The sequence below is a fragment of the Scyliorhinus canicula genome, chromosome 16 (genome assembly GCF_902713615.1).
Source record: "Scyliorhinus canicula chromosome 16, sScyCan1.1, whole genome shotgun sequence".
Lineage (NCBI taxonomy): Eukaryota > Metazoa > Chordata > Chondrichthyes > Carcharhiniformes > Scyliorhinidae > Scyliorhinus > Scyliorhinus canicula.
Window position 1 is genome coordinate 110,922,247 of NC_052161.1, and position 72,089 is coordinate 110,994,335.

The 72,089-nt window shown below is 46.7% G+C and overlaps 1 protein-coding gene and 1 long non-coding RNA gene across 4 annotated transcripts; one reads left to right on the top strand and one right to left on the bottom strand.

Moving 5' to 3' along the window:
* Positions 1 to 2,492: 2,492 nt before the first annotated feature.
* On the bottom strand, positions 2,493 to 50,474 carry rcc2 (regulator of chromosome condensation 2). Of its 2 annotated transcripts, XM_038773538.1 has the most exons (13): positions 50,302 to 50,474; positions 49,562 to 49,836; positions 42,007 to 42,100; positions 35,260 to 35,403; positions 33,545 to 33,676; positions 30,153 to 30,241; positions 28,841 to 28,955; positions 17,817 to 17,983; positions 16,304 to 16,484; positions 15,298 to 15,403; positions 6,631 to 6,703; positions 4,516 to 4,593; positions 2,493 to 3,361 (listed from the first exon to the last, which is right to left on the bottom strand). In XM_038773538.1, exons 2-13 carry the CDS (start codon positions 49,721 to 49,723, stop codon positions 3,257 to 3,259), a joined length of 1,446 nt encoding a protein of 481 aa, XP_038629466.1. In that variant the 5' UTR covers positions 49,724 to 49,836; positions 50,302 to 50,474; the 3' UTR covers positions 2,493 to 3,256. The 2 variants fall into 2 exon arrangements, with proteins under 2 accessions (XP_038629466.1, XP_038629467.1); XM_038773539.1 differs by lacking the exon at positions 50,302 to 50,474 and having other exon boundaries at positions 49,562 to 50,096.
* LOC119950775 lies at positions 48,215 to 59,052 on the top strand. 2 transcript variants are annotated; one of them, XR_005457410.1, is made up of 3 exons: positions 48,215 to 48,415; positions 57,687 to 57,784; positions 58,625 to 59,052. It is a non-coding gene; the product is annotated as an uncharacterized LOC119950775 (long non-coding RNA). The 2 variants fall into 2 exon arrangements; XR_005457411.1 differs by lacking the exon at positions 57,687 to 57,784 and having other exon boundaries at positions 48,221 to 48,415.
* The last annotated feature ends 13,037 nt before the right edge of the window (positions 59,053 to 72,089 follow it).

Sequence of the window (72,089 nt, forward strand, 5' to 3'; positions counted from 1 at the left end):
AACTTTTCCATATTTGCCACCTTTGACACATGAGCATTGGTTGCTGCAGGAAGACACCAACATAGTAGTGCCATACAGGGACTTGTCCCAGATTAAAAACGGACCGGTAAAGAAAATTCACACACTTCAGTACACTAATGAAGTTTTCAGGATAGTAGCTCACCGACCAGGGGCTCAAAAACCCAAGATCAGGAAGGTTCAAGTAAATCTGGTCAACGTAACCATGAATGACAACAGAACATTGCCAGAAAGCAGGTAGGTTGGATGGCAAATTAAAGTGGGGAGAAAGAAAAACATTAAAGAGCAAAATCAAAAAAAGGGCGGGGGGGGGGGGGGGGGGGGGGGGGGGGGGAAGCTAATTAAGCATTTTATACAAAATAGAATTTTGTCCTAAACTTCCGTATGGACTGAAATCAGGAAACTTCAGGGTTATAAAACAGATGATATCAGAGTGACAAGTACATTGGTGCAAATTTAACGGCAACACAAAATCCAGTTTGAATTGAAGCCAGCCAATCCGCTCTTGCTTCTTTTTAAAAGAATGTGCAGTTTGTCACACAAATGCTAAAAAGGCAATCCAAGTAATTTCCCCGAAATTAACATCTTTAAGCACCAAGATGCCAATACCACCTTTCAATTGTTGAACAATGCACTGCGGGAAGAGGATGCACCACTGGGTCGTCACAGAGATACCCTAAGGCACCATCAGCTTATTCCACAAGTTCCCCTCCCCACAAAAACCCGTTAACAAGCATCTGAAAACAGTGACTAGATTGTAGATCTGTTGAATTAAAATTGTTAAAATTTATTGGCGTACTCATGACACAATCCTTCACTTCACCAGTTGCTCTGCTTAGAACGATTATAGTAACCAAATCACCAGGGTCCTCCCAGCACATTCATCTCGGGCATTTGAACAGTTCAAATTCAGTTCAGTTAAAAATTTATTTTGACAGACATAATGAATTTAAAGATTGCTAGATGAAAAATAGGGCAACACAACACCAGCAATTTTGATTCAGCAAGGAGGCGGAACAAAATGCTAGAAATATCATGCGGTATCCCCTATTTTTCCAGCTCCTCCCATCTCTGTTTTTGAGGGGCTTTTGATCCTGTTCATCAAAGGCTGAAAGAACTAGATTTATAATCACAGGGTAACAACTTTGCATCTGCGGAGTCAGGCACAGACTTTCTGAATGGCAGGAGCCATACCACAGGAGGGCTGCAGATGACAGAGCAGTACCATAACTTGCATCAGCACCACTTAGTACTGTCCATACTGCCCACATTATGGCCCGTTAGGTCTCAAAGCAATGGATCAGCTGTTTGGGGGGGGGGGGGGGGGGGGGGGGGGGGGGGGGGGGGGGGGGGGGGGAAATGCCAGCTCTGGTAATCAATAGCCAGGAAATGAGAGTAGCGTGTCTCTAATTCAGTTTTGAATTCAGAAATAGCAGGTTTTCCACTACTTCATTTACGTACTGCAAAATAACAGGGCAGAATCCAACAAACCATCCAAGGACATCAGAAACTGGAACAATGTAATGAGGGTTCAGTGTTCAAATGTTAATATGTAAAGCATCTGATATGATCTGCTCACTAATGCTTTGGAAGAAGCAAACATGCATACAATAGCCAATTTGGACTGCACAGAATACAAATAAATTTACCAAAAAGAAAAACCCTTTTGGTCTGGTAAGACTGTCCTGCATCTAACCCTGTGTGCCTTATGCTTCTAATAAAAACCCCCAAATTAAAACCTAGCCTGATCTTTAGACGAGAAAAGAGATTAGACGAATAATGACTAGTCAATAAGCCACTGGTATTCAAAATAACTGGGCCCCAGCTCCCCTCTGCTGTAGCAGATTTCTTGCTCAGAGTTCCTTTGGACCTCAATTCTCTCAGGATAGTAGTGCCAATTTCATTCTTCCCTCGATAGGGAAAGGCGGCAAAGGAATGTTATAATCCTTACATTTATAAACTACCATGTCACATTGAAAAGTCTAAAAAAAACACATAACTAACAGCGTTAGGCAAAAGAAATATCCCAAACGGTTCGGATTTGGGCTGATAAAGTTAGTGCACAACCTCATTGCCTGAGTACTCTCAAAATCGAAAAAAAAGAGGGGGAAGAGCAAGAGGAAAAAAAAATAGTTCCATTAGCTTATCAGAAGTCTAGAATTGTAACCAAAATTTCTTAACTTAATGTAGACCAGGAATGGGAAGTGAAAATGTGACTCTTTTTAGGGTTGTGCAGAGGAAATCATTGAAATCAATGCAATAATTATTGGCAATGAATTGGCCAGAGTGGGACATCATAAGGCACTTCACACTGATGGTGCGCCACTGACAGCAAAGTGTGCTTCACTCCTGCTGTCAACAGCAAACTAACATGGCCCTCGGCCTCAAATGGCGCAGGGACCTCAAGAACAGAGGTCAGAAGCTACGGAATGCAAGCATCCTTCGACAGACCCTTCAAAGTAAAGCTGGAGTTATGCAATTGCAGTAAAAAAAAAAGGGAGCCTGTGGTTTTCGAAGAGACACGAATCTCTGATGGAACGCTGCTCCCCTGCAAGACCACAGACAATATTGCAGTCCAACCACTCAGGTCCTGCTGTGCCCTACAAGAGCAGCTATTGCAAAACTAGAGTCATATTTTTGACTTGGTGGTTAGCAGAACTGGATGGAAAATCCCTGCACCCTTCCGAAATAATCAAAGGGAGGACATTAATTTTGCAATTCACAAGTACACCATTGGCCATGCCATCTGACTAGATCAGAACTAAAATTTGAAATAATTGTACCAGTGTGATGGTTTAAACGTAGCCATTTGAAGATCATGATTCCCAGCATTCCTGCTCGTTTGCACCATTCTTGCTGACCAATTAAAATAGCCAAAATCTAGGCTTTCAAAAAAAATACAAAGAGTCCAACACATCAGTAGGAAATGGCCATTACTGAACTGATGGTAACACAATGACCATAGAACACAAGTAAAATTAACTATTGCCGTGCATTGTTAAATCAGTTGCTCTGGAAATACTACCACTAGCTGCATATGTAATCGCGATCAGCAAGTACCACTAACATTTTTTTTTAAATGATGAATTGGAAAAGTTCTTTATAGGATGTTGTCCATTGCCTGGTTCCCTGTTCAGTGTGGATTATTTTAAAAACCTTGTTGACCCAGTGCACTGTAAACTTCAGCTGCCTTTGTTCAAGTGAAGCTTTCATGTGTGGTTCCACAGGCTACACAGCATCAGATAATCCGTGGGTTATATTCGGGCAACTTCTTAATCCTTTCTTTCTCTGCATCACTTTCATCTCTTGCTATCATCAGCGAATGAGCATGACCCATAGCAACCTGCAGGAAAAAAAACATCAAATTCTTTCCCTACAAAGCATCACTGGGCAAAAGGTGTTGACTGTCAAAGATCTCTAGAAAGAAAGACTTGCATATATATGGTGTAAGGATTCCCCGAAAGTACTTTACAGCCAATTAAGTACATCAAAGTGTAGGAAATAAGCCAGCTAACTTGCTGACAGCATGGTCCCAGAAACAGCAATGTGATAAAGGCTAGATAATGTTTCTTTAAGTGAAGGTTGAGGAATAAATATTCATCAGGAAGTAGAGAGAGAAAACTCTGCTGCAAAATAATGGCGCAGAATATTTTACATTTATCAGCGGCATGGTAGCACAGTGGTTAGCACTGTTGCGTTACAACTACAGGGTCCCAGGTTAGATTCCTGGCTTGGGTCACTGTCTGTGCGGAGTCTGAATGCTCTCCTAGTGTGGGTTTCCGCTGGGTGCTGTGGTTTCCTCCCACAGTCCAAAGATGCGCAGGTTAGGTGGATTGGCCATTCTAAATTGCCCTTAAGCGTCCAAAAAGGTTCGGTGGGGTTACTGGGGTAGGGTGGAGGTGTGGAATTGGCTAGGGTGCTCTTTCCAAGGGCTGGTGCAGATGCTATGGGCCGAATTGTCTCCTTCTGCACTGTAAATTCTATGATTCTACGATACCTAAGAGGGTGGAGGGAGCCACAGATTAGTGACTTGTCTCAATGACAGTGCAGCATTCCATCAGTACTGCACTGTCAGCCTTGATATTGCTTTTTTAAAATTGCTGGAGTGTGATTTGAACCTAAAATCGTGGGGGCGAAGCTAAAGTCCTCACTAGCCAGTGAGGCAAGGCTGGCACTGGACTACCAGTCAAACAATTTTGTTACAGCCTTGATCCCCTTCCAATGGGCACAGACCCTTTTCAGGATATCAACGATCTAGAATAAAGTTAGATTTCCAGAAGCCCATTCCACAGCCACTAATCTACAGGGTGGGGGGGGGGGGGGGAAGAGATATTTTAATTTCACAGGAGAGCGGTGTGCAGTTCTGCACTGGAACTTCTGCAAAATCTCCAAAGAGCATTTTGGAACAATGCAGATAGCGATGCTGAAGAAATAGGTTTTTGTACGCTTCTTGAAGTTTAAGAAGGAAAAAAGGGAAGGAGAAAAGCTCACTCTCACCTGCTCGATATAAACTCCATCCAAAGTTTTTATCTCCTGTGCAGTGGTGGAGGATTTGGGTTTATTGTCTCCATAGCCCTGCAACATCAGTTATAGTTTAAAATTATACCATCGGAGTTATCAGACCATCATACGCAGGCCCATGTGACAGAACCTGTTATCAACACATTTCTGTTTGTAAACAAGGTGCCAGCATTTGGTACTGCAAAACAAAAATCCACTGCATTTATGTGGGGCACAACACGATATTTTAAAGCACAATGAAGAATCCGGTCAGCCCCAGGCATTGGCAAAATCCATTTTAAATGGGTTAACGTTTGGTTACAGTGCCTGCAGGTGGCGATGTACATGGCAGTTTCCAACTATAAAATCGATGACATTATCTTGAAAAGCAGCACTTTGAATTAAATTAATTGCCCTGCGCCTTCAGTTGCTGACAGACATCATAAGAAAAACCAGCAACATTCTCCGTTCTGAAGTGAATACACTTAGCTGAACATTCCAGCTTGTTCCTTCACCATTTGCTGGCGACATCGCAAATCTTATGCCGGTTTCCAAAACCCCTCCCATCAAAATCTCCCTTCGAAGTCAGTCATTTATAGTTTCTGTTGCAACTCCATTGAACGCAGTAACATTGAGAGATCTATTATTTTATTTCTATAAATAGAGCGCACTTGGAGATGCTCGAGTCACCATGTAGGTCACTGTTTAAAAATGAAGGGTTGCTCGCTTAAGATGGAGGAGGAGGAGAATAATTTCACTCAGAGGGTTGAGGTTCTCTGGAACTCTGCTTCCACTGCCCTTTGAGGAAAAAAAATATAGTCTTCGAATATTTTTAAGTCAGATATAAAAAGAGATTCTTCCCACTGGCCTTTGAGGAAAAAAAAATATTCTTTGAATATTTTTAAGGCAGATGTAGAGAGATTCTTGATTAACAAGGGGGTGAAAGGTGGTATGGTGGGGTTCAGGTTACAATAAGATCAGCCATGATTTATTGAATGACATGGACCATGTTCAGGGGCCAAGTGGCCTACTGCCGTTTCTAAATCTGGTGTTTTAATGTTCATATTCATCTTGGATTGGTACACAAGATTCCTCCCTCCTCCTCCTCTCCCCCCACCACGCAAAACCTACAAAAAGGTGCATACCTCATGCTTTCTTCCTCTCCCCGTAGTGACCAGCAAATACCACCAACTAATCAGCACCACCAGTAGCCCTTTTCACTTACCCCCCGCCTTCCCCCCCCCCCCCCCCCCCCTCAAACAAATATGCTCTCCTCCCACCACCAAGTCCCAAGACAAATGAGCCCCTTACCATCCAACGCTGCTTAATCTACATTTGGTCTGGATACTCATAATAAGCCAATTAAGGCTTCCTCTGAACCTTCACAAGATTGTGCCAGCACCACAAAAAACTAACTTTGAGTGAACCAGGAACGAGAGACTACCCAAAAGAAAAAACTTGAGGTTTTATATATTAGCATCAGATACTGCCATTGGAGAAGAAGGGTTTTACAAGACGACTTAAGGTCCCCTGCAGATCTCACATCGTTGCCACAATTTAAACATTTGTAGCAGCAAGTGTTGCATTTATACCAAACACTGCAACATGGGTGCAAAGCTTTGCATACTGACATTAGTCAGATAAATGCATCTCATATCCAGAGTCAGGGTCAAAATGGGTATCAGAAGTTCAGTCAAACTCACTGGAAGAGGGAGTCTCATTATGCATCATTCTCTAATTAGATTAGATCTTAAATCCAATGTGGCAACTCAGAACCACTTTGAACCAATGCTGATGGAAAGTAAATGCATCCAGCATTAAGAATGCTTAACTGCAGAAGCTTCTTGGTTCAATCCTTTCTCCACCACAAACTTCTACAAATAGAGACTACAAAACTATTATACACATCAGAACATCAGCCTTATTTCATTTTTTTTTAAAAAGAAGTGAACATTTCTCCATTCTGGTGTCATTGAAATCCACAAGCAGCCTTGCCTCTAACATTAGGTGATTGTTGAAAACAGAGGGCGATGCGCATCTACTTCTGTGCATGTAGATATTCATGTGCTGAAGCTCAGCCTGCAATTACCTTCCTCCCAGCGCGGCTCTTACCAATTCTCCAAAGGTAGGTGATGGCCCCCAACTGATTGTGCTCTCATCGGCTGCCACAATGATGCTGCTTTTCCTAAATATGAAAGAAAAAAAAGAGACTCTTATTCAAACCCATCCCTTTTCCAGTCTGAGACTTTTCCCAGATTTTAAGAACAAGCTCAAGTCCCAGTGAAGAATCCACATCCAGAAATACCATCAAGAGGTCCTTTCAACTGGCCGGCACTGCTGTCTCACAGCACCGAGGACCCGGGTTCGATCCCGGCCCACTGTCCCGTGTGGAGTTTGCACATTCTCCCCGTGTCTGCGTGGGTCTCACCCAAAGGTGACTTGGCCACGCTAAATTGCCCCTTAATTGGAAAAAAAGAAATGGGTACTCTAAAAGGTCCTTTTCAACTGGTTATAACTGTACCAACATTTTCGGAGTTCTTCAAATTTCCACTCATTTTTCCCTTTAGATGTGGTTTGCAACAGCATGCAATTCTCTACTTTTAAACTATGCAACAAAACCTGCGCAGCTACAGGGACAGCAAGATACTTATGCCCGAGTGCATTATTTCAATTACTTACCTTCTGGACTCCTGTGGCCTCGAGTACTAAGCCCAAAGTGAAGCAAACTCAACACACCCGATAGTGGGCACAGACACTTACTGCACAATCAACAACATTTCTGGGCATTTCCAAAAACTTGATGGGCATCAAATTAAAATATATATGTGGGGCAGCACGGTAGCACAGTTGCTTCACTGCTCCCGGGTCCCAGGTTTGATTCCCGGCTTGTCTGTGCGGAGTCTGCACGTTCTCCCTGTCTGCATAGGTTTCCTCCAGGTTCTCCGGTTTCCTCCCAGTCCAAAGATGTGCAGGTTAGGTGGATTGGCCAGGCTAAATTGCCCTTAGTGTCTAAAAAAGGTTGGGTGGGGTTACGGGGATAGGGTGGAGGTATGGACTTAGATAGGATGCTCTTTCCACCGGCCGATGCAAACTCGATGGGCCGAGTGGCCTCCTACTGCACTGTAAATTCTATGATTCTATGTGGGTACGGTTGCGTAGAATACCAGAGCCAATTTATAATCAATTTTTCTGCTTTTAAGACCATCCAATGTGATCCTATGGACGTACACAGAAATGGTTATACCATTAAAAGGATGCATTATGGTGACAGTAGAAGTAAATGGACAAACAGCAGCCTCTTCACATTGTCCGTGACAATTTCCCTGCTTTATATGATAGAACATGGCTGGCATGGTTTAAATGCAACTGGAGAGCAGTAAATCAACTAGCGGAGCCAAAGAGCAACCTACAACAACTTCTGAAGTAGTACGAGATGGTGTTTGAAGATTCACTAGGCTCAATGACCAGAGTTCAAATGCAACTAGAAGATCAGGCCTGATAGGCCAGGAGTTCCCAGATATAACAATCAGAAAATGCTGGAAAAACTCCAAAATATCTGGCAGCACCTGTGGAGACAGAAGCAGAGTTAACATTTCAGGCCAATAACCTTCCAACAGAATGAGCAATGAATATTCCGATGAAAGATCATTGACCCGAAACATTAACTCTGATTTCTCTCCCTTATAGATACTGCCAGACTTGCGGGAAACTCTCAGCATTTTCCGTTTTCATTTCAGATTTCCAGAATCCAGTTTTTCTGCTTTTGCAGATGATCCCAGGTTAATCATCTCACGCCGCCGGTCTCGTCCAGGATAGAAATATGAACATGACAAAAGGCCTCAGCCGTTATCAGGGCATGGGAAGTTTAACAAAAATGTCACTCAATTGAAGCAAATGGTAATTGGGGTGGCGGGAGCAGCCAGAGTCAGCAGGAGACAGCTGACTTACGAAAGTACAATGACCGGAGTTACGCAGCTAGGGGGGCCCTAGCTTGGGGGAGGGGGGATACCGGGTTGCTGCTGGAATGACCAAGGAGCTGGAGCGTGCAGAGGGGATCAGGATGGGGGTCTGTCACTGTGGGGAACAGGCTGAGCGGGGGGTGCGGGCACTTTGCGGACTACGGAAGGGTGATGGCTAGTCGACAGGGGGGGGGGGGGGGGGGGGGGGGGGGCCTCCGATCCGGCTTATCACCTGGAATGTGAGGGGACTGAATGGGCCGGTCAAACGGTCCCGTGTGTTCGCGCACCTGAGGGGGCTGAAGGCGGACGTGGCTATGCTTCAGGAGACGCACCTGAAGGTGGCGGATCAGGTCAGGTTGAGGAAGGGATGGGTGGGCCAAGCGTTTCATTCGGGGCTGGATGCAAAAAACCGGGGGGGGGGGGGGGGGGGGGGGGGGGGGGGGGGTAGCGATCCTGGTGGGAAAGAGGGCGTCGTTTGAGACGTCGAGTGTGGTGGCAGACAGCGGCGGGTGGTACGTGATGGTGAGCGGCAAGCTGCAAGGGGAGCGGGTGGTGCTGGTCAATGTATATGCCCCGAATTGGGATGATGCGGGTTTCATGCGGCGCATGTTGGGCCGGATTCCAGATTTGGAGGTGGGGGGGCCTGGTAATTGGGGGGGGGGGAGAGGATTGCAACACGGTCCTGGATCCGCCACTGGATCGATCCAGTTCCAGGACGGGTAGGAGGCCTGCGGCGGCTAAGGTGCTGAGGGGGTTTATGGACCAGATGGGAGGGGTGGATCCTTGGAGGTTCGCGAGGCCGAGGGCCAGGGAATTTTCATACTTCTCCCATGTGCATAAGGCCTACTCCCGGATCGACTTCTTTGTTTTAAGTAGGGCGCTGATTGTGGGGGTAGTAGATGCTGAATACTCGGCGATAGCCATTTCTGACCATGCCCCGCATTGGGTGGACCTCGAGCTGGGGGAGGAGAGGGACCAGCGCCCGTTGTGGCGCTTGGAGGTGGGGCTGCTGGCGGACGAGGATGTGAGGGGCGGGTTCGAGGATGCAGCGAGAGGTACCTGGAGGCCAACGATAATGGGGAGGTCCGAGTGGGGACGGTCTGGGAGGCGCTGAAGGTGGTGGTTCGGGGGGAGTTGATCTCCAATCGGGCCCACAGGGAGAGAGGGGAGCAGAGAGAAAGGGAGAGATTGGTGGGGGAGATGGTGAGGGTGGACAGGAGGTACGCGGAGGAGGGATTGCTGAGGGAGCGACGCAGCCTTCGTGCTAAGTTCGACTTGTTGACCACCAGAAAGGCGGCGGCTCAATGGAGAAAGGCTCAGGGTGCGGTGTACGAGTATGGGGAGAAGGCGAATAGGATGCTGGCACACCAGCTCCGTAAGTGGGATGCGGCTAGGGAGATTGGTGGAGTTAAGGACAGGGGAGGAAATGTGGTGCGGAGGGGGGTAGACATTAATGGGGTCTTCAGGGACTTTTATGGAGAGACTATATCGGTCCGAACCTCCGGCGGAGAAGGGGGGGATGGAGCGCTTTTTGGACCGGCTGAGATTCGCGAGGGTGGAGGAGGGACGGGTGGAGGGTCTGGGGGCGCCAGTTGAGCTTCAGGAGCTGGTTAAAGGGATAGGTAACATGCAGTCGGAGAAGGCGCCAGGGCCGGATGGGTTCCCGGTTGAATTTTACAAGGCATATGCAGACCTGCTGGGCCCCCTTTCGGTTAGGACCTTCAACGAGGCGAGGTTTTGCCCCTGACGATGTCTCGGGCACTGATCTCCTTGATCCTTAAGCGAGACAAGGATCCCCTGCAGTGTGGGTCATCCAGGCCGATCTCACTCCTGAACGTGGACGCCAAGTTGTTGGCAAAGATCTTAGCCACGAGGATAGAAGATTGTGTGCAGCAGGTTATCCACGAGGATCAAACGGGGTTAGCGAAGGGGAGGCAACTGAACACTAATATACGGAGGCTCTTGAACGTTATTATGATGCCGGCGGTGGAAGGGAAGGCGGAGATAGTGGTGGCGCTAGATGCGGAGAAGGCCTTTGATAGGGTCGAGTGGGGATACTTGTGGGAGGTGCTGGAAAGGTTCGGGTTTGGGGAGGGGTTTGTCAGTTGGGTGAGGCTGTTGTATGAGGCCCCGATGGCGAGTGTGGCCACGAATAAGAGGAGGTCGGAGTATTTTCAACTATACCGAGGGGCGAGGCAGGGGTTTCCCCTCTCCCCCCTACTTTTTGCTCTGGGGAGGCAACTGAACACTAATATACGGAGGCTCTTGAACGTTATTATGATGCCGGCGGTGGAAGGGAAGGCGGAGATAGTGGTGGCGCTAGATGCGGAGAAGGCCTTTGATAGGGTCGAGTGGGGATACTTGTGGGAGGTGCTGGAAAGGTTCGGGTTTGGAGAGGGGTTTGTCAGTTGGGGGAGGTTGTTGTATGAGGCCCCGATGGCGAGTGTGGCCACGAATAAGAGGAGGTCGGAGTATTTTCAACTATACCGAGGGACGAGGCAGGGGTGTCCCCTCTCCCCCCTACTTTTTGCTCTGGCAATTGAACCCCTGGCTATGGCGCTGAGGGAGTCGGGGGATTGGAGGGAGCTGGTCTGGGGTGGGGAGGACCACCGAGTGTCGCTCTATGTGGTTGACCTATTGTTGTATGCGGCGGACCCGGTGGGGGGGAATGCCGGTGGTGATGGGGATTCTCCGGGAATTTCTCAGGGTATAAGCTTAACTTTGGGAAAAGCAAGCTGTCTGTGGTACACCCGAGGAACCAGGAGGGGGGATTGGGAGGCTCCCACTGAAAAGGGCGGAGAGGAGCTTCAGGTACTTGGGGGGTTCAGGTGGCCAGGAGCTGGGGGGCCTTGCATAAGCTAAACCTCAAGGCTGGTGGAGCAAATGGAGGAGGAGTTTAAGAGGTGGGACATGCTGCCGCTGTCTTTGTCAGGTAGGGTGCAGTCAGTCAAGATGACGGTGCTCCCGAGGTTTCTGTTCCAGTGCCTCCCCATCCTTATCCCGTAGGCCTTTTTCAGACGGGTTAACAGGAGCATTACGGGGTTTGTGTGGGCACACGGGACTCCAAGGGTGAGACGGGTGTTCTTGGAGCTGGGCATGGGGGGGGGGGGGGGGGGGGGGGGGGCTGGCGTTGCCCAACCTCTGTGGGTATTATTGGGCTGCCAACACAGCGATGGCGCATAAGTGGATAATGGACGGGGAGGGGGCGGCATGGAAGAGGCTGAAGATGCATCCTGTGTGGGTACGAGCCTGGAAGCGCTTGCAACGGCGCCACTGCCGCTCCCTCCGATGGAGGTATACCACGAGCCCGGTGGTGGCAGCTACGTGGGGGAAATGGAGGCAGCACAGAGGGGAGGTGGGGGCCTCGATGGGGTCCCCGATACGGGGGAACCACCGGTTTGTTCCAGGGAGAATTGATGGCGGGTTCCTGAGTTGGCACAGGGCAGGTGTCAGGAGGCTGGAGGACCTGTTCATAGACGGGAAATTTGCGAGCCTGGGTGAGCTGGAATGGAGGTTCAGGCTCCCGCCCGGGGAACACCTTTAGGTACATGCAAGTAAGCAAGTACATGCAGGGGCTGGTTTAGCACACTGGGCTAAATCGCTGGCTTTGAAAGCAGACCAAGCAGGCCAGCAGCACGGTTCGATTCCCGTAACAGCCTCCCCGAACAGGCGCCGGAATGTGGCGACTAGGGGCTTTTCACAGTAACTTCATTGAAGTCTACTCGTGACAATAAGCGATTTTCATTTCATTTTTGTAAGGGCTTTGTCAGGCGGCAGGTGGCGGGGTTCCCCCTGCTGCCGCCGCGTGGGGTCCAGGACAGGGTGCTCTCGTGGGTATGGGTTGGAGAGAGGAGGATTTCGGAAGTGTACCAGGTGATGCAGAAGGTAGACGAGGCCTCGGTGGAGGAGCTGAAAGATAAATGGGAGGAGGAGCTGGGGGAGGAGATTGAGGAGGGGACGTGGGCGGATGCCCTAGAAAAGGGTGAACTCCTCCTCTTCGTGTGCGAGGCTTAGCCTCATACAGTTTAAGGTACTGCATCGGGCTCATATGACCGGGACAAGGATGAGCTGGTTTTTTGGGACCGAGGACAGGTGTATTAGGTGCTCAGGGAGCCCAGCAAACCATGTCCACATGTCCGGGGCATGCCCAGCGCTGGGGGAATTTTGGATGGGTGTAGCAAGGACGGTATCGAGGGTGCTAGGATCCAGGGTCAATCCAGGCTGGGGACTCGCAATATTTGGGGTTGCAGTGGAGCCGTGAGTGCAGGAGGCGAAAGAGGCCGGTGTTCTGGCCTTTGCGTCCCTAGTAGCCCGGCGGAGGATTCTTCTTCAGTGGAAGGATGCGAGGCCCCCAAGCGCGGAGGCCTGGATCAACGATATGGCGGGGTTTATTAAATTGGAGGGTGAAATTTGCCCTAAGGGGGTCAGTGCAGGGGTTTTTCAGGAGATGACAACCATTCCTAGATCTCCTGGCAGAACGGTTAAAAACAAAAGGTCAGCAGCAGCAGCAACCCGGGGGGGGGGGGGGGGTTGTCTCTTTGTTTTTGTATGGGTTGAATATCTGTTTTTTGCCAATGATGGGCGTTAATTTATTGTTTCTTTGTTTTTTTTGTTCTTAGAATTTTCTGTTATTGTCTTCTTTTTTGTGAAAATTTGAATAAAAATTAAAAATTATTTAAAAAAAAAATGGAAGCAAATGCTGTTGATTGCATCAGCCGGACGCAAAACTGCACATGTTCACTGTCTCAGGTCGCAACCCATGGGAGAGGAGGGTGGGAAATAGGCACAGCTTGCACGAGCATAACAAGAGTGCACAGGTGATGCAGATGGGGATGCCAAACAAACTGAAATTTAACTAGACTAATCAAGTAAATACTGTGGCTACAAGAACAAGTCAGAGGCTAGATATTCTGCAGTGAGTGACTCAACTGCTGATTCCCCAAAACAAGGCACAAGTCAGGATTGTGTTGGAATATTTTCTCCTTGCCTGGATGAGTGAAGCTCCACCAACACTCACCACCAAGGACAGAGCAAACTGCTTGATCGGTACCCCATCATCTTAAACAGTCACTCCATCTGCCTTCAGTGCACAGTGGCTGTAGTTAGTGCCATGCACAAGATACACCACAACATCACCCAAGACTGCAACCTTGACCACCCAGGGCAGCAAGGGCATGGGGATACCAACACATTCAAGTTCACACACCACTCCAGCTTGTCAATATAATGGTTCTGCCAAAATCCTGGAACGTCCCACCAGACATTACTATAGTGTAAAGGCCCTTTCCTGTTGATCTTTAATGGAGACAAACTTTTATGTTGTGCAGGGTAAGTGAGGAACTCATTTGGGGTATACCATTTGTTTCAAATGGTTGGCTGTTGGCCATGGAATGGCCTGGAACCATATTCTGCCCAGCAATAGCCTGCAATTGGGTCCTGCCAAGTGGGTTTGTTCAGAGAACCCAGGAGAAAACTCCTGGAAGCTGAGAGGAGAGGTTGTTCACTCTCGTAAATGTTTTAGGTCTTCTGTTTAATAATTATTATTATTATTGCCACAAGTAGGTTTACATTAACACTGCAAATGCAAAAATGTTACTGTGAAAAGCCCCTAGTCGCCATATTTTGGCGCCTGTTCGGGTATACTGAGGGAGGAGAATTCAGAATGTCCAAATTACCTAACAGCATGTCTTTCAGGACTTGTGGGAGGAACCGGGGCACTGGAGGAAACCCACGCAGACACGGGGAGAACGTGCAGACTCCACACAGACAGTGACCCAAACCAGGAATCGAGCCTGGGTCCCTGGTGCTGTGAAGCAACAATGCTAGCTACCATGCTACCCAAGTCTGCATAGAAGAAGTTGTGAAACCTTGATCAGTCTACAGTGAAAACCATTAGACTAAAAGCAAAGACCACATTTAACTGATGACCTAGACTGATGTAAAATGTAACTGGAAGACATTCATCTAAAACAGAGACTTTTAAAGTATTATTTTTACTTGTCTCTTACACCTGTGTTTGTCTTTGTGTTTCTGCATAGAAGGTGGGGCAAGTTAAAGAGGAGACAATTAGAAATTAGATTGTAGTTAATTCGTTGCCTACTTAATTATAGTTATTAATGAAAGTTAATGGGGTTTAAATATACAAACCTGGTGACTGTAATTATTGGGTAGCCAAAAACTTCGGGTATAATTTAAAATTAGGAGTTATTTTAACTGTGTTCCTACTCCGAGTCAGGTTTGGTTTTAAATGACTGTGCACTAGCCCAGGGTGCCATAACAATAGGAATACTTTCATTACACAGACTGAAGCGGTTCACCACCATATTCAAGGGCAATTAACATAAGCCTTCATCAATGATGTAAAGATCCTGACAATCAATACATTAAAAAAAATTTTTAGAATACCCGATTATTTATTCCAATCAAGGAGCAATTTAGCATGGCCCATCCACCTAACCTGCACATCTTTGGGTTGTGGAGGTGAGACCCATGCAGACACGGGGGAAATGTGCAAACTCCACAGACTGTGACCTGGGGCTGGGATTGAACTCGGGTCCTCTGTGGCGTCGACAGCAGTGCTAACCACTATCTCCCCCCCAGTATTAATACATTTTAAAAATCTTCCCAGCATGGTACAGGAAATTATTAGATTTGGCCCCGTCGCCTCCTCTTTTCTTATATTTAATAGAAAACTGCAGGGCAGACAATGGTTCTAGGCTGCTGGTGCATGAGCAAATTCAGCCGCAGCATCTAAATCAAAGATAAGAAGTTGTGACCAGAGTTCTACATTTCACTCAGCAATCTTCGGCCATTTACTCACCCACTAGACAGGCTTCGAACCTTCCACCCACACAAGTCCTGCACCACTTTGGGATACATCGTAGAGTCACGGGATGTGTTTGTTGCACCCCAGAAAAACAAGCCACCTATGGAGGCAAAAGTAGAGGGGAAGGAGACCTGTATTACTGACCAATCAAATGTAAACAAAACCCTCCAATCTATTCCAAGCTTGTTAAACAGTCCTCCCAACTTTTACAAGTTACCATTGGGAAGATACTATTAAGACGACCTTGTCCAAGTGCCTGAGCCCCAGTCAGCAGATGCTCAAAGTGTATCATAAACAGCAATTAGTTGAAGGGCAGACTTGCATTCGGTCAGCACCAAGAACACTGAAAAGTTTATCACAGCCAAGTAAGTTGCATTGGAGTTATAGTCACAATTATGTATGCAAACATTACAGCCAATTTGTGCACAGAAGGAGCCCAGAACATTAAATGAGATTAGAACGACTAGTTAATCTGATTTAGCAATATTTAGTTGAGGATGGTACTAGACCACTATCCTTTCAAGAGGGATGAGCGCCCATAGCATTATTTGAAGAGCAAAGAAGTTTAATAGTACAGGTGAGACGGGTGCAGACACGACAGATTGAGCAGCGTACCTCATGCTGCAACAATTCTGTGACAATACTCAGTACTGCACTGAAGTGTCAACATAACATATGCACTCAAGTCTTGGGAGTGGAATTGGAACCCTCAACTCTACACAAGAGGTTACGAGTGCTACCGTAAGAAGATACTTTAGGGTACAGTAACTACAACCACAATGGCTGGGGGGTGGTGTAAGTATACATTTTCCGATAAGCAAGCTTCAATTCGGCAAGTAGTTCCATTTTAATGCCGCCCTTTCACATGCTTTGTTGAAACTGGGATAATCCCGCTTGATAGCACTCCACTGGAAATGAAATGAGGATCGAGCCCCTCAAGCAATTCACACTTCATAACTAGTCCACAAGAATACAATGAAGACATGAGTGCGTTACTAACCCATTTCATTCACTGCAAAGGAGCAGGTGTTTCCCGCGCAGACTTGTACAGCACCTCGACCAGGGAAATCAAACAACTTAACAAGACGCGGGACCATTTCATCCTTCTGTTCAGTGTGTCCAAGGCGGCCGTAGCCTCCAAATCCCCATGTAAATACCCTCTTCTGTGAATCAAGAGCAATCTAGGAAATGCAAAAAAGATTAAGGGATCACACTCTTCCAACTTTGCACGGTTGCTGTATCACCTGCACACTCATTAATTTACTTGGTGTACACCAGACCAATCTTCAGTGAGGTCACTTGCAGTCACAACTGGCATGGACAGTAGTCAATCGTCAGGGAGGGGGGGGGGGGGGGGGGGGGGTCAGGTGCCACTAGGTTCCCAAGAGTCAAATGCAACATTAATTTTTTTTTTAAATTCTCCAGATACTGCCAAATCTGCTGACATTTTCCAGCACTTTTTATTTCAGATTTCCAGCAAGCACAATACTTAGCTTTTATTTGGGCGCCACTATGTTCAGGGAAGGGCATGAGAGTCCCAATTAAACATCAGAATAGAATCACAAACGCAGCTGCTCACCAGATTAGTCTACCAAAAATAAGAAATCTAGGCAAAATCTATAGGAAGAATTGAAAGTAAATTATCTTTAAAAAGAAGAGTAGGATCGTGCAGGTCGGAACATATCATCTACTTGACTGTCAAGAGCAGGGGCTTAATGCTGTTCCATGGGCATTGCTGCAATTTATTGCCCATTTCCTAGAGGTGGTGGTGGACGGGAGCTTCTTCTTGAACTACTTCAACACGTGGAATGTCAATAAAAGCTCCAAGTGCAGAAAGGGAGAGACCTGGCAGAGGTTCCCAAGTGCCTGCCAGCCTTGTCCTCATAAAAAGGTGGTCACAGATTTGGGGATGCCCTGTCTGGAATGGAGGGGGCCACTGATGAAGACAGGGCAACATTGGCTTCAACACATCTTCCATTAAATACCTGCAGACCATGTTTTTCCTTTGACAATGAAGGGAAAAGTAAGAACATATTTCTCTTTTTATTCTATCCTCCACACACAATTTTCCTTGCAAGGGCATAAATTTGCAGTTTTGTTTCCCCGGGGGTGAGGGAAATCTCCTTCCTAGAATAGAATCCCTACAATGCAGAAGGAGGCCATTCGACCCATCGAGCCTGCAGATTTGTCAAATAAGCTCTCTACTGAATTCCCATTTCCCCCCTATTTCTGTAACCCCATAACCTAACCTGCACATGCCTGGATACCAAGGGACAATTTAGCATCCACCTAACTTCGACATCTTTGGACTGCGAGAGGAAACCGGAGCACCCAGAGTAAATCTGCAGACACGGGGAGAATGTCCTAACTCCTTGCTCAGAAGGAAAGATTTCAGACTGACTGATGTTGTTCTCAAATTGACACCATTATTGGTGTGGAGGATGAGATTACAGGTAGGCTACACAGCGGTCTGTTTAGCAAGACAGTCCTGAGCAAAACCATCTCTCCTGTACCGTGTGATTTGCTCCACAGGCCACTTCACGGACAACAACATTTGGTACTGGCAAGATCTGGCCATCTTTTGTCTTCTCCAGGAAGATTGCTACACGCCGGGGCACGACTTCGCAGTCAAATTCAATCCTCTGGGCTCGGGCAATGAACTTCCCATCAGAGTTGTGTCCTGTTTGAAAAAGAAAAAGTAATTAAAACAGAATTTTACAGCTCAGAAACAAGCTATTTGGCCCAGGGGCTGTTTAGCACAGGGCTATCACTGGCTTTGAAAGCAGACCAGGCGGGCCAGCAGCACGGTTCGATTCCCGTAACAGCCTCCCCGAACAGGCGCCGGAATGTGGCGACTAGGGGCTTTTCACAGTAACTTCATTTGAAGCCTACTCGTGACAATAAGCGATTTTCATTTTCATTTTCAAAAGGCCTATGCCAGCTCCACACATGTCCCCTCCTAGGTTACTACATCTCCCCTCTAACAGCATACCGTTCTATCCCTTTTTGCCTCACCCATTCCATGTGAAAGAAATTTCAACATTCTCACCACACATTTGGTAAACAAATATCTCTTCAATTCCTTGTACTGTTTATTAACCATTTTGTGCAATGCATCCTAATCTTGGGCTCCCCACAAGTAGAAACACCTTCTATACACCTACCCTATTGAGCGGCTTCATTATTTTAATGAAATAGAAGTTCTAAGTGTTCATCCCATAGGAACAACAACTCAGAAAGCATCATTTTTTTGAGTGTTTTTCCAAAATACAACACAAGGACCACCAGCACAAGATGCTAAATACATTGTAAACCAAGCAACAAAATTAGATTAAAGAAACAGCAGGAATTAAGGAGCACTATTCATTTCAAACACTGTAGGACATGTAGTTTTAGCTGTGTCTCCAGCCCCATTCTGACACGATCAAGACTAACAATTGGCAGAAAAACAAAAACTTGGGTAAAATATACGGAGGATAGTTAGATGATAAATCTGGTCACCATTATCTACATGTCTTTCAGCCGGGGGCAGCACAGTGGTTAGTACTGCTGCCTCACAGCACCAGGGTCCCGGGTTCAATTCAGACCTCGGTAACTGTCTGTGTGGAGTTTGCACTTTTTCCCAGTGTCTGCGTGGATTTCCTCCGGGTGCTCCGGTTTCCTCCCACAGTCCAAAGTTGTGCAGGTTAGATGGATTGGCCATGCTAAATTGCCCCTTAAGTGTTGGGATGCGTAGGTTAGGTTAAAGTGTTATAGGAATAGGGCAGGGAAGTGGGCTTGGGTGGAGTACTTATTCAGAATCGGTGCAGACTTGATGGGCCGAATAGCCTCCCTCTGTAGGAATTCTATGAATGTTTTAACCAGAGGTGAACACAGTCATCACTTTCTCTCCCTGCCTCCACAGCCCAGTTCTCTCCACTGGCATTGGTAGTGCCACATGTTACGATGTTGTTACGGATCCCTCTGTGCACATGGGAGCTCACACAGCAAGTGTTGGAAGGCATCATGACCTGCCTCATAAGGTCATATTTATCCTTTCCAACAGAAGGACGATGATCAGGCTCTTCCATGGCAGCAGCTGGTGAGGACAATGAGAATGCACCTGCTGACAACTTGGCAGAGATTAGCAAACACATTACAGGGATCAAACCAAAGGTTTTCTGGTCTGTTTGGCTGCAGACCACATTTCACCAACTGAGACTTCAGGGAGGTGGCATTTATTGCCTTTCTGTTGCACAAGCCCAAGGACTATCATATCATAGAATTTATCATAGAATTTACAGTGCAGAAGGAGGACATTCAGCCCATCGAGTCTGCACCGGCTCTTGGAAAGAGCACCCTACCCAAGGTCAACACCTCCACTCTATCCCCATAACCCAGTAGCCCCACCCAACACTAAGGGCAATTTTGGAAGCTAAGGGCAATTTATCATGGCCAATCCACCTAACCTGTACATCTTTGGACTGTGGGAGGAAACCGGAGCACCCGGAGGAAACCCACGCACACACGGGGAGGATGTGCAGACTCTGCACAGACAGTGACCCAAGCCGGAATCGAACCTGGGACCCTGGACCAGTGAAGCATTTGCGCTATCCACAATGCTACCGTGTTGCCTACTGACTAGTGTCAGCATCTCCAGCTCTCGCAAAGAGTAAATTTGCCCTACTCATGTAAGGACATAGGAACAGGCCATTCAACCCCTCACATTGATTCCACTGTTCAATTAGATCATGGTTGGTCCCCACAACTCCCACTTCCCCGGTTTTGCTTCATACTATTTACAAAATGCACTGCAGCAACTCACCAAGGCTCGTTCCACAGCACATTCCAAACGGCAACCACTACCACCTAGAACAAGGGCAGCACATGCATGGGAACACCACCACCACCTGCAAGTTCCATTCCAAACCACATACCATCCTGACTTGTAACTATATTGTTGTTCTTTCACGGTCACTGGGCGAAAATCCTGGAACTCCCTCCCCCCTCAGCATTGTGGGGGTATGAACACCACATGGACTGCAGCAGTTCAAGACAGCAGCCCACCATCACCTTTCTCAAGGGCAATTAGGGATGGGCAATTAATCCTGACCTTGCCAGCAATGCTCACCTCCCAAGAACAAATTTTCAAAAGTAACACTTTACTAAGAAAAAAACTTTGAAAATTCAAATTTTGCAAGGATCAAATTCAAAATGTATTCCTTGCGGGAAGTGTGCTTCTTGGGTAATGTGCACACTCAAAAACAGAATAAAGCATAGATACTTGCTTTAACATGGAACAAACCATTCTGCAGTGTGCATGCTGCATGATGGCCAGCCATCAGCCACTCCAATTACTTGAAATAAAAGTGTACAAGGTTTTCATGACAATAGATCCAGGGAGGAACTTCAGTTATATAGCAAGGTTGGAAATTTGGACTGTCCTTCTTGGAGAAAAGAAGGCAGAGGATATTTGAGAGGTAGAGAGAGAGAGAGAGAGAGACTGGGGAGTTTCGGTGCACAGAACTCCCCACTGTACAAAACGGGGCTATGTGCGGCCTCGGCTGCATGTTTTCCCATTCAGACCCCTTGTACAAAGCAAGTTGGGTTGAATAGCCATGTGTTTCTCGGCATTGAAAGTGCCGGGAAACAGGCGGCTAAACGCACTCGCTCAGAGACTTTGTTCCCCTTTGGGAGAATCGCGTCCAGAGTAACAGAAAGAAACTGTTCCCATCAGTGGAAGATTGAGAACAAGGGGGCACAGGTTGAAGGTAATTGGCAAAAGTAATGGTGGTACGAGGAAGAACTCATTCCACACAGCGAGTGGGCTGTAATGCACTGCTCGAGTGTGGTGGAGGCAGGTTCAATTGTGGCATTCAAGAGGGAATTGGATTGTTATCTGAAGGGAAAGAATGCGCAGGGATACACGGAGAAGGCAGGGAAGTGTCACGAGGTGAATTGCTCCTTTGGAGAGTCAGCACAAAAACAATAGGTGGACTGGCCTCCTTCTGTGCTGTAACCATCATCTGATTTGGTGTATTTTTCCCTTGATACTGTCTCTTGCAATGTTTTTCATGTACTGAAATTGCAGCTGGAGTGCAATTCAGCAGAAAAACTGATGCCGTCAGTCAGAGGCAAGTTGGAACAGATCAGTGATATCAAAGGTATGCCACTCATTTGCACGACTGGGCAGAGGGCTCAGCCCACTGACAGCCACACACACCAAGAAAAAAAAAGATCGGTCTTTACTAAAACAAAAACACAATAGCACAATCTCATTTATATTATGTGCTGTCTCCAGTGAGAAGTGAAGGAGAGGGAGCAATTCTTCAGGGTCCACTGGTCTTTTTGAGCTGAAAATGCACATTCCAAGCTCAGAAACTCAACTGGAATCGTGTTCCAGCTCATTAAACTGCACTTCATGAAATTCATACCCACACAGATTAAAGAGATGAACATTAACACCAGATAATGACCAATAGTCTCAATCTGCCACTGATCTTGTGCGAAACACTCATTAAAAACAGTAATGATTCCTTTGTGAGTTTGTTTTCAAATGTGGGCAATCCGCCCTTCAGTGCAGTTGTAGTGGTGTTCACCACGTTGAGGAGGAAACACATATGCCAACAATGTGCAACAGATTAATAAATTGAACTGCTTTAAATCACTATGCTAGCTTTAACACTGAAAATCATTCCGGGGTAGGGTACTGCAATCTTGGAAGCAACTGAAATGACAGTTCTCTAGCTCCCTTCCCCCTCAAAGATTCATGGACGTTTGTACATCTTTAAAAAAATTTTAAAAATCAATAAAGTTAGTGGACCCAACTCTACAAGAAGCAGTTAAGCGAAAAGATTTTGAAACGTTAAGTACATCTTCTAGCTTCTCCACCATCTGACTCAATTCAAAAGCAAATTAATTTGATGGAAGACAGCATCCGGCAACTTCTTTACACATAAAATGCAGTGCTATTTGCCCAAGTACTCAATTTTGCAGGCGCAGCCTCGAAAGACCACACGATCCCCTTTCTAGACAGCAAATTACAAAAGCATGAAGTCAAAAAACAGAAAATGCTGGAAATACTCAGGCCAGGTAGCATCTGTGGAGACAGAAAGTTAATGTTTCAGGACAATGGGCTTTCAGAATACTTTATTCTATTTACTGCTGTCAAATTTCAGCCAATGACCTGGCTTAGCACAGTGGGCTAAGCAGCTGGCTTGTAATCCAGAACAAAGCCAGTAACACGGGTTCAATTCCCGTACCGGCCACCCCAAACAGGCGCCAGAATGTGGCGACTAGGGACTTTTCACAGTAACTTCATTGAAGCCTACTTGTGACAATAAGCGAGTATTATTATTATTATTATTATTATTATTATTAATGGTCTGGTCCAGCTGCTTAGAAGACTCGCGAAGTAAACATTTCCTGCTCCTTTACTCTGCTGGGGTAGAACAGGGACAAAGTTTCTGCTGTTCCCCCATTTCACAAAATCCAAGTTACCAATTCCCTACATCGAGTGAAGCCCACAAAGGGAGAGGAATAAAAATAATAAATTGTAAATCAGTGGTGTCCAAACTGGGGTCTGTGAAACTGGCGGCCCATATGTGACTGGCAAATGCCAGTTAGAAGGCCCAAAGCTTTTTAAAAATTAGCAAAAACAATTAGGCCAATCAGAGCCAAACCCCTTGGAGCACCCGATGCTCTTTGGAGAGCCACAACTCCCTTTCCTCTCTTCCCCTAGAAAGAGTGCCAGTAGACATCTTTTTCTCTAACCTCTTAATTTCACTATCACAGGGCAGCACGGTGGCCTAGTGGTTAGCACAACTGCCTCACGGCGCTGAGGTCCCAGGTTCGATCCCGGCTCTGGGTCACTGTCCGTGTGGAGTTTGCACATTCTCCCCGTGTCTGCGTGGGTTTCGCCCCCACAACCCAAAAATGTGCAGAGTAGGTGGATTGGCCACGCTAAATTGCCCCTTAATAGAAAAAAATAATTGGGTAATCTAAATTTTAAAAAAAACAACAAACAAAAACAAAAAACTTTCACTATCACACTGCAGCTTAGCCCGTGAGATTGGAACACTTTGCACCTGGTTTGGAGGAATAAGGGAGGGAGGATCTCCTTGTGAACCTGCTCCTGACCAAGCTCGCCATAAGCAGTTCTAGGCAGCAGGCATCCGAGCGGGTACCTGACAACTGTCTGCCCCTCTACCACAGCTACATTCCCACCCGGGTGTCCCTGCAGAGGGAGGATGCCGTGTCTCCTGACACCATGAGGCCTTCCATCCACGCTGGGTACCACCAGGACGGGTGTGCCTTGACCCAATCGTGATGAAAGTTTCATTTGTGTTTGTCTTTAAGATAGTATCCCTTCAAGGTGCTGCCTCTTTTAATTTACTCAGTTTATTTAATTTAGTTTATTTGGCGCAATAAAAATCGCTGAACAATTTGGGAGAAAGAATGCAAGTGCAAGGTAGACTGGGAGCAAAAACTTATGGTGAAACAGTTGAGGAACAGTGGAGAACCTTCCAAGCAATTTTTCAGTGCTCAGCAAAGGTTTATACCAACAAAAAGGAAGGACGGTAGAAAGAGGGAAAATCGACCGTGGATATCTAAGAAAATAAGGGAGCGTATCAAATTGAAGGAAAAAGCATACAAAGTGGCAAAGATTAGTGGGAGATGAGGACTGGGAAACCTTTAGGGGGCAACAGAAAGCTACTAAAAAAAGCTATAAAGAAGAGAAAGATTATGAGAGTAAACTTGCTCAGAACATAAAAACAGATTGTAAAAGTTACAACAAATATATAAAACAAACAAGAGTGGCTAAGGTAAATATTGGTCCTTTGGAGGTTGAGAAGGGAGATTTAATAATGGGAGATGAGGAAATGGCCGAGGAACTGAACAGGTTTTTTGGGGTCGGTCTTCACAGTGGAAGACACAAATAACGTGCCAGTGACTGATGGAAATGAGGAAATGACAGGCGAGGACCTGGAGATGATTGTTATCACCAACGAGATAGTGATGGGCAAGCTAATGGGGCTAAAGGTAGACAGGTCTCCTGGCTCTGATGGAATGCATCCCAGAGTGCTAAAAGAGATGGCTAGGGAAATTGCAAATGCACTAGTGATAATTTACCAAAATTCACTCGACTCTGGGGTGGTCCCAACGGATTGGAAATTAGCAAACGTGACACCACTGTTTAAAAAAGGAGGTCGGAGCAGATCAGGGCATTTGTTAAGCGGCAGGTGGCGGAGTTTCCGAGGTTGCCGCCAAGGGGGGTGCAGGATAGGGTGCTCTCGGGGACGTGGGTCGGTGAGGGGAAGATCTCGGCAATTTATCAGTTGATGCAGGAGGAGGAGGAGGCCTCAGTAGAGGAGCTCAAAGCGAAGTGGGAGGAAGAGCTAGGGGAAGAGATGGAGGATGGAACGTGGTCGGACACGCCCTGGAGAGGGTGAACTCGTCCTCTTCTTGCGCACGGCTCAGCTTAATTCAGCTGAAGGTGCTGCATAGGGCGCACATGATAGGGGCCATGATAAACCGGTTCTTTGGAGGGAAAGACAGGTGCGGGAGGCCCAGCGAACCACACCCATATGTTTTGGGCATGTCCGGCCTTGGAGGGGCTTTGGAAGGGGGTGGCGGGGACTTTGTCTGAAGTGGTCGGGTCTAGAGTTAGGCAGGGCTGGGGGCTCGCGATTTTTGGGGTAGCTTCGGAGCCGGGAGTGCAGGAGGCAAGAGAAGCCGGCATTCTGGCCTTTGCGTCTCTAGTAGCCCGGCGCAGGATTCTGTTACAGTGGAGGGACACGCGGCCCCCGAGTTCGGAGGCCTGGATCAACGACATGGCTGGGTTCATCAAGTTGGAGAAGGTCAAGTTTGCCCTGAGGGGGTCGGTACAGGGGTTCTTTCGGCGGTGACAACCCTTTCTTGATTTTCTGGCGAAGGGGTAGAGGGTGGTCAGTCTCAGCAGCAACCGGGGGGGGGGCTGGTTATTTTCTTCTTTCTTGTATTGTTGTTTGTTATTATTTATTATTCTGTGGGGGGGGGGGGGGGGGGGAAGAAAGAGTTATTTTCTTCTTTCGGTGTAGAACCACACCTTGTCTACTTTAACTGTGGGGAGAAAATTTGTTGTTGAAGAACTTGAATAAAAATTATTTTTTAAAAAAAGGAGGTCGGCAGAAAGCGGGTTATTATGGGCCAGTTAGCCTAACTTCGGTAGTAGGGAAGATGTTGGAATCTATCATCAAGGAAGAAATAGTGAGGCATTTGAATGAAAATTGGCCCATTGTCCAGACGCAGCATGGGTCATAAAGGGCAGGTCGTGCCTAACTAATTTAGTGGAATTTTTTGAGGACATTACCAGGGCAGTAGATAATGGGGAGCCAATGGATGTAGTATAATCTGGATTTCCAGAAAGCCTTGGACAAGGTGCCACACAAAAGGTTGCTGCATAAGATAAAGCTGCATGGCATTAAGGGTAAAGTAGTAGCATGGATAGAGGATTGGTTAATTAATAGAAAGCAAAGAGTGGGGATTAATGGATGTTTCTCTGGTTGCCAATCAGTAGCTAGTGGTGTCCCTCAGGGATCAGTGTTGGGCCCACAATTGTTCACAATTTACATAGATGATTTGGAGTTGGGGGCCAAAGGCAATGTGTCCAAGTTTGCAGACGACACTAAGATGAATGGCAAAGTAAAAAGTACAGGATACCGGAAGTCTGCAGAGGGATTTGGATAGGTTAAGTGAATGGGCTAGTGTCTGGCAGATGGAATACAATGTTGACAAATGTGAGGTTATCCATTTTGGTAGGAATAACAGCAAAAGGGATTATTTAAAGGATAAAATATTAAAACATGCTGCTGAGCAGAGACCTGGGTGTGTTAGTGCAGGAGTCGCAAAAAGTTGGTTTACAGGTGCAACAGATGATTAAGGTGGCAAATGATATTTTGTCCTTCATTGCTAGAGGGATGGAGTTTAAGACTAGGGAGGTTATGCTGCAATTGTATAAAAGAAGTTAGTGAGGCCACACCTGGAGTATTGTGTTCAGTTTTCGTCTCCTTACCTGAGAAAGGATGCACTGGAGGGTGTGCAGAGGAGATTCACGAGGTTAATCCCAGAGTTGAAGGGGTTGGATTACGAGGAGAGGTTGAGTAGACTGGGACTGTACTCGTTGGAATTTAGAAGAATGAGGGGGGGGATCTTATGGAAACATATAAAATTATGAAGGGATTAGATAGGATAGATGCGGGCAGGTTGTTTCCACTGGCGGGTGAAAGTAGAACTAGGGGGCATAGCCTCACAATAAGGGGAAGTAGATTTAGGGCTGGGTTTAGGAGGAACTTCTTCACCCAAAGGGTTGTGAATCTATGGAATTCCTTGCCCGGCGAAGCAGTTGAGGCTCCTTCATTAAAATTTTTTAAAGATAAAGATAGAACATTTTTTGAAGAATAAAGGGATTAAGGATTATGGTGTTCGGGCCAGAAAGTGGAGCTGAGTCCACAAAAGATCAGCCATGATCTCATTGAATGGCGGAGCAGGCTCGAGGGGCCAGATGGCCTACTCCTGTTCTTAGTTCTTATTGTAGTTTTGCATATTGCCCTCAGTAATTGCAATAAAGCCAAGGTTTGATGGTGGACAGTAGTAAGGGGTTATTTACATTCACCTGAAAGATATGGGGCAGGATTCTCTGAACCCCCGACGGGTTGGAGAATCCCCAGGGGGAGGCAGGAATCCCCCCTTGCCGGCGGCTGCCGGATACTCTGGCGCCGTTTTTCGGGCAGGGGTGGGATTCCCGCCACACTGGTCGAGGGCTGTTGGCGGCAGCAGCCCCCCAGGCGATTCTCCGGGCCCTGATGGGCCAAGCAGCTGTCTATTTTTGGCCAGTATCACCAGCATGGATCATGCAACTCATGCACCGGAGGGACCTGGCAGGTGAGTATGCATGGGCGGTCCTCGGGGGGGGCCACGATTGCCTGGCCCATGATCGGGGCCCACCGATCTGCGGGCGGACTTGTTCCGTGGGGCACTTCTTCCTTCCACGCCAGGCCCCTGCAGGGCTCCGCCATTTTGTCCGGGGACCGGCGGGGAGAAGAGGGGCATGCGCGAAAAAACACCGGCCGGTCTGTGCGAGATCACACCGGCGGTTCCGAACATGCAAACTCGTGCCGTCCCTTCGCCGCCAGCTGGAGCGTCGCCAACCCCTCCGGCTTCAACCTAGCTCCCTGGAAAGGTGAGAATTCTCACCTTTTGGGGGGGAGGGTGGTGGGGGACACAGTGGCATCATGGGTGCGAAGTTGTCTGAGTGAAAGAAAATAGTAGTGATGAAGTTATTTTTCAGACTGGGGTAAGATTCCTAATGTGATTCGCCAAAGGTTGGCATTAAGACCACTGGTTTTAGCTATATTAAACGTCTAGATTTGGGTGTACAGAGCACAATTTCAAAATGCACACGTGACAAAATTTATATTGTGAAATGTGAGACTAACAATAAGAGGTCACTGGTCAGGCTGGTGGAACGGATGAACAAGTGGCAGATGAAACGTAATGCAAAATGATGCATTTTAGATGGAAGAACGAGGAGAGGCAATATAAAATGAAGAGTACCACTCTAGAGAGGATGCTGGAGCAGAACGACCTGGAGATATATGTCCACTGATCATTGAAGGTGGCAGGGTAGGTCGAGTTCGAGGTTAGGTGGCATACGGGGTCCTGGGCTTTATCTCTAGGGTTTTAGAGTTGAAGAGTAAGGAAGATATTGTGAAGCTTTATAAAAGCTTTATTCTGTCTCAATTCTGTACAATTCTGGGCACCAGACTTTAGGAAGGATGTGACAGCATTAAAGAGTGCAGCAACGGCTTAGACTCCAGTGATGAGGGACTTTGACTACGCAGATAGAACAGAGAGGTTTGGGCTGTTCTCTTCAGAGAAGGTGGAATGCTTTGCCTGTGATGTGGTGCAGGCAGAATTGCAGCCTTGAAAAGAATTAGATGATGATCTGAAGCGAGAACATTTGCAGGCCAAGGGAAAAAGGTGGAACTGGGACTAGGCAAGTTGCTCTTCCAAAAGGCTGGTATGTACATGAAGAGCTGAGTAGCTTGCTTCTGTTCTGTACCGATGATGATTTTATTGTAGAAAACAGAATAATGAATATGTGCATTGACCAATACGATAGATACACATACTTTACTTGGTACAATGAACAATTGGCAATAAGACATCAAGCAAAATGTTGGATTTACAATGTCCCCCATGATATCAGGTTATCTCAAAGCACTTCGCAACTAAAGTATAGTTATTCATACTGATAAATGCATCAGTCAATATTCACAGTGGGACCCCACCCCCCAAAAAAAGCAAGCGTGATGTGTTAATTTGCAGGATTTTTGCATTAAAATGCTCACTTGTAGTTGGCTGAGGGAGGGAGATTGGCTGGGCACGATTGTTCTTCAAACTTGTGCAGGTAGCAGAATGGCATTTTGGAAAAAAACTCTACCAGGACACATTGGTGCTATGTTTAAAAACGCAATGTTTTAAAATGCAATGTTTAAAAACGCATGCGCACACTTACCAAGCTGGCCGTACTCTGGATGACCAAAAGAATACAGGTTTCCTTTGCAGTCAGCAATCATACTGAATTCTGCACCACAGGCAATTTTTACAATTGGTTGGCCATTGTACATTATCTGGAAGAAAAAAAAATGACACGAGCATAAACAAACTAATTGATCAATCCACTGGCTGTCATGAAACACTCCGTGTATAAATAACATTACTAGAGCACGGTTTTAAATTGCACCAACTAAAATTATTTTTCTACATTCTCTATAGTCTAAATGATTGTTCTGTGGATCAGGCTACTTCACGGGAAACAAAAAGTACTTGATCATAAAAGTAAATTGATTTTACATGTATCCAATTAACCCTCCCCACATCTTGTGAGCAAGCAACGCTTATGCTAAATATTGGGGGGGTGGGGGAAGAAACGGACTTAGAAGTCGCCAAAAACCAAAACCACATTAAACCAGACAAGTGAAGGAAGCCCAAAACAAGCCTTCAGCACTTAAATTTAGAGTACCCAATTAATTTTTTTCCAATTAAGGGGCAATTTAGCTGGCCAATCCACCTACCCAGCACATCTTTGGGTTGTGGGGGCAAAACCCACGCAAACATGGATACACGTCTGCGTTGAGCATTCATTCAGGATATTGCACACTTTTCCAACTGCCAAGTCGATATTATCCAGCTTCAATTCTAAATTATTTAATAAAAGATACCGTACATAATGTTCTCTAGCAGCACAAGGTGCATGGCAGCACTGATGTTGTCAAATATATAAAGATCTGCAGTCAGTTCTGTTCTCCCTAAACCAGTACCGCATCAATATTACCATTAACGCCAGAAAATTGTTAATGCCACTGGCTTTACTGTTCATTAATCTAATTTAATGGGACATGAAATGGCAGTATTTCAGCACAGATGTTCAGTAGATACTATATTGCTGTCATTGTGTGCCTGTAATATCTACATAAAATTAAAAACACAACATCCAAGAGAGGGGAAACAGGATAAAACATACAAGTTAAAGGGAAGTTTCAGGAACATTGCCGGAAAGTGCATACATGAACATGGAGAGGCCAAGATCAGGCATGGCCGTCTTGTCAAGAGTTGAACAGCCCTGTTAATATTCTTTAAACACCGTGTTAAGTGTGGTTCAATTGAGCAAGTTTCCAAAGGGTTTCTAACCCCTAGGGAAACCAGAGCAAGCTCAAGATTAGAAGAGGGGAAATTGGAAATAGTGCACAAACCGAGACGGCGTAGAGGCATGGGTAATAATATCAATCAGGAAGAGAGTTTGTCAAAATTGATTGGGCTTGGTTTACCTGTGAAGGACAGGGTTCCGCTTCAGTCTGGTTTCCGAGGCCAAGCTGTCCCATTTTGTTCTCACCAAAGGCAAAAACGGTTCCATTTTCTATACACAGTTAAAAGTGAAGACAACTTAGTAATTACAAAAATAACCAAGCCTACACTGCAAGAGTCAGTCTTCAGTGAAGGGGTTTAACAGAGTTACAACAAGAATCACGACAGACATTGGTGAATAGAACATCCAGGATAGAGTCACATTATCAAGAGCTGGTACAATTTTGAGTCCAGGCTCTGCTGCCTCACGGCACCGAGGACCCGGGTTTGATCCTGGCCCCGGGTCACTGTCCGTGTGGAGTTTGTACATTGTGTGGGTTTCGCCCCCCCCCCCCCCACAACCCAAAAATATATGTGCAGGTTAGATGGATTGGCCACATTAAGTTGGCCCAGGAAAAAAATAATCGGGTACTTCAAATTTTTAAAAATTATATTTTAAAGTCCACTGCTCATGTTATTCATTTAGAACTCGGTGAAATTGATGACTTGATTCGGATTGTCTTCTTTCAGATCCACTCTACAACTTAATTTCTTGCCTGACAGCTTCCCTCTGGTGTCTGCCAGTGACCCCTTCACTTTCACCGAGAACTTGTGCCCGTCTTGGGCAGACAGTTAGCCAGCAGCGCACCTCATGGGATTCTTGTTAAATTGCTAAACTTCATGTTGCCAAAAAAATGGGGAGGAGGTTTGGCATTTGCCTCTTCTTTGATATCTATCCTAATCGTATAACCTTGGATCAGATTAGGTCCCTAGTCTGAATCTGGTGAAACAATGGCTGAGTTACGACAATTGACCTATACATTAGAGAACAAGTGAGAAAGAAAACTAGGCAAGTGTCTGCCTTTTGCTAAAATTTTGTCCAGTAAATTCTGCTGGCAACAGCTGTCTGACATCAAGTAAAGAGAAAATGTAGATCAGCTGAACCGCCAATCTTTATTTCAATGCCTGGACGTTTACAGAAAAGCCAACTAATCACTGACAGCAGTCAAACTACCCCAGCACTAATCCTTCAGGAGAGGCGATAAAAACATTAGAATGAAAGCTTGTTTTGCAGCAACAAGGCAACTGTTTTTGAATACATTCTATGCAGCCAAGTCAGAATCACTCCCTTTTCTGGTCTACCAGCAGGGAAGAAATCAGAGTACAGATACAATTAAACAGTCGTTATTTTGATCCAAGGTTATACGATTAGGATAGATACTAATTTATGCAACAGTGACAACTGGCATCATTTTGAAAACTGAAAACTTTCCTAAGTTACATATTGTCCCGTACAGATTAATAAAGGATCACAACGATTACTCCCCCCCCCCCCCCCATCACATTTCCAGGGGGCGAACTGTAGCATCTCTTGGTTGATTCAGCAAAGTGCAAGGGGTGCAAGCTGGGGCCTTCTGAGCCAAGTCTGCAATTGCTTCAATTTACACTGTTCACCCCCACAGAGTTCTATCACTGGAAGCTAAAAGCTGCACAACCACAGGTCTGAAACCTCAAGAGAAGGTAACTAAATAGGTAAGTTCAGCAGAAATACCGAAGACTTTGTGTGTTCCACATCAGAGAACAGCACTATTGCTTGCAGGAAAATTTATAGACTCAAATTTGCACCATAGCACCTAAAAGACAGCCAGCCACTTCAATGAACAGGAAATTAAACACATGGATCTGGCAACAATCAGCCAAGGGACCCCCACATCAAGTGCTCTGCTTCATTTCCTCTTGAATAAAATGGACACCATTGAGCTCTATGCTGAAGCCTTTCAACCATAAGCTCCCTGGAAGATTTTAAAAGCCACAAGATTTAAATTCAATCAAATAGGATTAAACAGAAGTTCGCCATGCAGAAGATGAAAAAAAATGTCTGAAACTCTTAACTGCAATGTTACAGACCTAAGCACCCAATTAAAAGCATGTTTAGCATGACCTTAACACAGAATTTCTTCCAGCTACCTCAAGGCCAATTGTGCACTATTAAGTCTATTCTTGGACCTGCATCACAGAGAGGCACTATTGGGGATGTGGGCATTCTGCTTTAAAGGTCCCACCGTGCCTTGGAAGGGACAATCTAGAGTTCCACCTTGTCCTGTAACTTTCAAAATCATCCGACCATGCAAACTGCAGAGAGAAGCGATAACATTGTTCACTGCCCCCCAATGAAAGCTATCTGGCCTTGTTGGGTGGGTGGGTGGAACAGCTGCTGCTGTTCAGAATGTTCTGTAATCGCCGTTGCATGTTGTTACTGCATTCACTAACACCATACAATGTAGTTGCTACTTCTCAGACAATTTTGTACCTTAAATGATATCTCAACATGGTTTCTCTGTTCTGGGGCAAAATTCTCCGACCCCCGCAGGGTCGGGGAAATCGCCCGGGGCCGCCGGAAATCCCGCCCCCGCCGTGGCAGAAATTCTCCGCCACCCAGGAATTGGCGGGGCGGGAAACACCACCCGCCGATCCCCCTGCGGCGATTCTCCGGCCCGCGATGGGCCGAAGTCCCGCCGCTGGGAGGCCTCTCCCACCGCCATGGTTTGAACCACCTCTGGTGGCAGCAGGATCGGCGGCGCGAGCGGGCCCCCGGGATTCTGGGGGGGCACGGGGCGATCGGACCCCGGGGGGTTCCCCCACGGTGGCCAGGCCCGCGATCGTGGCCCACCGATCAGCCGGCGGGCCAGTGCTGTGGAGGCACTCTTTTTCTTCCGCCGCTGCCACGGCGTCCACCATGGCGGAGGAGAATCCCCCAGCGCGCATGCGCCGGTGCGTCAGCTGCCGCACCACCGGCGCAGGCGCAAACCGGCGAAGGCCTTTCGGCCAGCCCTGGCGTCGGGCGTCAAAGACCGCTGGAGCCAGTTTGGGCGCCAGTCGGTGTGGTGCCAACCGCTCCGGCACCGGCCTAGCCCCTCAACGTGAGGGCTTGGCCCCTAAAGGTGCGGAAAATTCCGCACCTTTGGGGAGGCCCGACGCCGGAGTGGTTGGCGCCACTCCGCCATGCTGGGACTCCCCCCCCCCCCCCCCCCCCCCCCACCCCCCCCCACCCCCCCCCCCCACCCGGTAGGGGAGAATCCCGCCCCTGTTTTATGATACACTTATTTATAATTCTGCTGCAAAGAACCCCACAATATTCCTGTGTTTAAGATTGACTGATGGGTTTAAACATAAACTCCTGTAAGAATTTCTTATAGAACACCAATTTTAAGCATATGTTAATATTAGTCTCATCTGGAAAAAGGCAATCTTCCCTAAAGGGGATAAGTGAATGAGCAAAGTTCTGCAAACACTTTACTGTAAAATGCAATAATTTCTCATTCTGACATCATGACAAAGACTCACTTTCAAGCCTCCCATGTGCTCTGGCCGTTACCTGTTAAACAGAGACTGTGATTACGTCCACAAGCTCCTGCAACTATTGTCTGCTCTTTGAGAGCCTCGATGAGTTTGGGGACCTCACCGCGCTTTGTGTCGCCGTGTCCAAGCTGACCTTTCTCCCCTCGACCTAAGAGAAGGCAAAAGAGAAAAAGGATAAAGAACATTTTTTAAAATGACCTCTAGTACACATTAATGTAGCCGACATTTAAATGGAGGCGGCCAGGGTCTCGGTTGCCGGCTGGTGAGCATCATGCCGCCTCTTTTCGGGAAGGCAAGTAGGCCTCTCTTGGATGAGAGGACCTCAGGGGTGGAAGTCCCATTTTTCTTTGCTCAGTAGTGCCAGAGAGGCAGTGGATTCTGCAGGTGCCGAAGCAAAGGATTGCCACTCCCCAGGCACAGGCGAGTGATGGCAGGAGGTGGGGTTCACGGAGGAGGGGTGGGTGCAGGGAGTGGGTAGTCAGAGCAGGTGCTGGCTCTCAGTGGAACCCCTCCCCCCCAAAGTCAGGTCCTTCGATCGGGCACTGATTGCCTTTGAGCGAGAAGGCTGTTCACCAGGGTGGATATGGGACGTTAGCAGGATCCTCACCTGCCAGATTAAATATCCTTCTGCCACATCTGCTTTTGGAAAAAGGTCATTAAATTCCACCCTAGTGCTACATTAGTAAGACAGCAGGCTGCACAGGCAAGATTAATAAGTGCAATTCCCATGGTGCACTGGTGATACACTGAATTTTCCAACCTTATTCTGTCCATTATGGATCCCAGGGCAGCACGGTAGCATTGTGGATAGCACAATCGCTTCACAGCTCCAGGGTCCCAGGTTCGATTCCGGCTTGGGAACTTGCGACAAGTGGTCGAGGAGAATAGTATTGATTCATTCAAATTGCAAGGAAAAAAGAAGTGGCTGGCAACAAGCTAGCATGTTAAAGGGAAGGTGGTTAGTGTTCGAAATAGTTGCAGATAGTTTTTCAGGAAATCAATGTTACTCATGCTAAGAGGGCTAGATGAAAAGGGCTGGGAGGATGCTTGTGTGGAGTATGAACACAAGTATGGACCGACCCATTTTGGTGCTGTGAATTTCACACATGCCAGGTTGAACCGAAGGACAAGAGAAACAACGAATTCACCCGTTTCCAAATAATAGGTCAAGCGTTTTGTCAACAGCAGGATAAATCATTTGGCTTTTAAGATAATTAAATGCTAGAAGTTTAGAAGTGCAGGTGACTATCTGCATGCAAACTTGATGAGAAGGCGGCTTATTCAAGTGCTAAAAAGTCTATACAGATCAGGGTGCACCAAGTTTGCAAACTCAAACACTGCTCCACAACACAGGCAGCACGGTAGCATTGTGGATAGCACAATTGCTTCACAGCTCCAGGGTTCCAGGTTTGATTCCTGCTTGGGTCACTGTCTGTGCAGAGTCTGCACATCCTTCCCGTGTATGCGTGGGTTTCCACCGGGTGCTCCAGTTTCCTCCCACAGTCCAAAGATGTGCAGGTTAGGTGGATTGGCCATGATAAATTGCCCTTAAGTGTCCAAAATTGCCCTTAGTGTTGGGTGGTGTTATTGGGTTATGGGGATAGGGTGGAGGTGTTGACCTTGTGTAGGGTGCTCTTTCCAAGAGCTGGTGCAGACTTGATGGGCCGAATGGCCTCCTTCTGCACTGTAAATTCTATGAAACTCGCACTCATTCTATTTCTGGCTACTCACCCCAGCTCCAGATCTTCCCTTCTGTCGTAATGATGAGATTGTGAGCAGCACATGATCCTGATGATACCGTCCGCACCCGTATTCCTGAAAGGCATCCGTAACGATTTGGGCCCCACAGATTCTGCCCCAGGTTACGGTATGCAGCTGAAACAATTAAAGTGGAAACAATTAAAGCAGGTTTAGCTACAAGCCATTGCCAAACACAAGAAAATAAAACAATGGAACATAATTGCCTGTCTGACATTTCCGTCATTTTCCAGTCACAAACAGAAAATTACTGGCTCTGTGATTACAGCAATTAACAGGCTTATGCAAACGTTGTGGTCACCCAAGTCCCACCTCAAAACAAAAATCAACTATATTATTACTATTGATTGAGAATCAATCTGCATACTGCAAATAAAATGATCAAATAAAAGCAGGCAAAATAACACCACCATACAAGTCTATTCTGATTCAAACGATCTGTTAATGCGTAATATTTTAAGTCCAAAACAGTGATATTCTAAGTACCCAGATAGATTTCAAATTAAGCAATTTAATTAGACAATTTTTCATGCAAATCTCAGCTCTTCAGCAGATTCTCGAGTTTTGCATCATTCATAGTTACAATTTAAGCAAACCGCAAGTGACAGGAATCGGAGGCATATGGGGGCCAAATTCAACAGCCCCGTAAACATGCAGAGGGACCTATATACAATTAACTCGTGCCCATTGGCGAGGTGTTGCATTGCACTCAATATCTTGCTGGCTCACTTCAATGATTTCAGCCTCAAGCCAGCAGCAACCATACTATTGATTGGCAGCCTATAAAATCAGCAGGAGTCAATACCGTAAATGGTTGGCACCACCTAAAGCCAACATATTGTACTTAAAAGGAAAGGTGCTTTGTGTTTGGAACAGATGTGGACAGTCTTTCAGGAAATAAATGGCACCCGGGAAACATTGAAAAACGTCACAGCATGGCTCCCAAGGTTTCTGGATGCTGAACAAGCGGTCTTAGTTAAGGAGGTAGGAATAAGAAATGTCCTGCATCCACAGGGGTCCGGGAGGCACTCTAGACATGCTCAGATCACTATAGGAGCAAATTGCAATGGAGGTCAATGCCGGAAGCCTGGCCTAGGACCTGGATGCGATGCCTCACGAAGTCCAAATGACCTCCCATGAGTAGTTAAGGTCAGTGAATGCACCTTCAAATGCCATATCCTATCAACTGCACCACTGACCTCAGACTTGCTCAATGCACAACACCTCCATCACTTATGTACCCTAAATCTTTATCAGGGCTCATGTCTGACATTCATATGCTTACGGCAAGTCTCACACCTACATCCTCACTTTTGCACGCATTGCTGCTATTAAACCAAGACAGCCCAGTGGCACACTTCTGAGGTCAAAGTGATAACACAATGAGAAGCAGGAGAAGATTGGAGGTAAACCTGCAAGTCTGAGCTGCCAGGCAGGAGACAGCGTTGGCTTTTATTCAGACAGCCATTGCTGAGGTCATAGCCAAAAGGTGGGGATGAAATCACCAACAATGAGCGTATCCTCATACCCCATCCTGCAGATTGCCGTCTTGCAAAGGACAGCTTGCTACCATGCAAACTCTGCTGTCAGTGGTTGTGAATTAGTCTGCCAGAAGGCTTGCAGGGTGGCCCATCACTTCAACCAGCTGTCTTCCAACAGGTTAACTCAGATTGTTAAGGTGCAGCCCAGGGATTCATTCTCTTGTCAATGCTCTTGCCTGCCAGCGAGTCCTGGTTCCTGCTGCCCATACAGAAGTGGCGCAGTCCCAAGCCAGGCATTTGAGATTTCCCTCCACAGTCACCTGTAGTGTCTTCCACAAAAATCAGCAACCTTCCACTAACCATGCTGTAGTAAAGGGGTAGGACTACATAGGAACACTAGGACTGGCAAAGGCACAGAGAGACATATTAAGGGAATGCACAAGGACAATTATTGACTTTTAGAACATAGAACATAGAACAGTACAGCACAGAACAGGCCCTTCGGCCCTCGATGTTGTGCCGAGCAATGATCACCCTACTTAAACCCACGTAACCCGTATCCCAACAATCCCCCCATTAACCTTACACTATGGGCAATTTAGCATGGCCAATCCACCTAACCCGCACATCTTTGGACTGTGGGAGGAAACCGGAGCACCCGGAGGAAACCCACGCACACACGGGGAGGACGTGCAGACTCCACACAGACAGTGACCCAGCCGGGAATCGAACCTGGGACCCTGGAGCTGTGAAGCATTGATGCTAACCACCATGCTACCGTGAGGCCCCGATGTATGCATTACAGCAGGGAGAATGTGCAAACTCCACATAGACAATGTGCAAACCCCACATGGACAGTGACCCGGGGCTGGGATGGAATATTTATTTTATGCTGGCTTTGATTTTTGCATTGTGGCTGGGTGCTGTGATGGTCAATGACAATGGGAAGGTATAGGACAGTTTGTTAATGGCGAAATTGAGGTTGCAGTTACTGTATTGCACTTGGGAGAAATTCTTCAGTCTGGGCAAAAAGGCATTGTGTTGGTTGCCTCCTTCCTCCACTACACAGTATAGCTCCTACAAGAATTGTCATCTCATGACAGCAAAGTTGTACAGTATGCAACAGGCCTGCACAAACCTTAATGCTGCTGCCAGGTAGTGGAGGGTTCTTCTAGAATGGTCCAGACAAAGTTAACATGCCAGTGGTCTGCTCTATCACATTTCATTGCACAGCTTTCGTTTTATGCATGCTGCTCACTGGAATCATCAGTCATTTCATCAGCAGCTAGCCCTGGTCACCCAGTAGCTACTCCTGGTTAATTACAGCTAGCACAGTGGGCTGCCATAGAAAGAAGAATTTAGGACTGCTACCAGACAACTGGCATAATGTTTTATTTTAATAAACATTTTGAGGTATTTTTGGTATTGTAACAACAAAATAAACATAGAACAGTACAGCACAGAACAGGCCCTTCGGCCCTCAATGTTGTGCTGAGCCATGATCACCCTACTCAAACCCACGTATCCACCCTATACCCGTAACCCAACAACCCCCCCCTTAACCTTACTTTTTATTAGGACACTACGGGCAATTTAGCATGGCCAATCCACCTAACCCGCACATCTTTGGACTGTAGGAGGAAACCGGAGCACCCGGAGGAAACCCACGCACACAGGGAGAGGACGTGCAGACTCCACACAGACAGTGACCCAGCCGGGAATCGAACCTGGGACCCTGGAGCTGTGAAGCATTTATGCTAACCACCATGCTACCCTGCTGCCCCTATCAGTCAGAACGTCCGCCTCTTTTTCCTCCTGCATTCCCGGGTCTTCCGACACCCCGAAAATCGCCACCTCTGGACTCAGCACCACCCTTGTTTTTAACGCCGTGAATGTGACATCTGCAAACCCCTGCCAAAATCCCCCAAGCTTCAGACATGTCCAGAACATGTGGACATGGTTCGCTGGTCCTCCCGCACATTTTGCGCACTTATCTTCCACCCAAAAGAATCTGCTCATCCGGGCCACTGTCATATGAGCCCGATGAACGACCTTGAATTGTATCAGGCCAAGCCTGGCACAAGTTGCGGATGCGTTGACTCTACTCAACGCATCCGCCCATAGACAATCCTCTATCTCTCCTCCCACTTGAACTTCAGCTCCTCGGTCTGTGTCTCCTCTGAACCCATAAGTTCCTTGTAAATGTCAGAGACGCTCCCTTCTCCTACCCACCCTCTGGAAACTACCTTGTCCTGAATGCCCCTTAGCGGAGGAACAGGAAGGTTGACACCTGTTTCCGTAGGAAGTCCCGCACCTGCAGATACCCGCACCTACAAAATTTGTTTCCCCTCGCCAACCCAAACCTCTCCTCCAGCACCCTCATACTCGGAAAGCTCCCCTCTAAAAACATATCCCCCATCCCTCAATCCCTGCTCTCCGCCATAGCCGGAACCGCCCCATCCATACTCTCTGGGGCACACTGGTGATTGTTACAGTTTGGGGACCAGACCGATGCTCCCTCTGCTCCCACATGTCTCCTCCATTGCCCCCAGACTCTCAGAGCCACCACCACCACGGGGCTGGTGCAGTACCGTGCCGGCGGAAACGGCAGAGGCGCAGTTAACAACGCCCCCAGACTGGTGCCCTTGCATGAAGCGTCTCCATACGCTCCCATACTGATCGCTCCCCCACCACCCACTTCCTGATCAAGGCCATATTCGCCGCCCAATAATAGTTACTAAAATTTGGCAGCGCCAGTCCACCCTCGCCCCAAATCCACTCAAGCATTACCTTCCTTACCCGCGGGATCTTGCCCGCTCAAACGAAGCCAGTGATCACTTTGTTGACCCGTTTAAAAAAGGACCTCGGAATAAAGATGGGGAGACATTGAAACACGAGCAGGAATCTCGGGAGGACAGTCATCTTCACCCACTGCACCCTCCCAGCCAGTGACAACAGAAGCACGTCCCACCTTCGGAAATCGCCCTTCATTTGGTCTATTAGTCGGGCCAGATTTAATTTATGCAGCCGGTCCCATTCCCACGTCCACGCCACTTGAATGCCTCGGTACCTAAAGCTTCCCCCTACCACCCTAAACAGCAGCTCCCCCAAACACCTCCCTTGCCCCCTCGTCTGGACCGTAAACATCTCACTTTTCCCCCATATTTAGCTTATACCCCGAAAACCGGCCAAATTTCCCTAAAATCCTCATAATTTCTTCCATTCCCTCTATTGGATCCGATACATACAGAAGCAGGTCGTCTGCATAGAGCGAGGCTCTGTCCGTACACTTGCCACAGGAGCCTGATACAGCAACCTGACCCAGTCAATAAAGTCCGGCCCAGTACCTCCCAGAGATAATCCCATTCTACCCGATCAAAAGCCTTTTCTGTATCCATTGTGATCACTACCTCCACCTTCCTGGGGCATCATCATCACGTTTAACAACCGTCTTACATTGGCCACCTACTGCCTACCCTTATACCCCTTCTGGTCCTCTCCAATAACGTCCGGAACTCAATCCTCAATGACAAAATTTTGGCCAGCAATTTGGCATCCACATTCAACAGCGATACCGGCCTGTAGGACCCACACAGCTCTGGGTTCTTGTCTCACTTCAGAATCAGCAAAAACGTGGCCTGTGACAACGTCAGTGGCAGCACCCCTCTATCCTTTGCCTCACTGAACATCCTCATCAACACTGGCCCCAATATCCCAGAGAACTTTTTCTAAAACTCCACTGGGTACCCGTCCGGCCCCGGGGCTTTTCCAGACTACATGGCCTTCAAATCCTCCACTATCTCTTCCCGCCCGATCGGAGCCCCCAGCCCTTCTACCAGCTCCCTGTCCACCTTTGGGAAATTCAGTCCCTCCAAAAAGTGCCTCATCCCCTCCGGCCCCGTAGGGGGTTCCGATATCCAGCCTACTGTAGAAATCCCTAAACGCCTTATTCACCCCTGCTGAATCTCCAACCAGGTTCCCATCTCCGTCATTTACTTTCCCTATCTCCCTGGCTGCCTCCCTCTTTCTAAGCAGCTGTGCAAGCATTCTGATGGCCTTCTCTCCATACTCATAGATCGCACCCCCCCCCCGTCGCCTTTCTCAGCTGCTCCACCACCCTCCCCGTGGTTAACAAGCCAAGCTCCACCTATAGCCTCCGCCGTTCCCTTAAAAGCCCTGCCTCTGGGGTCTCCGCATACCTCCTATCTATCTGTAGTATCTCCTTTACCAGTCGGTCCATCTCTGCCCTGTCCACCTTCTCTCTATGGGCCCGTTACGAGCTCAGCTCTCCTCTCATCACCGCCTTCAGTGTTTCCCAGACCACCGCTGCTGAAATTTCCCCCGTGTCGTTGACCTGCAGGTAGTTCTGAATACATTTCCTCAGCCGCTCGCACACCTCTTCGTTGGCCAAAAGTCCCACATCTAACCTCCACTGCGGGCACTGGTTGACAACTGGCATAATCTGTATGATTCACTGCCAATGGTCAAATACCAACTGGACCCCGAGGGAGCGGAATGCCTTTTAGTTCTAGCACAGGTAATTTATGATATCTGTAAGTTGTGCACCAAGGGCACTCTACACCCCTAACAAACCCATGAGCTTGCTCCACCTGCTTGGCTATGGCAAGTTAACATGCCAGAGGCGACAGATGTCAGTGACGATGTGGTTCAAGCGGTTCATCGCTGAGGTTCAGGTACAGGAAATGATCCCTGTACACCCTGGGTGGATCTGGCCTCTTGCTGAGAACCCTCAAGAACTAGGAGCAGGAGGCAATTCAGCCCCTCGAGTCTGCTCCACCTTTCAATACGATCATGGCTGACTAATCCTAGCCTCATCCCCATCTTCCTGCCCGTTCCCCATAACCTTCATCCCGCTACTAACTAAAAACCAATCTCCTCAAATTTGTTTAATGTTCCGGCATCCACTGCTCTCTACAGTAGCAAATTTCACAGATTCATGACTCTTTAGTGAATTCTTCCTCGTTTAATTTTTAAAATCAGCCATCTATAGCCTAAAAATATGTCATTTTGTTCTGGAAAGTATTCTAGAACCTTTCTAGCAGCTTGTCCTGCTCTCCAAGTGTGCTCCTCATCCCCATCAGCATTTGAATTCCAAGGGTCCAAAACACAAGCACGAATGAGCCCGATTTCTCACCCAGTGTGTTCATGCTTCAGGCGTTCAGCACCGGTGGCAAAAAGTCACCAACCCAGCTTCACATTCAGAAGTGTAGTGTCCTACCTTGTTGCTTAGGAACTTCTTTACGACCAATCAAGTCCCAGTTTGTGGCTCCACAGATAAGTAGCTGACCTTTGCACTTGGATCCTTCCAGTTTCTGTGGGAAGCATTAAGAGAAACATTCAGGAGCGCAAGAGATTACAAGTACCAGTCATGGTATCAGGCAAATTGTAGGGTAGCAGGAACAAGGCAGTCAAATACAATGTTCCTTCATGTAGAAATCTGAGGTGATGGGTTGTAAAATTAAAATATAGCTGTGGTGGACATCCATTAGAACTAGCACGTGGTTTCCCACTCCATATATATCAGCATTGTTAGACCCAACACCTTTAATAAGGGCAGTTTTGGTAGCAATTTGCGCTGTCCATCCCCCAACCCACAAAAGTGCAAAGCCAAGAAACAGGGGCGAAATTCTCCCCCCCCCCCCCCCCCACGACGGGTGGGAGAATAGGGGGAGGGCCTTCCCGACTTTTTTGACGCCCTCCCGCTATTCTCCCCCCCCCCCGCCGAAATCCCGACAAGAATCGCTGCCGCCGTTTTTTTACGACCGGCAGCGATTCTCAGCTGTTAGAGGGGCCGAAGTCCCAGCCCTTTACGACCTTTTTACGAACGGCAAACACACCTGGTCCTGCCGTTCGTAAAAACGTCGTGACAAACTCGCAAAAACTAACCATGGCACCGATTGGCACGGCAGTACCACGCAGTATCAATACGCGGGGCGGCTGAGGGGCAACCCGGCCCGCGCAAGCGCGGGTTTTGCGCAAAAAACGCGATGACGTCACCCGCGCATGCGCGGGTGGAGTCTTCCCACCTGCGCATGCGCGGCTGACGTCATATGACGCGTCAGCCGGCGCTAACTCCGGCAAGCGGGCTTAACGATTTTCGTTAAGCCCGACTTGTCGGAGCCTCCGACGTCGGGCTGCTAGCCCCGACGGGGGACCAGAATCGGTCCCCCGTCGGGAAGGGGCGCGCTGCCGTAAAACCCGCCCGGGTTTTACGGCAGTTTTACGATTTCTCCCGTTTTGGGAGAATTTCGCCCCAGAACTCTTGAAGGGTATAGAATTACATAGAATTTTCAACACAGAAACAGGCCATTCAGCCCAACTGGCCTATTCTAGTACTTATGTTCCACAAAGGCCTCCTCGCTCCCAGTATTGCTGGTACGATAGCAAAATGCTATGGATCATGGAAATCAGAAATAAAAGCAGAAAATGCGAGAAACTCTCAGCACTGTGTGTCCTAATGAAAGGTCAGAGACTGGTAACATTAATTTTGCTTCTCTCGCTCTCTCTCTTTCTACAGATACCACCAAACCGGCAGTTGTTCCAGCATTTTACACCGTATTGCTACTTGTTACACAGAAGCTACTTGCTACATGGCAGAAATCTGAAACAGAAACTGAGAAAAACTCCGCCCCTGGAGTGGTAACTCTCCTGATGTCGACTGCCCACCGTGCTTCTATCATCGTATTCTTGTTTGGACACTTGTAGCTTTTCAAACAACATTTTGGCAAGTTACGTGATTTGGTTGCTGTCATTTGAGACAATCAGCACACCACAATCTTCTGTGCGCCAAGGCGAACGGACAAACCACCAGGTTTTGAGATCAGAAAGTTTAGTTCATAGGATTGCAACAGATTTGCACTAGAAAGGTCTTAGGCACGAGAACTTCCTGGAGCTATTTCATCTGCGTGTCAAAACATGTGACAAACTCATTTAAAACAAAAACAAAAACACCTTCCAAAATCAGCCCTGTTACAAAAATATCTAAATATGGATCAGCCCATTTCTGTGGATTTATTTTCAGCATCCGCTTCAAAACAGTAAACGTCTGCCATGAGTCAGTGCTCCCGTTGATCAAGCTAGGTCCCTCTGATGAAAACACAAAGGCATGTCTTAAAGACATCCAGTTGTGCTGTAGATGATTTGAGCACAAGGCACCGTGAAGAGGGGCCCATACGCTGTACTTGAAGCCTATTTTTAACGATAGTGCCAGTGCTGCCATTTCCGTACATTGTATGATCCGTTCAGCTGGCCGCACTGCCAGAGATCACGTAACTATTTTAATGGGCCTTTTCCATTTCCTGTTGGTTCCAAAATCTCCTGAGACCAGTTACTAGATGGGCCAAGTCAAATTTAGTTCATCTGTGGCCTATTTCATACAGAAAACTCCGACGGTAAAATAGCCCTTATTCGCAAAAATACAAATTCAGGATGCGTTGGCAAATTGCAAGTACATTTAAACTACAAAGTCCAACACACTGTAAAACCAGGTTTTGTTTTTGTTTCAAATGTCTAGAATCCATATTGAAGCTAATTTATAATGTATTGTGACAGGATGCAATGACACAGCTCATCACTAGTGAATGCAGTCTTCATCCTGCTACAATCCTTAATATTGAAAAACTTTAACAATTTGGTCCTTCCTCTGCGGCATTAATCCACTCCACCCTGCTACTGATTTGTGCGGATGCTTTATTCTAGACTGTACCACACTTGCAAATGGACAGTCACGCACAGTTCTCCACATTACGATGAGATGCTTAGTGACAGGGTAGAATGTGAGCTTATGGGCTGGGGGTTGTTTTTCATACAGCGGGTGGGGCTGGTCTCTCTGGCTATGGAGGCTTGTGTGATGCCCGGAAGACATATCTGCAGGAGAGGATCCCATACATCTTGGTGTATTTCCTCAGAAAAATGCACTTTATTTTCCATACATTTCCTGAGTGAGCACGTGGTTGTGCCATGGGATGATGCATCTTCTTGCAAAGAAATGCACAAGCATCTGAGTGCCAGTTTCCTTGACCTACTTAAAGATGGAAAGTTGGGTCATTTCATAGAGTCTATTTTTGCCACGTCCAAGACTGACACTTCCAACCAAGGCCCTGCTGTGTTATGCCCCACAAATCAAACAGACCTATTTTGTCACAACTGGTTGCTCACGATGCAAAAATGCTCCAGACATGTCAGATACCAACCATTCATGGCAAGCACCACCACATGTACAGGGCTTTTGATGATCACCCTCACTTGGGACATGGAACAAACCCTCATGCCCTCCACTTGCAAAATAATCAGATCCTTTAATCTCACCCTGACAAAACACTTATTCCTACCCTGTTATAACTCTAATAATGTATAAAATTACATAAAATAATCTTCAAAATAACCGAAGCGGTGTGTGGCTCTATAAGGCTACGGTTTGAATGTTGAGTGCCTTTAATAAAATTTTCAAAAAAGAAAATCTGCGGTGATAGAAGAAACTCAGTCACGTGATAGGCAACTTTAAACCATTAAAAGCTGCCAACTGTTGCATTTTTACAGAACAATCATAAGCATTAAAAAAATTTTGAAGTTCATTCTACACATGTATTCAAATCAACAGTGGTGGACGGTTCATTTTTTTTCCAATTTGTTAAGAGGGCCTTTTGTGATGTTCAGTGCTGGGTCATGTCATTTTAAGTATATATATTCCAATGGTTTTTAAAGGCGGCGATATAGTCACCCATACATCGCAAAAAGTAAACTCTCTCAAGGAAAACCTCTAGTTCGATCCTAGGTCTCTCCTAGTTCCATCCTAGGTCTCTCCTGAATAAGTACACATGAGCTATCATGTGTGAATACATGGTAGAATCAGGCTTGGTGTCTTCCTGTCATTGACCATCAAGACTCAAGACACAAAATATTAGCCAAGCTACCAGAGACCAATCACCATTCCCAGGTCTGAGAAATTTGGAGGTATAAAAAGAGTTTACCACTGTTGCAGCGTCTGGTTTATGACTGGCTTCCACGGCCAGAAGAACTCAGCAGTGCAACATCACAAAGAGCAATTTAAATGGAAGTGAAGCCTGGACGGACCCATTTTGTTTCACAGTACTGTCCCATTTTACAGACTAAAAAATACATTTTTTTTTTAATTCCAAGGGCAATAAGGACCCCAGATTCCCTCCAGGCTGGGCTACTGTACGGTCACCAAAAATAACTATCCTTATGACTCGGTGGCACAGTGATTAATCTTTATTATTGTCACAAGTAGGCCTACATTAACACTGCAATGAAGTTACTGTGAAAATATCCAGTGGCCACATTCCGGCGCCTGTTCGAGTACAGAGGGAGAATTCAGAATGCCCAATTCACCCAACAAGCACGTCTTTTGGAATTTGTGGGAAACCGGAGCACCCGGAGGAAGCCCACGCAGACAAAGGGAGAACGTGCAGACTCCGCACAGACAGTGCACAGACCCAAGCTGGGAATCGAACCTGGAACCCTGGAGATGCAAAACAACGGTGCCACCCACTGTGCAACCATGCCGCCCACACTGCTGCCTCACAGCGCCGAGAACCCGGGTTCGATCCCGGCCAGGTGGAGTTTGCACATTCTCCCCATGTCTGCGTGGGTGTTACCCCCGCAACCCAAAGATGTGCAGGGTAGGTGGACTGGCCATGCTAAATTGCCCCTTAATTTGGAAAAAGAGAATTAGGTACTCAGATTTTATTTATTTTTTAAAAAACTATCCTTATGACTCCATGGTGAAAAAAAAGATGCTCCCTTAGACTTCGGAAGTCAAATTCAAGGACCCATGAGTCTGGTGGGACCCAGACACTGACCATTTCACTGTCCAAGATTTGGGCAAAAACAAAGTTATCAAACATGGGACAACTTTTTAAAATGTTTCTTCCCCGCAACACAATGCTTTAACACCCAGGTGCAAGGCATGTCCAATTAACAAAACGTACTGTGCAAGCGCACAACTGCCAAGATGTAACTGTATTGGAAAATGCTTGCACATTTTAATTCCATGCGTTCTAATAAATGTAAACATGTAAACTAGAATATGCAGAGCTAACTGGTGTGCAAAGAATATCCTTTCATTCAGTTTTCCTCCCAGGATTTGGGTCATTGCTCCTAACGTTTTTCTCATCCACCCTCGGTTCCAAATATGCATCGCAATGTTCCTCCTCCCCAGAACCACACCATGTTGAAATATTGAAATTATCATTGCAGCATCTCAGACTCAATTGTTGCAGGCCCACAAAACAGTGGAGCTCCCACCCTTCTCGGAAGCTAACCACTATTAATCATTTTTTTAAAATTTATTTTAAAATTTAGAGTACCCAATTAATTTTTTCCAATTAAGGGGCAATTTAACGTGGCCAATTCACCTACCCTGCACATCTTTGGGTTGTGGGGGCAAAATCCACACAAGTCACGGGGAGAATGTGCAAACTCCACACGGACTGTCACCCACAGCCTGGGAACTCGGTGCAGTGAGGAGACAGTGCCAACCACGGTGCCACCGTGCTGCTCTCACTATTACTTTCATTTTAGCTCACTCACTCTCCCCTCTTTCTCTCCCCCCCAAAAAACTCTGCATTCATTCTATGGACAAATATATATATTTTTAAAATATATTTAGTGTATCCAATTCATTTTTTCCAATTAAAGGGGCAATTTTAGTGTGGCCAATCTACCTAGCCTGCACATCTTTGGGTTGTGGGGGCGAAACCCACGCAAACACGGGGAGAATGTGCAAACTCCACACAGACAGTGACCCAGAGCCGGGATCGAACCTGGGACCTCGGCGCCGTGAGGCTGCAGGGCTAACCCACTGCGCCACCGTGCTGCCCTGCTATGGACAAATATAAAATGTATCAACTCTTGCTTGCAAACACAGTGCTGCTGATAGAAAAACAAAGTGCTGAAAAAGTGCCAGACGTGCCAAGAGAGAAACAAAGAGTTAACGTTGAGTCCAATATGTCTCTTCTTTGGAACTCTTCCAGTTCCGAAAGGCCATATTGGACTCCAAACATTAATGGTGCATCTTTCACCACAGATGGAGCCAGACCTGGAGTTTTTTTTCAAGCATTTTCTGTGTTCATTTCCGATCTTCAGCATGTGCAGTATTTTGTTTTTATTACAATGCTGGTGTCCTGTTTCTTGCAATAAAACAGTATATATAAGATAATTAGCTCACAGGTGATATTGCCTATTGTCCTTTGTGTAATAAGATAACCATCTCCAGTTAAAGTTATGACCAAGGGCCTTTGGAAATTCCAACGTGTATAATCAGCAACAGAAACTGCATCTTACAATTACGTGTTTTCCAATATTATCACCCCTCCCCTCCATTATACCCAGTTTTGCAGCATCTTGATCTTGCACCTCTGCCTGGATGGAGTAGCAGCAGTTGCTGCTTGGGGGACTCACGAGTGTGATTGACAGGCGAGGCCGGAGCATGCGCAGTGAGCCGCCTCCGCCGCCCGCGAAATGGCGGGAAATTGGAGCAGCGGAAACGGACGATTATGTATATATATTTTTGTATAAAATAAAAAAAATTACTTTCGGCGGGGAAAAAAAAGCAGGAAAGTCAATCAAACAAACCTCCTAAACCGCGACGTCCGAGAAAAAATAAGGTAAAAAAAAAGTGACCGTGACGGGAAGTTTAAATTATTATTTTTTTAAAATCTGAACCGAGGGAAATAAAGTTCGAATGGTAAATATTTAGGTGGACAATAGCGGCGGAAGAAGAGTGCCCCGAGGGGGAAGCGGGTGGTCGCTGTGTGTGCGCGCGTGTGGCGGAAAAGTGTCGCCGCTTCGGGCTCGGCGTGCGGCCTAGTCGAGGGAGGGAAGGCCCGAGTCCCGGCCGAGCTCGGATCCCCGGGGCCCACTTCCTTGAACCGCCCCCCTCCGGACCCCAGCTCGACAACAGGAACATCGCGAGGGGGCGAAGGCTCCAGTTAATAAACTCTCCGCATCCCCATCATTTAATCATCCGGCCGGCCGCTTCCACTCGAGGTTCCGTGTCTGGGCCGGGGCAGGGCGACAGTTTCTCCTCTCCCCCCCCCCCCCCCCCCCATCCCTCATAAACCACAAAGAAAAAGCGCCCCCTCCCCTCACACAAAACAAACAACCCTAAAGACATTTTTAAAAACTAAAACACGATTTTTAAAAAAAATAAAGGCTCGAGGTAAAACTGCCCATTCGAAGCCTCCAAAACGGCTCTTTTCCCCCCGCGAGGTCGGAAAATCAAAGATAAAGAAACCCCCCAATTCCACCCACCCACACAGAGCAAAAAACCCCCAAAACTATTTAAGTAACCGGCCGGTTCAAAAAATATAAAATAATTGGAGACAGCTCAGTTCTGCTCTTGCCCCCACCCCCCGGGCTTCTTTGTTCAGGCCTCGCAAGATTTGTTTTGGTTTGGGGAAACCGGAAAAAAGTTGAGACTTTTAAAGTTTAAAACGTTTGGGGGCGAATTTCTCTTGCAAAATAAAACTTTTCGAAAGTGGGGGTCGGGGCGGTGATTCTTTTTTTTTTAGGGGGGGGGGGGGGGGGAGAGAGTAATGAGAAGAGACCTTTCGTCTAATCCCAGACTTTTAAGTTTTCAGTCGTCGATTTATCGCCGTCTGAAAAAGGAAAGGGTGTTTCGAGAGATTGGTTTTAACAAAAATAATAACTACCTCCAAAAAAACAAACAAACGGGGGGTGTTAAAGTTGTCCCCTCAACGCTGCCACCAACCCAACCCAAGCCTCCCCCACAAAGCCCCGAGCTTTCTTACTATCTTTTCCTTGGTCTCCTCCGGCTCGTTGACGGTCTGGAGGACGGGTTTGCCCATCTTCTTGCCGGAATTCTCCAGCTCCAGCTCCTCTTCGTCGCTGAAGTCCCTTTCCCTTTTCCTCCCACCTTTCATTTTCTTTTTGTCCACCTTCTTGCGAGGCATCTCTGGTTCTCAAGAAGAAGCAGCAGCTGCAGCAACGGCGACAACAACAGAGGCAGCAGCAGCACCCGGGGAGAAAGGGAGAGGAGACCGGGGGGGCAGCAAATCCCCCACTTCTGGGGAGGGGAAAAGAGAAAAAAGTAAGAAAATCGTCCTTCTTTTTGGAGAAAAATTAACCCCCTTTCCACAGGCCCTCAAAACAAAATCTCTCCTCTCCGGGTGATTTAAATATCCACCAACTTGATTGAAAGTCACTAAATTATATCTTTTTCCCTCGCCACCTCTTTGCCCGTTTTTTTTTAAACCCTTAGGTTTGTCTGCTTCCCCCTTCCTCAGACTCTGCCTTTTTATTGATCTGAACAATAGATCTGTGTCTGAAACAAACCACGTGGACCCGCCTTACATCTGTCTGTTTCTTTTATCTATATATATATATATATCTTCTAAATAATTAAAGCATCAAACTTCCGCCTTTTCCTTCCTCCTCAAAAACCATGCACCAAAGTGCGTTGCTTTTTTTTTCTCTCCTCCTCCTCCCTCCCCCCTCTCCTTTGTCCCGTTCTCAGATCAACTTTAAGTACCTGGAATCGTTTAATTGGGAAGAAACGATGTGGTTGTTGCAAACGTGATATGGGGGAGGGAGGCTGGGTTATTTTCTGTAGGTCTTTTAAAAAAATATATTCAGGCCCACCCGCCGTTAGGTTAAAATGTAAATCTGCCCCTGTGCCTGTGACATGATGTGACAGCTCTCTATTCACAATCAGTCATGGACACACATCTTCAGGAAGGAAAACCAGCTTTTTACAAAAGAAATCCCTGAGAGCTCCTCAGACATTGACATCTGCTGGCTGGGAGAGACCCTTTAAACCCAGTTTTCGTAATTTTCCATCAGTCTAGTTCATTTCAGGCTAAATATTTTCAGTTGGGAAGGAAAGAATCGTTTATGGTTTAATTAAAATGTGGTGGGAAGTTAAATGTGCACCACAAAATGGGGCAGTGGGTGTTCACAACCTTGAGCTGCTGAAGGGAGCCAATATAGGAGGAGATAGTCCCACTTTTGACTATTCTCTTTGATAGCAGCAACTTTCGGTAGCATCTTTCATGTAAAAACTGTCCTGCGGTATTTCACAACTCTTGAGACATTTCACATCTCCAGGAGATCTGCTGTCACAGTATGTCACACTCGTGTATTTTGCCCCATCCTCACGTAGCTCATCTGCAGCCACTCTGATGCCTGTCATCCAACTATGCCTTGGTCGACCCTCTTTGTGCTACCCTCGACTGTGCCCTCTCGAAAAGATCGCTGTAGCTTTTCCATTCCGATCAAATTACTAAAATACTGACATTTTCTTTTCCGGATGTCACTTTTAAAGTTATTTTTGTTCTTGCAATTTCAAACGCCTCTTCGTTGGTCTTCTTCTGACTACATCTTTCCTTCTAATTTCAGCATCGTACCTACCATTTTATTTTATCATTTGTCCTAAATAGACAAACTTGTTTGTCTTTAAAGTTTGGAAGTTGGGCGGCACGGTAGCACAGTAGGTAGCACTGTTTCTTCACAGCTCCAGGGCCCCAGGTTCAATTCCCGGCTTGGGTCACTGTCTGTGCAGAGTCTGTACGTTTTCCTCGTGTTTGCGTGGGTTTCCTCCGAGTGCTCCAGTTTCCTCCCACAAGTCCTGAAAGATGTACTGTTAGGTCATTTGGATTCTCCCTCTGTGTACCCGAACAGATGCAAGAATGTGACGACTAGGGCTTTTCACAGTAACTTCATTGCAGTGTTAATGTAAGCCTACTTGTGACAATAAAGATTATTATAATCTACTTCAATATTTACTCTAGTGTTTTCCAATGTATTCCTTCTAACTACCATCACTTTTGCCTTTTTGGTGTTCATATTGTATCCATACTCTAAACTTCTTGATTTAACTGATCCACAAGATTTTGTAGGGCTCCTTCTGATTCTGCAAGCAGTGCTGTGTCGTCAGCGTCCCACAAGTTTATCATGTTTTTGCCTCCAATTTTTACTCCTAGAAGCACACTTAATTTTCAGAATATTTGTTCTGTGTACAGATTGAATAATTTTGCAGGCAGTGCACAGCCTAATTGTACTTCTCTCTTCACTTGAAATTTGTGTGATTGTTCATCTTCTAACCTAATGCTTGTTATTTGGTCCCAATAAGACCATAAGACGTAGGAGCAGAAGTCGGCTACTCAGCCCATCGAGTCTGTTCCGCCATTCAATGAGGTCATGGCTGATCTGACAATCCTCAACTCCACTTTCCTGCATAATCCCCAAAACCCTTGAATCCCTTGCTGATTAAAAATCTGTCCATCTCAGCCTTGAACAGACTAAACAATCCAGCCTCTACAGCCCACTGTGGTAAAAAAAAATGACCACAGATTTACGACACTCCTGAGAGAAGAAATTCCTTCTCATCTCTGTCTTAAATGGATGACCACTTACTCTGAGATTATGCCCTCTGATCTTAGACTCTCCCACAAGGTTAATGGGGGGGTTGTTGGGTTACTGGTATAGGGTTGATACGTTGGCTTGAGTAGGGTGAACATTGCTCGGCACAACATCGAGGGCCGAAGGGCCTATTCTGTGCTGTACTGTTCTAAGTTCTAAGAGGAAACACTTTCAGCATCTACCTGTCAATTCTATGCATCTCAATAAGGTCAACTCATATTCTTCTCAACTCCAAGTGAGTACAGGCCCAAACTACGCAACCTCTCATAAGAAAATCCCTCCGTACCTGAGATCAACCTTGTAAACTTTCTCTGGACTGCCTCCACTGCCAGTACGAGTATATCTTTAGTATACCACGACAACGGGATCCTCCCCCTCCCACCATCGTGGATACTAGTGCAGGCTCACTAGTTAGATATGATTTTGGGTGTTCCCTAAATTTGCTATTATGGCTTTGCACAGCTTAAGAGGCCAAGTTGGAGGTTTTTGAAAATCCAAGGGATATGTCCCGTAGTTTCTAATTCACGTTGGTACCTACTGTCAATACAACTTTAGCCTGGACACAGTTTATTTAGGACCATGCTAAATGGGATGTGGTGCCTGCGACTTCTTTCCTTTTTGCAATGATAACCAAAGGCCTGATGCATGTTACATTAGTGACATATAGGGCATGGTCAGAACTCAGGCACACAACAGGATAAATGTTCTTCAGCACTCCCTCTACTCATCGTGAGTTCCAGCACCCAGCTTTGAGGGAATTTTATTACAAAAGCGAATTGATTGTAGAGCTGAGGCTGTCAATTGCGCCAAACCTGTGAGCCACCACGGAGGCGCTCCGTTCCATAGGAGATTTTTTTTTTCCCAAAGCTGTTCACATGTAAATTGATTAATAAGAAACCTTGATTAGTGACTTTTGACTTGGAGATCAGAAACGGTAGGCTGATACGTGGCTGGATCTTGCTCCATGTTGAAGGCGTAGGTCCATTATCTTGCTGTTGAGGAAATTCTGAGATTAGCTGATGGTTGTTGCAAGGTGTTTTCTGGATGGCAGGTATATGAAACTGCAGTGCCTTGACACCGAATCATCAACAAACCATAGACGGGAAGCACGGTGGTGCAGTGGTTAGCATTGCTGCCTCACGGCACCAAGGTCCCAGGTTTGATGACAGCTCTGGGTCACTGTCCATGTGGAGTTTGTACATTCTCCCCGTGTTTGCGTGGGTTTCGCCCCCACAACCCAAAGATGTGCAGGCTAGGTGGATTGGTCATGCTAAATTGGCCCTTAATTGGAAAAAATGAATTAGGTACTCTAATTTTATTTTTAAAAACATAGACACAGAAAATTTATGGAACAGAAGGGGGCCATTCAGTCCATCATGACTGCTCAAAAGAAGAGTTATTTAGCCGAATCCCACTTCCTAACTCTTGGTTTGTAACCCTGTAAGTGCATGTCCAAGTGTGTGAGCTGGTTTAGCTCACAGGGCTAAATCGCTGGCTTTGAAAGCCGACCAAGGCAGGCCAGCAGCACGGTTCGATTCCCGTACCAGCCTCCCGAACAGGCGCCGGAATGTGGCGACTAGGGGCTTTTCACAGTAACTTCATTTGAAGCCTACTCGTGACAATAAGCGATTTTCATTTCATTCATTTCATATTTTAAATGCAATGAGAGTTTCTTCCTCTACCTCCCTTTAAAGCAGACCATCTGGGTGAAAATAATTTCTTCTCAGTTCTACTCCAGTTTTTCTGCCAATTATTTTAAATACATTCCCCTTAGTTGTTGACCTTTCTGCTAAGAAATTAAATGAAATGAAAATCGCTTATTGTCACGAGTAGGCTTCAATGAAGTTACTGTGAAAAGCCCCTAGTCGCCACATTCCGGCGCCTGTCCGGGGAGGCTGGTACGGGAATGGAACCATGCTGCTGGCCTGCTTGGTCTGCTTTAAAAGCCAGCGATTTAGCCTAGTGAGCTAAGTGAAGTACGTCCGCCTTGTCCATTCTATCTGGGCCACTGATTGGCTTTTACACTTTCATTACATCTCCCCTCAGGTTCCCCTATTCCAAAGAAGACAACCCAGCCCATCTGACATTTCCTCATAACCAGAATTCTTCATTCCTGACAACATCCTTGTAAACATCCTCTGGTACCCTCTCAAATGCAGTCACGTTCTTCCTGCAATGCAGTGACCATAATTGCACGTTTGGTATTTTTTATCACGTGTTTCCTCTCTAGCTGTTGGCTGACAGCATAAAGGAATTGAAATCTTCTGGCCATAACTCTAATAGATCAAATCAATCCTGTATTCTGGCTAAAATTATTCTCAGGTTGAATTTCACTCCCAAAGTTTTCGCTTCCTTTTGTAATTCTTCTGTATTTTGCCTCTTTCTTGCTCTTTCAATTTTATCTTTTCTCAGTTCTCTTGACTTTCCTTTACCTGTCACACGTTTACTTTCATATCTTTAGTCTTACGATAATCTATCTCTCCATCCATTTCCTTTCTGCATTTTCCAAATTTTATATTCATCCCTTTAGTTCCATTGTTTCCCTCTCCTCTCGGCTCTATTAATGCTTTCTTCCGATCTCAAGCTTTCATGTGAGTAGTTGAAGGCTCAATGTTTTCTTGTCTTGATGTGTGCCAAACGTTAACACCATGGGGAAAAGCCAGAGCTTTCTTCCTGAGGACCTTCTGTCTAAGTTGCATTGACTACACTCAAAATATCTGGCTTCAAATGCTGCCTCGTGTGCAAAGGGAACCCTACTGATGCCACTAAAAAGAACCGCTTACACCATATTGTGCAAAAAGTCAGAGCTTCAATGTAAATAGCAAAAGCAGTCTCGGTGAAACTCTTCCAACTTTACTGCTCTGACTGAAACTCTGCATAATGCAGCCACAGCTTTACTTCCATTTTTCTCCCATTCTTGTCTAAATCAAGTTTCTCATTCCCTGGCAACAATCCAAAACCTTGCCCAATGGCCATTCTTTATCAGTGGGGCTGTACAGTGAGTCATGGCAGGCTACTGAACCATGGATTGGCCCAGTTGTATTCTCGCCCAATATTTAAACTGTCATGAAAATGTGCTTTATGTCCAAAAAGACCTACCAGCTGGAAACCTGAATTGAACTTTTAAAACAGACCTTTTCAAACAAAAACTAACGGTGACTTAAGATCAAAGCCCAAGATGGCTACCTCAACTTGCATTACCTTACACCCCCATATTCCAAACCAATTGAACGGAGATAGCACTTCAAAACCCACCAAAGACAATGACCTCCTGGGTAATGTGAAAGACTCACATTATCTGTTCCATCAGCAAGGCTTTAAGGCAATCAGCTGAGGAAGTCAACTGTTTGAGACAGACTCTTAATTTTTTGCAAAGTGTTTTTATTCACATTTCTGAAATTGTATACATAAACAATAAAACAAATAAACAACCCCCCCCCCCCCCCGAACCCCCCCTCAACACACCTAACAACTAACGGCGACCAGCTCTTTAAAGTACAGAATGAACAGCTAAAATTCTTCACCTAGAACCCCTCAATTGCCGCCCCTCACAGTGTACTTAATGTGTACTTAATTTTCTTGAGATATAAGAATTCCATAAGATCCCCCAGCCATACTGATGCATTAGGTGGAGAAGCTGATCTCCACCCCAGTCACACCCGCCTTCGCGCAATCCGCGAGGCGAAGGCCAGGACATCAGCCCCCGCCCCAGTCTGAAGCTCTGGCAGGTCCAAAACCTCAAATATGGCCCCTAAGGGATAGGGTTTCAGTTCAATTTGTAGAATCGTCAACATTGTGCTAAAGATGGAGACCCAGAACTCTTAGGTCACAACCAGAACATATGCACATGATTAGCCAGGCCCGTCCCACACAGCTCATATTCATTATCCACACGCGCAAATAACCCACTCATCCTGGAATTGGTCAAATGAGCCCTATGCGCTACCTTCAATTCTAACCTCACCCTATGCAGAGCCTTGCCACTTCACATTCGGCAACAACTGCTGCCCCGTCACAAATCCTTTCTGATATTCCCCATTAACCTGAGGGAGACAGTCATCCAGCCTCAGAGCTAAAACCTTGGCCAAAACCTTGTCATCCACATTTAGTAAAGGTTTTGGGCAGTACGATCCACACTCCACTAGGTCCTTGTCCTTCTTTAACAAGCGAGATGGACGCTTGCATCATTGTCGCTGGAAGAGACCCCCGCGCTACCGAATACTCAAACATCTCCACCAATAACGGCACCGGTTGAAGAGCAAACTTTTTATAAAATTCCGCCAGGAACCAATCCGGCCCCGGTTCCTTATCTCTCTGCATGTGCCCAATCACTGACTGGACTTCCTCCACCCCCAATGACTCCTCCAGCCCTTCCCAGTACTCTTCCTTTACCTTAGGACACTCCGACCCCTCCAGAAATTCCCGCATATCGGACCCCTCCCCCAGCAGCACACTCTTTATAAATTCTACCCTACATCGTTCCAGTTTAGAGTGTACACGCTCGCTAAAATCACCGACAGACCCTCTAATGTCCCCGTAACTATGACATACCTGCAACTCTGGTCCACTATCACCTTCCCCATCTGGAATTGCACTCTTTTGTTAATTAGTATCGCCACCCCCTGGGCTCTGCTGTCAAAGCCCGAGTGGAACACCTGGCTCACCCAATCATAATCTAATCCTTCACCCATAGGTGGGCCTCCTGTAAAAACACCACATCAGGCCTCAAACTTTTGAAATGCAAGAAAACTCTTGCTCGCTTCCCTGGGCCTTCCAACCCCAGCACATTAGATTGTAATCAATCGAACCGGGTGGTGGGGGATTCTCTCACTGCCGCGCCCCCCCCCCCCCCTTTAAGTCAGCCATTTCCACCACAAGATAATTTCCCCTCATCCCCATAATTCTAAAACCAGAGCCCATGCAAGTAGACAGCCAGCCCCACCCTCCCGATGGGAAAAAGAACAATCCCCTGTCACCATCAGCGCTCTGTTTCCCCCCATCCCAAAAATCCCCCAGCCACTTCCTCTCAAACCAACACCTCTCTCCTCCAACCACTTCTCCCCACTATTTACACCTCCTAAACTAATCGAAACCTGCCTAAATACGTCCAGAAAGCCGCAGCTCCTTGCCCACCTCACTCCCGCTCATTAGCTCATTAGCCAAAAAACAATCTGTAAGGAACTTGTTAAATCCTTTGCTGGTCCTTATTTCTTTCTTCTTAGATTCCTATCATGCAACATTACAGATTTCTGGTTTTGATCTGGAAACCCCCCCCACCCCCCACCCCCGCCAGCTGCAAGCTGCTATTTGGACTGATCCAGCAGAGCCCTTGTTTCATTAGCTTCTGTGGCATAGCCAGTGATGCCATTTTGATGGACTTCGCTAGTAACCAATCTTCTCCGTTTCAATCCCAGGACTAAACAGATCCTCGATGCGGTTTGGGTCTTTTTATTTTGGAATGACCTGCTGGATGACTCTGTGTGTTTCTGGTTTCAGTTTTGTTTTGGAGCTGCAGAGCTAAGCAGAATTCTTTGGAATCTCTCTCCCAGGAGGGGTGAAATTCTGTCTCAGATCTTAGCTGGAACTCGCTTCAGGTACACGGATCAGTTAGTGAGTATTCAAAGTCTGAAGATAGAGTTGGGGAAGGGGAACTTTCTGGATTCCTCTCCCATTAAAGTTACTAGATCCCAGGGCAGCACGGTGGTGCAGTGGGTTAGCCCTGCTGCCTCACGGCGCCGAGGTCCCAGGTTCGATCCCGGCTCTGGGTCACTGTCCGTGTGGAGTTTGCACATTCTCCCGTGTTTGCGTGGGTTTTGCCCCCACAACCCAAAAATGTGCAGGCTAGGTGGATTGGCCACGCTAAATTGCCCCTTAATTGGAAAAAATGAATTGGGTAATATCAATTTTTTTTTTAAATTTAAAAATAGTTGCTAGATCACTCGAAGGCCTTGTGAAAACTGCTGCTCTGATATTCTGTTGAACTGAGACAAGCTGTTGGTGAGTCTGCTGAAACTGACCACATATCAGGAACTGAGCAGACCTGAAGTGCATCTTCCGTGGGTACGGCTCAGCCCAACACAAGTTAAAGTGTCTCCCTAGAGAGGATCCCACAACCTGAGAATCCGGCCTGAGTAGCCCTGCTTGAAGATCTGATGGTTCAACACCTTGCATTCTGAAAAGATCCCCACCTACAAATACCTCAACCTCAGCAGAAAAGATCCTCCAACCTCTCATACCTCTTAATCCCTGTTATTTTTGAACCTTTCCTACCCTGTCTTGTGGATGAAGGGTGGGTCAGGGCTTTGGGAATAGTTAGACCAGTAGACCATTGCTCCATCATTTCCGTTATATGTTCATCTTTTACTCTTGTTATAAATAAACAGTTTTTAAAATATTTTACTTATTAATCTGGTGCCTGTAACTCTTTGGAACAGAACTAAGGACAAGCAACTGAGTAGCTAAGAGTGAAGACCCAAGTGGTGTCCCTCCTGCTTCCTTCTTTCTCCAACCCATCTGGCAAGCTTTGAGTCCTGTTTGCTGACTGCAACCAGCCAAGGATGCTCCTGCTGCAAACCGACTTCTCAAAATAAATTCAGCCCAACTCTACCATCTACGGAAGGACAACCACATCTTTAAATCGGAAGCTTTGAGATCATCAGCCGAGTCACTTAACTACAAATTATATTCCTTTTGATCTTTTCTAGATTCTACTTTGGCCAACCTATTTTTTCCCACCCTATAATCTGTATTTGTCTGTGTGTGAACTTTGTGTGTGTGTGAGCAAAAGTTCGAGAGACTATTATTATTTTACTTAGATCAATTTAAGTATAATAAAGCTAACCCCTTTCTTTGTTAAACTCAAGAAAACTTGTCCAATGGTTCTTTTGTGATCAAAGCACGTAAACAGTTAAGTGCTCTCTAAATTGTCAGGTGTATCCTTTGCAAAACAAAAAAACCTGTTGCGGCCAAACAAGAAGAGGGAAATTAGGGGAACTGTTTGACCCCCCTTCTCACCTGATCATACCAAAACACACACTTCAGCATTGGATGTTACGCAGATTGGAAGGCGGCTGATTTTCTTATTCGCTACTTTAGTTCAGAGACGCTGATGCCAATTGTAGAATCATCATAGAATCCCTTCAGTGGAGAAGTTGGCCGTTTGGCCCATCAAATCTGCACCGGCCCTTGCTCCAATAGAGCACCCTACCGAGGCCCAATCGCCCGCCCCTAACCCCAACTAACCTTTGGGAAATATTAGCATGGCCAGTTCACCTAAATTGCACATCTTTCGACTGTGGGAGGAAACTGGAGCACCCTGGAGGAAACCCACACAGACACGGGGAGTACATGCAAACTCCACACAGATAGTCACCCGCCATCAAAATTGAACCTGATGCTGTGAGGCAGCAGTGCTAACCACAGTGTCTCATCAGCCACCTTGACTGTATCAGGCTATTTACTTAGGCCAGGGATGAAAACCTGAGATGTCCTAATTAGTAAATGGTTGCATTTGCAGGCCAGGACCCACGGGTGCTACTGTCCTCTCATTACATTTGAGTATTACAAGTGGCCTCTCTGAATCTATCACAGATTGAATGAGTACATTGCAGCGGATTGTCGACTGGGGAAATATGGGAGTTTGCATTGTTATGACGTATAATAATATCAAAAGATGGATCATGCTGCCACCGCACAACAGCAAAGATATTGAGAAAGTCCAGCAACAGTAAGCCTGGTACTGAATGCAACTTTCTGTCCATCAGTCCTAAAGAAACAAAAGATGGTGAATTTACCATGCTGTTGGTGATGGCTGCAGGAAACCCAGACACTGGGAGACAGCAGCACAAGACCAATGTGAAAACAACTTGAGTTATTCAATATTATTAGTGTCAACACACTTGGGAACTCTGCCTTTGAGAGGACTGCTGATTTTGCCCTGGCTGAATACACCCATAATGCGAAGGTGGAAACTATTGAGCTTCTTTCCTGGTAGCCAAAAGTCGCCCATGTTTCAGAGCCATCCAACGAAGTGCTGAAGGCAACTATTAACTTGGTCCTAAGGGTCATTTTACAACATTGAGGGCAGCACGGTGGCACAGTGGTTAGCATTGCTGCCTCGGGCGCTGAGGACCTGGGTTCGAATCCCGGCCCTGGGCCACTGTCCGTGAGGAGTTTGCACATTCTCCCCGTGTCTGCGTGGGTTTCACCCCCACAACCCAAAGATGTGCAGGGTAGGTGGATTGGCCACGCTAAATTTCCCCTTAATTGGAAAAAATAATTGGGTACTCTAAATTTATTTTTAAAAAATAAAAAATTTTTACAACATTGCAAGCTGTATATATTTCATGAAACACAATCAAAATATATACCATATAGAATTAAAAAGAGCACTTCAGTTGAAATTCTTCAAAATCACTCTGATCATCATACAATTTGTCCCAATCGCCTGGTTGTATAACACAATCATGTTGATCTTCCTCATCTTTTTCATCATCTTCATTTATAGTATTGTTAACTTCATCATCATCATTCCACTAATAATCATCCTCAGTTTTGTCGAGTGCATTCAACATTCCACATTTTCAAAATTTATTTTGGCAATATTGGGATCAAGGTCATTCCGCACATCTACACGTCATTAAGGTCATGCTCATGAGGGTGCTTGCATATTTCCGCCTTTCGTGAATGTTTTTTCACCTTCCAGCATCCAGTTGTTCCACACCTTTCGGATATTGACTTGAGTGGTTCATTTGTACACACATCCAAGGGCTGCACAACACTCCTAAGAGCGCCGGCAATAACTGCCATGTTGGTGTTAGTTGATCCCGCATCACAGAGTCATAGAATTTACAGTGCAGAAGGAGGCCATTCGGCCCATCGAGTCTGCACCAGTCCTTGGAAAGAGCACCTTACCTAAGCCCACACCTCCACCCAATCCCCGTAACCCCACCTAATTCTTTTGGACACTAAGGGCAATTTAGCATGGCCAATCCACCTAACCTGCACACCTTTGGACTGGGAGGAAACAGGAGGAAACCCACGCAGACTCGGAGAGAAAGTGCAAACTCCGCACAGACAGTGACCCAAGCCAGGAATCGTACCAGGGACCCTGGAGCTGTGAAGCAACTTCTAACCACTGTGCTACCGTGCTCCCCTAATAGACTACATTGTCGACAAGGTGGGATTTGAACATGTCCGAGATGAGCAAACCTTTTTCTTTGCTGGTCTCAAATTCCACACTTCTTTCGTCCATTTCTTCTAACTGCCTTCATTCAACTACTAGTCTTGTAAAGATGGTGAGAATGTCTTTCTGAAAATTTTCTCTGAGGGGTTGGGGGGGAGTTTTGTGTTTCATAGAATCCCTACAGTGGAGGAGATCATTTGGCCCATCTGAAGAGCACCCGACCCAGCCCCACTCCCTTTCCACATCCCCAACCTGCATACCCACCTGAATTGCACCATTGGTTGTAACTTTATGACATATCTGCCATACAAGATGGAACGACTGTGAAGCAAATATCCTCTAAGAGGTGCTGATGTTTGTTGGGAGTATGATTCCAGAGACAATGGTAGTCCTCCAGTACCTCACAAAGAGGCCATTCTGCACATCCATTTTCCTAACTAATTCTAAATCAATTTTGAATGCCCACCATATCCATGATGGCTTCCTTTGTGCTATAATCATTCAATGGTCAGAATTTAATACCCTCCCCAAGACAAGTTTTGGAGGCAGTCGACATTTAATTGGGCAAGAGGGTACAAGGTTGGGATCCTGCTGCGTTCCTGCCTGTGCCCCGATTTCCTGTCCTGACATTAATTGAGGTCCTTAAATAGGCAAATATTGTCCACTTAGGGCCTGATCCCACTGCCGCTGGTATTCAATTAGGGACCGGCGGGGCAGCCACCACACCTGATGGCTCCTGGGAATGTCCCACATTCAAAGGCACTCTGTACCCGATTGAGGGACCAAGGATTGAGAACAGGAGGGCCTGCTGAGAGCCACTCCCCTCCCTTTCTTTTGACTTCCCTGAAAGTTCTAGCCACCAACCCCTCCCCGTGACTCCCACCCCAGCCTTACTGACCTTTGGCCTGGTATTCTTCACTGATCCTGGTGCTCTGATGGGGGCATTACCAGCAGTTGCCATGCTCCTCTATTGGAAGAAAAAACACAAACACAGGGAGAATATGCAAACTCCACACGGACAGTGATCCAGAGCCGGGATCGAACCTGGGACCTCGGCACCGTGAGGCCGCAGTGCTAACCCACTGCGCCACCGTGCTACCTTGGGCTTGACTGTTCTAACACACCTCCCACATTCTACCTTCCATAATATGGCTTGGAGGCAAATTTTGTTTGATAATACTCCTGTGAAGCACCTTGATTGTTTCATTACATTAAATGGCACACTATAAATGCAGCTTGTTGTTTTTGTTATTTCAGCCTTAGAGGATTTGCAGTTATTTTTGTGCTGTAATCACTGTTGAAATATTTATGGTAAAGATATTTTTAAAATAAAAAAGTGCCCAATTATTTTTTTTCCAATTAAGGGGCAATTTCATGTTGCCAATTCGCCTACCCTGCGCATCTTTTGGGTTGTGGGGTGAATCCCACGCAGACATGGGGAGAATGAACAAATTCCACACGGACAGTGACCCAGGTCTTCGGTGCCATGAGGCAACAGTGCTAACCACTGTGCCACCACGCCACCCCACTATGGAAAAGATAGAAAGGAACAGGGAATAATAGTGGACTAAACATGGGAGAAAAGACTAAAGATTGGGGGGGAAATTGATCAAACACTGAAGTCAAAAAATAAACTGCACGATCTGAAGATATTAATATAAACCAGTAAAAGACAGAAAACAAGCCTTCATACACATAAATGGCACTGATCAATATGTGGAATTGTGAAGTATCAGAGACCTGAACTCAAGGACAGATGCTATAATGGGAAGTGAACAGTTGCCAGGCTAAATTGCCTCCCTTTTCTGCATTTAATTAAACGTTAAAGTTTCAGCATTTCGCCGCCAGGGGGCATGCACTGATTTTAAATGATTTTAGCACTGTCAGGACTAAGTGTGGTAGGGCGACTGAAATAACAATTCTGGAAGTAAGATTGTATATCAAAATGCATTCGATTGAACCACTTTTTTGTAACTTGATAATATTGCAGGTTTTATGTCAAAAATGTTGTCAAAGTTGTGGTTCATTAGGTTTGTTAAGAGCATTGCATCGACTACGAATTCAACCAACTCAGTTTATACTCCTGTACTCTAAAGTCTTTAGATTAGACAATAGCGAGAGTGAAACTTATCATCTAAGATTAATTGAGATGCCCTGATAACTAATTTGAAAAATGAAAATCGCTTTATTGTCACAAGTAGGCTGCAATGAAGTTACTGTGAAAACCCCTAGTCACCACATTCCGGCGCCTGTCTGGGGAGGCTGGTACGGGAATCGAACCGTGCTGCTTGGTCTGCTTTAAAAGCCAGCGATTTAGCCCAGTGAGCTAAACCAGCCCCTAAGTGATTGTCTGGGCATTTGAATCCAGTTGTGGGCAGCGGGATAAGACTCAGAGGAGATGAGGGTGCAGCCTTCCCTCTGGAGAGATTAGGAGGCAGCCGTGGATTGGCAAGTCAGTGAAACCTGACTTGACGGCTGCAGGCATGAAAAGTTGCTTCAAAGGGTCATGACGACCTGGGGCTCCATCAGCAGCAACAAAGAGAACCTTGCATGTCCGGCCCCACAGAGTCTGTGATAATCAGCAGCATTGCATAGCCAACACTGCAGCTCCAAGAACGAATCCAACAGTTTAATTCTGTATTTGGCAATCCAGCAGGTTCCCCTGTCAAGGGATTATGATGTCGAAGTTAGGACCCTAAACCCGATAGAGGCTGAATCCTGAGGTCAATTCTCACTCCACTTTTGTATGGCATTGACACGGTGGGACTTCAAAATGGGATCAGTAGCCTCATTGCCCCATTAAGAGGCAATGCAGGGAGCACCATGATAACACAGGCACCTCTGGATTTTAGCTGCCGAGTCCAGGTGATAGATCCCTTTTAATATGGTAACCAGGGTCCCAGGGCAGAGATCCCAATTACTGTTTTAGTTAGGAACTGATTAGAGATTGCCCCATAGACCTCAAGGAAGCAGCAATCCATTTCCACAGCCCATTAACAAAAATGTGGCGACTGCCACTATTGTCCCCCAACCTGACAGATCTCAGCTGACCACATATGTTCTTGGAGGAAGCTCTGGACAGTTTATCTTTGCTGAATCTGGTGAGCTCTTTGCCATCCTTGAAGCACTCCAACGTCAAAATCAAAGTTACCGTCGGAATGAATGGGTCACCAGTTCCCCAGCAAGCTGCACAAGGCAGCTCCTAATCTCAGTGCTGGGACATGGGCGGCAGTATTCCTGTTACACCACAGATGATGCCACTACCATGTTCCCAAGTTTAAAGCCTAACTTGTAGGCCACATGGGGACAGCTGGCTGAAGGGCTCTTCTTGACGTGGGAGCCAAGTTGAGTGTATGGATGGAGCAGGGAAATTTGTTGGGGGACAATCACCTCTTCTTTCATCAAAGATAGAGAAGCTGCCAGGCTGGAGGTTAAGCTATCATCTCATTTTTCACTCTAATATTTGAAAAGATTCATGGTTTAAAGTGTTAAATCTTTGAATTTCTGAAAGTTATCAAAATTTTGCACACAATTCAAATATTTATATCGGTTGAGATCTTGTTTACGGCTATTATATGGTTTGATCTTTTTGTTTACGGTTTTTTGCAAATGCTTTTCATATTTTCCAGATTTTATATTTAAGTTAAACTAAGCACAATATTTTAAAATGTTTCTTCCGGCATGATAATGGAAGAACTTTTAAAATGATATTACACATTTTAAAGGAGCCTTCTGACCTTAACAATGTGCACTTTGACATTCTGGGAATAAAAAGTTACTAAAATGTAATACGATCAATCATGTTCTGGTTGGGACGTTTGCGAGTGGGTGGTTCATTGGTCTGTTCAACAAAGTGCGTTCTGGTAGCCTTGCCATTTACAGAATTCTACAGAAGCTCTTCTTGGTCCACTGCAGCCACCCCAACATTAATGAACTCTACAGCCCCACAGAACGGGCGGCACGGTAGCACAATGGTTAGCACTGTTGCTTCACAGCGCCAGGGACCCGGGTTTGATCCCCTGGTTTGGGTCACTGTCTGTGCGGAGTCTGCATGTTCTCTTCATGCCTGCGTGGGTTTCCTCCGGGTGCTCCGGTTTCCTCCCACAGTTCAAAGATGTTCAGGTTAGGTGGATTGGCCACGCTAAATTGCCCCTTAGTGTCCAAAGATTAGTTGGAGTTACTGGGTTGGGGATGGGGTGGAGGTGTGGGCTTTTTCAAGTGCCAGTGTAGACCCATTGGGCCAAATGGCCTCCTTCTGCACTGTACATTCTATGAACACATGACAAATGCTACTCTTCACTACTTCAATGCCATAGGAGGAAAGGTTCTGAGAGAAGTCAGCTCTGCTCTCGCAGAATGTCTTGGGGCCAGTATTGGTGGTCACAATATCTGGAACATCAGTTATGCTGGTGACACTACCTTAATAGCCAAAAAGAGCAAGAAATATCCATATTAGTGTAAGATCTGAGCAAGTCAAGCCAGAAATTTGAATTGAGTATCAATAACAAGACATACTCCACGGTAGCATGGTGGTAGCATGCTTCACCGCTCCAGGGTCCCAGGTTTGATTCCCGGCTGGGTCACTGTCTGTGCGGAGTCTGCACGTCCTCCCCGTGTGTGCGTGGGTTTCCTCCGGGTGCTCCGGTTTCCTCCCACAGTCCAAAGATGTGCGGGTTAGGTGGATTGGCCAGGCTAAATTGCCCTTAGTGTCCTAAAAATAAGGTTAATGTGGGTTACTGGTATAGGGTGGATACGTGGGCTTGAGTAGGGTGATCATTGCTTGGCACAACATCGAGGGCCGAAGGGCCTGTTCTGTGCTGTACTGTTCTATGTTCTAATTCATGGTGCGAGCAGTGCGACGATTCAGTCTGCAACCATCGCAATGTGGATCGATTTTAATTTATGTGATCGTAACCGACTTTAAGTGGGGATAGCACACCGAAGTCAAGACGAGGCTAGCAATTACCCGCTGCATAACCAGGCAGGTGAATGAAGCATGGAGGACATCCAACGTCACCCTGCACTTGAAAATACAACTTGCATAATCCCTGATACGTAACATTATACTCTATGGGTGTGAGAGCTGGATCCTCAATAAGACTGTTGAAGAAAAGGTTACAGCTTTTGAAATGTGGCTGTGGTGATGGGACCTCAGAAATAGCTGGACAGATCAGTGAAGAGCTAATGAATTTGTCTGCAGGAACATCAGAGTCCCGGTACCACATAGGCTTTTAGCAGAAGTGAAGAAATGAAAATTGAAACGACAAGATCACTGGAAAAGGCAGGATGAGAGTCTGATGTTGTTGACAATAGAAGTTGAAACATCAGGAACGAACAGGCTAGATTGGAGGATTGGATTGGTGGCCAACCTCAGAAGCTAGATGGAGGGAGGAATGACAGCAGTACAGTGTGCAGAATTGCACGGGACAGAAAGAAATGGTAATGGCCCCTTGTGTTCCATGCCTAATTATGGATGGACCCGTCACTGCCTCTTGACTCATCCTGCACAACTTCCTCCATGGACGGATCCTGGCCTGTTAAAACTGAGAGCCTCAGTCATCTTCAGTTCTACTGTTGAGAATCTTCAGCATGTGGACTGTGGCATCTCATTTTTGGCATTGTGCAAATGGCGCACGGTCAGCTTCTCATACATCACCTGGAATGTCAGATAAGTCTGTGCACACTCTCTAGCTGGGCTGCCTACAAGTTGGGTACAGGCTTCTAAACAGAACTGATGTGACCTCCAATCTGCACCCAAGATGTTCTGGGAGAGTAGAGCTGACTTCTCTCAGAACTGTTTATGCCTACTGTCTTTGATCCCCTCTTCTTGAAGTGTAGTTGCTGTTGAAATGTAAATGTCCCCTGCATTAAGAGCAGATTATAGTGGTGTTTATTCTCTTCTGAAGCTGAGAATTAGAGTTCTTTTTGCCCTCAGTCTGGTCTCAGTAAATATACCAAGTCGGATTGTAGGTGAAATAATTTAATTTATTTGCACATCTTGCAAGCTGACTCACTCTGCCTGAGTCTTGTCGAGTCCCCAGAGTGAGTGAGGTACAGAACAAAGACGTTGTCTCATATACATTGGTATAAAAAAAAATGAGGTTACATACACGATCAAATAAGGTAACTTGGCAATTGTAGGGTTTCTACAGGTTCTTTCACATTCCTCAACCTAGCCATATAAGGTAATCTTAGCAATTACTGGTCCCAATAGGCTGCCCTCACATTCCTTTTGCCTGAGGCCCCTGTGATCAACCATCCCCCTCACCATAATACTCCTGACTTAGCCTGACTACCCACCATGCTTCAGTGCCATCCCCTTTTGTTCATTTCCTCATTCCCTCCTTTTATCATTCTATGATAACTACTGATCCCCCACTTAATATTTCCTCTTGCTGTGTCCCGTATCCGGCGGCGTCGTCCCCCCCCCCCCCAATCCTCGTCCAGGAAAATTTTCCGCTGCAATGCCAGCTCTTGCTGTAACGCCTCGTCGTCTGTTGAGTGTTCATGGGTCCTAACCATCAAGATTCTAGGGGTGTTTATTTGCTCCAGTGCAACCTGCACTCTGCCTATCACGCATTTAGCGATGGCTAGGCCTACAAGGATGCAACCAAGTGCAATGGCTAAGTATATGGCCATATTTATCATCAAGTCCGTCCACCCTCCGAATCCCCAACTTCCCCAGGAACCTGGGTCGTTCATGCCGTCTACGTGGTCCCTTATGCGGTCTATGAATTCAGTGATGTTGGCAGTTAGGTCCTGAACTCCCATGATACATTTTCCCTTTACTATGGCGCATACCCCACCTTCACAGGCCAGGAGATAGTCAAGGGCGTATCGGTTCTGCATGGTAAACAATTGTAGTTGGGACAATTGTTTCGTTATTGCCCCAAGAGCTCCCAGTGTTTCGTTTCCCAAAATAGTGCAGCCACAGATGAAGTAGTTCTGATTGGTGACTGCCACAGAACCCCCCACGTCCCCTGGAGTCAGGATACTTAGGATTCCCCATCCTGCTGAGTGGCCCCGGTTGGGCTCTAGGACCCGGGGTTTTTCCAGTTCTCACAAAATTCTGCTGAAACTGCCCGATGTGTCAGTCCATGGGATGGGTCCGCTCAGAGGGGCAGGGGACTGTGGTGAGGACTAGAGTTCCGATAGCGATTTGTCGGGGAAATGGGGTGACAAAACATTGGTCACTGTACCATTAAAGAAGAAGTAGTATCCATTGTCTGTGTACAGGCTGGCATCACAGCCAGTGTATCGGTTGATCAGGGATCTCCCAGTGGCCCAGTTCAGCTTCTAGATGCCCATTCGGCCTCCCAGGTAATGCGGAAGGCCCTATTTCCAGCGGTTATGTGAGAGACATTCGCCTAACCACAAAGGAGCTGGAGGCCTGTCCTCAACAGAACACAGGTGGTGTTGTGACAGACGCATTGGCCTAACGTCTGGGTTACGTGACACTTCCGTTCAGTACAGGTGGAGAACAGACATGTTATATCCTCTTCCACCTCTACCACCATACATCCGTACCCCTTTCTAACAAAACAGTTTTCGTACGACCGGGGGTCTCTATTGGGAGAGAAGTGGGTGGGTATGTATGCCTTCCACCTTTGGAGCCTGTCATGGTGTGAATGGGAATTATCCTGGGTAAGGGGAAGGCAAATTGCCCGTGGGGCTGAATCAGTGTCGTAAGAGAGAGTAACCTGCTCGGGCGGTGGCTGGGAACGCTGGCAGTGAACCACCGCTTGGGGAGTTCCCCAGAGTAGTGAAACCGAAAATAATCTGGCCACCGAGGTGGGGCCCGGGTAACAGACAACCCGTCCTTGGCCATACATGCGGTGACGGGTCTGGAGGAAGAGATTCATGGTCCCCAGGTCCCCTTCCTTTTGGGTCCTAAGTGAAGTGAGTATGCTTTCCGATAACGCGCGTTCCCATCGTGCCTCCCGCTTTACCCCTTCCGTCTTATTACGATTTTCCCTTCCGCTCGTGCAATCTCCACCTATCCCCTCCTCTTGGCATGATTTTACCTTTATGGTACCAATCTTGTTACATCCAAAATAAAATTTACATTTAGTCCAAAAACAGGGCAATGTCCATGCAGCTTTTCCTTCCAATCATCTGAATCAATGGAGTTGTTTCATTAGTCCTTCATTATTCGTTAACCTGGTGACCTTCCATGAGCCGGTATCATGCCCCCGTGCATGAGGGCAGTGGAGAACGTCACCTCTGCATAGGTGAAATGTCCTTGTAGGTTGGTCACGACGACAGGATGAAATAACGCTTTCCCTCCCCATTCCCTCCTTTGGGAGTACGACGATCGTGACAAGATAGAAGACGGCACAGGCGGCCCGCATCGAAACCGACATGCTCCAAACCTGTAAGACAGTGCTGGGGAAAAGAGGCAGGTTAGTGACCAACCTTCTTGCAGTGGTGGAGGTGGACCCAAGCGCTCCTCCCTTCTACTTTAGCTGCAGTGGGGGGTAGTAAGGAGAACTTGGAAGGGCCCCTCCCACCGAGGTTCCAACCCTTTCCGAACCCAATTTTTTACCATGACATAACTACCAAGCTGCACTTGAGGCGAGCTAGACAATAGGGTCGGTGTCAAGTGAGCCGCTTTAACCTGGCCATGGAGTTCCTTGAGAGCTTTGGTGAAGGATAAGACATAAGTCGCCATTTCTTCAGTCATGTGGTGAAACTGGACCAGTTTGGGGACCTTTTGGTTCCAGGGGGTTTTGAGGGGCTTGCCATAAAGGATCTCTGCAGGAGAGAGTCGGGCCAGTCCTGCAGGTGTAACCCACAGCTGGAAAAGGGCGACAGGGAGCAACTTAAGCCATGTTAACCCTGTTTCCACTCTCAGTTTAGCCAACTTGGTTTTGAGAGTCTGATTGTGTCTTTCAACAAGCCTGGTGGTCTGTGGTCCAAATGTACAGTGTACCTGTTGGCGTCTACCCAGTTGGGAGCAGTACTCCTTGTTAATCTGACCGATAAAGTGGGGCCCGTTGTCGGAACTTAACTGAGCGGGTATTCCGTACCGGGGAATGATTTCTCTCATTAGAACCTTAACCACAGTAGCAGCTTTGTTATCAGTAGTGGGATATGCCTCAATCCATTTGCTGAATACGTCCACAATAACCAAAACATATTTATAACATTGACATCTTTCCAACTCAATATAATCCATCTGGAGCGTTTCAAAGGGACCACTGGGCAACGGGGTTTTCCCCATCTCACAAGGGATACCCTTGGCGGTGTTATCTGCTGGCAAATCAAACACCGGTTACATATGCGCTGGGCAAGCACCTGTATATTGGGATGCCACCTAGTGCCCAGTAGCAAGTCGCTAGTCTCCTGAGCCCCACAGTGAGTTGCAAAGTATACACATTCGATGACCCACAACGCTAGCGTAACGGACATGCAAGTCTGATGTGCTGGAGTGATCCATAAACAAGATACAGGATCATACGTACAACCTAACTGTTTCCACATTTGCTTATCACCCTCGGGAGCATCCTCCTGTAACCTTATGACGTCTTGGATGGTTGGCATTGGCTTGTCAGAGGCAGACTTGTTTCTTTCAGAGCTTTTGGTCTGACTCATCATCTTAGGCACCACCACCTGCTGAGTCTGCGCGGCTGTCCGCGCCTCATGATCTGTGCGTCGGTTACCAACATCAACCGGGGTCTTCCCGTTTGTATGGGAACACATTTAATAACAGAAATCTGCGCGGGCAAAAGGAGGGCCTGCAGTAGGCCATTAACTAACCTTCAGTGGGATATCTCAGTCCCTGCCGAGGTGAGAAATCCCCTATTTTTCCAGAGTTGTCCGAAGTCATGGTCTACCCCGAAAGTATACCTCGAGTCAGTATAAATCTTCACTCGGCGGTCCCTCCGGAGTATGCAAGCGCGGGTGCGGGCGAAGAGTTCAGCTTGCTGGGCCGAGTAGGGGGTTTGGAAAGCTGCCGATTCCACGACCAAGCCATTCTGATCCACTATCGTGTACCCTGACAGCTTTTGGCCGGTAGGGCTGACCAACACGCTGTCATCGACATACATGGTCATGTCAGGTTGATCTAACGGGGTATCGGTCAAATCCTCCCGTATTGTTGTATCTTCCTGAATCGGGATCAGACAGTCGTGGCCAGGCGCCTCGTCATGATCAGGGGGGCTGCTAAGAAAGCAAGCTGGGTTGATAGTGGTACAATATTTAAATCTCAGCCGAGGATTATTTAAGAGATATATTTCATACCTATTCTGACGAGTCGTGGTGAGATGCTGAGTCTGCAGCTGCCCCAATAGTGCAGTGACCGAGTGGGAGCTGTGTACGGTAATGTCTTGTTGGAGTGTTATATTGGTGGCGGCCTGTAAACTGTTGTATATATGGCTGTCAGAATCTGGGTGCAAACAGGGTGACCCAGCGCCACCGGATCAAGTTTGGAAGAGTAGTATGCCACCGGTCGGTGCTTATCTCCATGTTGCTGGGTTAGTACTGCCGTTGAGCACTCCTCCAAAATAGTACAGTACAACTGGAACGGTCAGTCATATAAGGGCCTACCCAGGGCTGGGGCTTGTAATAAGGCCTCCTTTAAGAGACGGAAGGCTTCGAGGGCCTCGGTGGTGAGAGTGAAGTCCCTTCCTTGCTGGTGTAAGGCGTCAGCAGCTTCGTATAGACAGCGATGTTTGGTATCCACTGCCTACAATAATTTACCATGCCCAGCCAGT

Bases quoted from the DNA above. Each gene is read 5' to 3' on its own strand.
- rcc2 (XM_038773538.1), bottom strand. From the start codon at position 49,723: ATGCCTCGCAAGAAGGTGGACAAAAAGAAAATGAAAGGTGGGAGGAAA. The intron at 35,404-42,006 runs GTAGGACACTAC...TAATTGTTTCAG, and splicing joins AGAAGTTCCTAAGCAACAAG to CTGCATACCGTAACCTGGGG. The intron at 6,704-15,297 runs GTGAGTAAATGG...TTTCATATTTAG, and splicing joins GTTCGAAGCCTGTCTAGTGG to GAAAAGCAGCATCATTGTGG.